We start from the raw sequence: 71,575 nt of genomic DNA, 5'->3' as shown, positions 1-71,575 counted from the left end.
TCATGTTTTGGTTGAAAAAACATGGGGCCAGTTCAGAGGATACCAAGGTATACCTTGCTGACTTTTTTGATCTTCTGAGGTCAAATTCAGAGCAAGAGTACACATTCAAATTTGATAAACTCAGTAAACGTTGGAGCAAAGCATTCTTGGACTACTTTGAGGAAGACCTGCACCAAGCAATAATAAATCATGCTGGGGCCTGGATTCTAAAGAGGCTGAACATATATAAAGAAAAAAGTGGAATCACCACAAATGTCTCTGAGAGTTTTCATGCAGCTCTAAAAAGACTTTCACAATGGAAAGAAATGACAATGGAAGCAATGGTGTTATCCTTATATGCAATGCAAAATTTTTACTGGAGAGAAACTTTGCGTGGACTATGTAACACTGGAAACTTTCATTTGCGGCCTCAGTTCATCAGACACTCAAAATCACCAGAGCATACAGTCTTTCCTCATATAGCTTGTGATCCATCACAAATCATGGATCTTATACAAAGGGGTGAACTTCCACGGCCTAAGAAAGATGAAAGCTATGAGAAGGCACCATCAGTTTGTCAAATGGTACTAGCGGACCTTACGGTACTGAACAATTTAATAGCTGTTTGTCCACAGCTTGGTGTCTTTGTGGTAAGGGGAAGTAAGGAAAAGCATTATGTTGTCCGCCTTTTCCCCAAAGAGAGCTGCTCTTGCCCATCATCCAGGACTTGCTACCATATTATAGCTGCCAAAAAATCTATCGGCATGCCACCAGAACCAGGGAAGCCTCGCCGTTTGCAGCTCACACAGTTGAAGCGAAATAAAAGGCAGAAGAGTAGATCAGGAAGAAAGTTCTCCAGACTGAAGGAAAAGATAACTGTAGTTCCAGCATCTGATTCAGTGCAGGCTGCTGAGGATTTGGACTCCTTAAAAACAGATCTCCAACTGACAATGAGAGACCTGGAAAACACTCAGCCTCAGATGACCTCCACTCCAAAAAGTGGGAAAGAGGATTTTACAGTGACCAATTGTTTTGATAGCAGCCCCATATTCCCATCTCAAAGTGAGAAGTGTTTGGACAAATCAATGATTTCTACATCAGTTCCCCCATGGCACAACTGTACCTTCAACACACTCAGTCTACAAACCGAGGAACTTGTGGGCTCAGTTGCCAACATCTGTGTGTATGGTTATGACATAGACACACTGAAAGGATCGAACTGGATAAATGACCGCATAATAGATGCATTTCTTGCCTCCAGGGTGATCATGACCAAAGAGCTAGGTCATGATGGAACAATTTTCCCATTTAGTTGCCTCTTCATTCAGACCCTCATGTGTCAAAAATTGTCAGTGAAAGCCCTGAAGTCCTGTTTGAAATATGGGGTACTAAAGAAAGATGTTTGGATTATTCCAGTAAATGACAGTGGAGTCCACTGGATACTGATAGTAATCATTTTTAAAAGGAAGACCATGCTCTACCTAGATTCCAACCATGGATTAAACCACTCTGTGATTTATGCAATAAAATCCTTCATAGCATGTCTGTATGAGATGGATTCAGACTGTCCCTATAGTTTTGCGGACTGGTCATTTTTTGCACCAACTGATATACCCAGGCAAGGTAATTCCAATGACTGCGGTCCTTTCATATGCACCATTGCACATCTGATTGCTTCTGCTGCCCAATTACAGTACACACAAAAGGATATGACCGCCATTAGACCCTGGATTGCAAAAGAAATAATACATTACATTGGGAAAACCTATCTTGAAGGACAAGAAAAATATATTCCAGTTGAAATTGCCACTCCTCCTCCCACAAAGAGACAAAGCTTGAAAGAGAGTGACATTACTGTGTCTCGATCATGCCCAGAGGGATGGAAGGATACACTAACCTATTGCTCAGATCTTTTACCTACCTTGTTTGAAGGCAGCTGGTCAATATGTTTTTTGAAGGAAGGGTGCAGGAAGCCCAGTGGTGAGTGTGACCAATCTATGGTTTACTGTGAAGGAAACTGCAAGGACTGGTAGCACTGCTTTTGCATAGGCATTGATTCAAAAGATCTTCCAGAGGTTTTTGTGTGTCCAGATTGTCAATCCACTGTGGCCAAATAGATTTTTAAACTGCGAACTGTCATATTCCACAGGTTGGTATAATACAGCAAAATCTAAACAGATAGTTTTCATCATCATGGCAGGGATGGTCCTTTTCCATAGAATTCTTATTCATGGAGTTGGTTTTTATATCCTGCTTTTCTCTACCTTTAAGGAGTCTCAAAGCGGCTAAAAATCTCCTTTCCCTTCCACCCCCACAACAAATACCTTTTGAGGTAGGTCAGGCTGAGAGAGTTCAGAAAGAAGTGTGACTGGCCCAAGGTCACCCAGCAGCTGCAGGTGGAGGAGTGGGGAAGCAAGCAGTTTCTCCAGATTATTAGTTCACCACTCTTAACCACTACACCATGCTAGCTCAAACGCAAATAGATGCCAGCTACTGTATACATAACCTTAAGCTTAAAAAATAGCAACAATATCAACATAATCAGGCATAGGCAAACTTGGCCCTCCAGATGTTTTGGGAGTACAACTCCCAGGATCCTTAGCTAACAGGACCCGTGGTCAGGGGTGATGGCAATTGTGGTCTCTAAGCATCTGGAGGGCCGAGTTTGCCTATGCCCGATCTAATGGAACAGTGCAGTGTACTAGCTAGTGTCATAGAATCAAAAAATCATAGAATCATAGAGCTGTAAGAGATCACAAGGGCCATCTTGTCCAACTCCTGCCATGCTGGAACACACAAGCAAAGCACTCCTGACGGATGGCCAGGCCCACTCACCTCACAGAGTGTTTGTTGTGGGGGAGGAAGGGAAAGGAGATTGTTAGCCACTTTGAGACTCCTAAAGGGGAGTGAAAGGCGGGATATAAAGTCCAAACTCTTATTCCTAACTCTTTATAATAGTGACATTTCTCATAAATATGCTGGGACAAAACCAAGTGATGTTATAGATTTAAATGAGATTCATGGAAGGGCCAAGTTTATTCTGCACTTTAAAGGAATGGGGTATGGAAGTTCCCAAAAGATTTTTTATCAGGGACAAAACCTGGGGGGAAGTATCTTCAGTACCTGTAGCAAACAGCAGGCACAAAACCATTTTGTTTGGAATGCAGAGCCAGTTCTTCTCATAAGCAAGCAAGGGGAGACCCTGAGGTGCTGGGTGCACCACTAGAACTGGCGGCATAGTGCAAGTAACATGTAGAGGTCAGGTGAAGGATGTATTTCTTCTGGAGTCCCCACTGGGGAGAAAGGGGACTATACAGTAGTACCTAGGGTTAAGTACTTAATTCGTTTCGGAATTCTGAAACCTAAAGCGTATGTAACCCAAGGTACCACTGTAAATGAAGTGGGGGCCTCACAGACCTACACTGTAGCCAGTTGGGCTAAGGTAAGCCCACTGAGGTGCTGGCACGATTCTACTGGAGTTTTGCTCCCTCCCTGCATGTATAGCTAAGAAAAAACTTTGTCCCATCTCTCCACACATTTTTTGATTGCCAGCACACCAACATCTTCACAGGTAGATGTGTGGGAAGGGGGGCCGATTTGCTTAGCCCTCGCCCAAAGAATAATCTTTTCTTTAGTTACCTCCACACTGATGCAACAGTGGGTGTCTCATGTCAATGTTTGAGTCCATTTTAGTCACTGAAATGCAGATGGTTTGGGGAAAACACCTGCATCATCTTGTAATCTAAGAATGTTGCAGTTGTCTTTTTCCAGTCCTTAATAACATGCTTTGGGAAAGAGTGCAGTCTAAGTTGTTGCAGGAATTTATGTATAGGTTGTGGGGGGTTGCCCCTCCAGCAGATATCATGCACAATCACTATTTAGACTTTTGTGATTTGTCCCCACAAAACACTTCATCACAGTTTCTTCCTATCTATTCAAAGGGCCTCTGCTGCACAATACCAAATGTAACAATTCACTGATAGATGCATCTATGTACTGGCTCACTGGGAAAACTTCAGAAATTCATACAGACCTGTGAGCTCAGCTACTCAGCAGCCCCTCTGCCTGAGTGATAATCCCTGGCATCATGATACCTGAGTGCCAGAGAGGCAGCCATTCCGAGAAGAACAAACCCAGATGAAGACAAAAGGGTGTGATCAACTTGGCTGGGAAACAGGGAAATGTAAGTACTGTATCTTTTTTGTTACACTTGATAGGTGTTTGGTGGAGGGCAAGGGGAACCATGGGGCAGGGTCCAGGATGCGCAGATTACGGCCACCAGACCTCCCCTTTCATGATGTAACCATGCTGTATTAGTGATGTAGTTTGTGGGGGGTTGTAACATGGGGATTAGCAGCTAATAAAAGTTTGGGGGCTCTTTTGTTTGGGGCTTCCATCTTGTTCCACCTTGTGGCAGGTGGGAGTCCTGTCTTGGTCTTCAATAAATACTTTACTGGATGCTGTTTTGCTCTGGTATTCCTGAATGGTGTCTTTTTTTTTGTCCAAGGGAGCCCTCAGATTTCTCCGTTAACAAACTGAAGTATCTGTTGGTCCCACGGTGTATCTTAGTGCAATAATTGCAGCCTGAAGAGTTTGGACTTGATATCCCACGTTTCACTCCCTTATAGGAGTCTCAAAGCAACTAACATTCTCCTTTTCCTTCCTCCCCCACAACAAACACTCTGAGCTGAGTGAGTCGGAGAGACTTCAAGAGAAGTGTGACTAGCCCAAGGTCACCCAGCAGCTGCATGTGGAGGAGCGGAGACGCGAACCCGGTTCACCAGATTACGAGTCCACCCACTGGCAGAGGAAGGGGTATGGAGTGAGCCCACCGCACACGACACCACCATTCTGTTGTGGTGCGATCACAGCCACCCCCAGACACGCGCTGTGGTCCCTTGGCGCACCAGGCGCCACGTCCCCACTGGAGGCACACCACGTCTCCAGGATGTTCACCACACCCCTGGGATGCACCACCCTACGTGTGGCATGTCACACCCCTGGCACACACTCCATGCCTCCTGTGATGCGTGCAAGCCACACCCCCATCTGCTCTCCGCCAACAGTGCCAGAGCTTGCAGCTTCGCCACTGAGTCCACCGCTCATAACCACCACACCACACCTGAAGTGCCTTTTCCTGTTGTCAAAAATGCCCTGTTGTTGTCCTTTTTGAAACATTAGTGTTATGATGGCACCTAAAGCCTGAAATATCTTCCTAAATGATAAGACAAATGTTTAGGAAAAATTGTAATGATAGGAGGAATGAAGAATGTAAGTTCAGCATATAATTCTCTGCATTATGCTTTCAGGTCTCCATATGATGAGCATGTGGACAGACAGAGGAGAAGGCTGCACGAAGCTGATAGTTAATTGCATGATGACCTCTGCAAAAGAAAGTTGTTCATATTTGATTTTTGTGACTGTTAAGTAAATGTTTAAATTATAGTTTTTTAATATCGATCCCAAGCTCTTATTTTCTCTGTTCTCCCTTCACCTGTGTGTATCCTGCTAGTTCTGCCCATTTCGCCTTTCTCTTGGCACACATGTACATAAAATTAAACAGGAAAATGTTAAATGATCACCTTTAATGCAGTGTCTCTGTCTCTATCTTTCTGTGCAATTGCTCAGAAATGTCACTAAGGAAGCTCTATATATTGGTATGGTCTCTTTTGTTGGAATAATCTCCCAAAGTTAATTTTAAATGGTTACATAAGACCAGTGGACCAGAATTTTTCTCCCAATAATATTTTTTTTTCCCTGTGGCCATCACCAAATCTTCATGCAGTTAATTCCACAGTTTAATCTCTCATGGAATAAAGTGGTTCTTCCTTTCACAGGGTGAGGTCAGTATTTTGAGAGAGTGATGAAAAGTTTTCTCTAACAACTTTATCTTCTTTGATCTTCTAACCTCTATCATGACTGCTACCCTCTTATAGACCTTTTATAGACCGAACATTTCCAAACTCTTCAGCCTTTTCTCAAAGGAAAAGCACTGTACCCCCTTAATCATTTGGTTGCCCAATTCTGGATGTAAGAGCAATCTGGTTGCCACATCTATCACCCTGTTGATCACCAGGATTGATCTGGCTGATCAGACTGGCAAGGAATGTGTCTGCCATCCCCAGCACTGTGCATCCCCCCCCCCAAGCCACACACTCCATGGAAGAGAATGACCATCCCACACAGAGCAAGAACACCCTCTTCGGCACTTTTTCCAGCCATATTCGTTTTAGAGATATTGCACCCAAAACTGTACACAGTATTCCAAATGGGACCACGCTATAGAACTGTACAGGGACATTACAATACTGACCATTTCATTTTCAGTTCCTTTTTCAATAGTCTCTAGCACTAATTCCACATCACAAAATGAATAAATGAAATAATAGAGGTTCTGATCCTTGTGGGACCCAACTGCTCACTTTCTATACCTTTTAACATGGCCTTGGCGATTGGAAAAGCCCCAGCACCCAAGAGATCCTATGAAAGCCCAAGTTGCCCCAACTTTGTGCAAAACAGTGGTATCCCTGGGGAAGGGAAGGGGTCTGACAACACTTTGCTAAACAAATTATCTTTGTCTGCTGAAAAGCAAATGTTTTGCCAGCATAAAAGAAAAGTCCAGGCAACTGTCTCAAGCTTATGTTGGCCTCCCTCTAGACACAAGGCTGAGTAAGGTACACAGCGTGGGACAGGGAAAATCTTCAATAGAAAGGCTGCCTGCACTCGTTCCACTGACTGGGTAAACCCTGACATCCAGAGTGAAATTCCATAGAGCAGTTGGGCTCCAACTTTAGCATTAAAAACCTTGAGGGCAGAAGGGATGTGTTGGTTACCTCTTGTTGCAAAAAAATGCAATATGGCCTGCATAGACAGCTTGCTTGTGTTTACCGCCACTGCGCAGTAAGAGGACCGCCGTAGCCTGTGATGGAAAGTGATCCCCAAATAGTTGAATTCAAATACCTGCTGGATGTGTTTCCCACCAAAAACCTGACTATATATCTTACGAGAGTTCCTGAAGACTAGTATTTTGCTTTTATCAAAGTTCATGCTCATTTTCATCCTAGACAAATTGTCGATACAGACATTTAGCAAACGCTTTAAGCCAATTCTAGTTCATGAGAGCAGAATCATATCATCTGCATATAGAAGAATGGTGATTTTTGATACATTTAGTTTGCGGCTGTGAACATCCACCAGTTTTAGTAACAGCCCCCTGCCAACTGAGTCAAAAGCAGCCATAAAATAAAAAAAGGCCACTTATAGGCCTTATTTATTGTGCCACGTGTACTTGGCGGCTAAATGGGATAACACTATACAGTTACGTAGAGTGGATTTCCCTGGCCTAAACCCTGCCTGTTCTGGGCCTATGATGCTCACATCAAGCCACGTACAGTGGTACCTCGGGTTACATATGTTTCAGGTTACAGACTCCGCTAACCCAGAAATAGTACCTCGGGTTAAGAACTTTGCTTCAGGATGAGAACAGAAATCGTGCTCCAGTGGCGCGGCGGCAGCAGGAGGTCCCATTACCTAAAGTGGTGCTTCAGGTTAAGAACACTTTCAGATTAAGAACGGACTTCCAGAATGAATTAAGTACTTAACCCTAGGTACCACTGTAGTTAATTTGGATAATAGATGTTTGTCATACAATTTCCCAATATTTGACAATAGACTTATTGGTCAATAGTTGGACAGTAACTTCTTGTTTCCCTTATTAAAGATTGTGATGATTATGGATTTCTGCATAGAATTAGGAATAATTCCAGTCCTATATACCACTGTGAAGAGTTCCGCTAGAATCAGAGCCCACCAGTCCGGCTTAGCTTTAATTAGTTCAGAAGGGATGGTATCAGGGCCTGCGGGTTTGCCTAGTTTCATACTTTTTCGACTTCAGTAATGGAGACAGGGGGCCACTTTACCAGGGTCTAAGAAGGGGCAGGATCTTGGCTGTCTGGTGGGATACAATCATCATAGAAGATTGCCTTAAAATGCTCTACCCATAGCATAGATAGAATCAATGTCAGTGGGTGCTCTTGAGTCTGTGGGGGGTCTGCAACAACCTTCCAAAGTGTATTATGATCATTGGTAAGGATGGCAGAAAGCAGTGAATCCCAGCAAGCCTGGTTGTACGTATCTTTCCTGGCTAAGCTGGATAGACTCCCTAAGTTGCCTGGTTGTAACGAAGTATGTATCACACAATTGGGAGCTTCCCGCCTCTCTAGACTCTCTGTAGATTCTCCTAACCTCTACTTTAATGCCTTTGATATCAGTCCACTCGCCAAACCCTTAGGTGGCCTGTGCGAGTGTGAATAGGGCAATTCGTTATTAGGATGTCCATAAGCTCCTCAAACCAAGTGACTCTAGCTACTGGAGGAATTTCACCACTCCCTACCAATATCAAGTGAGTCACACAATCAGAATACACCAAGGTTTGGAAAGACAATAGTGTATGCTCGTTAATGGAAAGACTCTCAATGGAAAGACAAATTTACATTGAAGGGGGATGTTATGGGATTAGGGGGGCTACTTGTGTGTAAGCGTTTAAAGCCTCAAGGCTCTGCAATCAGTTTCTAAACTCTCCCTGTCCGCGGAGCCATGGGTGCATGGCTACCTCAATCGCTGGCAGAATCCGTCAGTGGGCGCTTCTGGAATTTACGCCAACATAAGAGTTCCTTAACGGAAACTCTCCTTCTGGATTCTCTGCGTGGCAGTTTCCTGCGCGGAGTAGGTGTCCCCAGCGGAGGTCCTGAGACCTCCCCGCTGTGCTCACTGGAAGTATCTTGGAGCCATTCCTCCGACTGAGTTTCTGCAGGAACTCTCCCTCTCCCCCTGCTGGTTCCTTCCTCAGCATCCGAGGGTCTCCTAGCCTCCTTGAGCCCTTCCACCACCTGACTCTCCGATGGCAGTTCCCTGACAGGGGAGATACTCACTAAGCATAGGATCACCCCGAAGGGCAACAATTTAGTGGGAACCAGAATATAGTCTGCCCCACTATTTCCTTGTGGGGAGAGAAAGGTAAAATTCCCAGAGCCTTCCCAGTCTGGCAGCCCATTAAGCCACAACAAAGCCCTGGTGGTAGTCAGCTTGGTGAGCCGTAAGCCAGCCAGGTTGATTTCTAAGTCCCGTGATTCTCGTTCCCATAAGCGGAAGAGCAGTAGAGTCAAAGATCTCCCAAGCTTTTGTATATACTTCCTGCCCTTGGCCTAAGCAGGCATTAAAATCCCCTGTCAGGACAATAGTTAAATTGGGGCAAATGGTGTCCAGATTCTCAAGCACATGTGCAAGGAGATCCCATTGATGGTTCTTGGCTGTGACAGTAGAGGAGGGAGAAATATACACATTAACCAGTAACATGACCTGGCTCTCCATCTCTATCTTTGTTGCTAAAGGTTTGCAATTTGCAATAGCAGAGAGAATGTGTTCGCATTTTATATGGAGAGCCACCAGGGTTAGCAAGGCACCAGAGGGCCTGCCTTTTTTGTGGAGTTTGCCAGAACCACAAAGGTGTTATAGCTTGCAAAGTCAATGTGCCATATTGACCATCTTTAATGGATTGAGATTCAGGCGACGCTGTTTCTTTCTTCGAAACTCACACGCCTAAAAACAGGTCAATAAATCCAGGGAAACATCTGGCCAGTGCCACAAAGCAGTAGATCCATGATTTTTGTGGTCAGATCTGTGCTTATATACAAGATCTTTGAATAAAGGGTGAGTTAGGGGTTGGCCCAATGCAAAAAGCATGAGGATCCATGAGGATCCGTGGTTCAAAACCATGTTTTTGTGCCACGGTATGGCCAGGAAGCCGTGGATCTGTGATTTTTGTGGTGGATGCTGTGCCCCTGGCTATGACGTGTCATCTGACAGTGAGTTTGGGCTGATCTTGTGCAAAAAGCATAAGGATCCATGAGGATCCGTGCTTCCAAACCACGTTTTTGTGCCATGGTATGGCCAGGAAGCCGTGGATCCGTGATTTTTGTGGTGCAGGCTGTGCCCCTGGGAATGATGTGTGATTTGACAGTGAGTTTGGGTTGGCCCAATGCAAAAAGCATAAGGATCCATGAGGATCCGTGCTTCAAAACTACGTTATTGTGCCACAGTATGGCCAGGAAGCCGTGGATCCGTGATTTTTTGTGGTGGATGCTGTGCCCCTGGCTATGACGTGTCATCTGACAGTGAGTTTGGGTTGGCCCAATGCGAAAAGCGTGAGGATCCATGAGGATCCGTGCTTCAAAAGCATGTTTTTGTGCCACGGTATGGCCAGGAAGCCGTGGATCTGTGATTTTTGTGGTGCAAGTTGTATCCCTGGACATGATGTGTGATTTGAGGGTGAGTTTGGGTTGGCCCAATGCAAAAAGCATGAGGATCCATGAGGATCCGTGCTTCAAAACCACGTTATTGTGCCACGGTATGGCCAGGAAGACATGGATCCGTGATTTTTGTGGTGGATGCTGTGCCCCTGGCTATGACGTGTCATCTGACAGTGAGTTTGGGGTGGCCCAATGCGTAAAGCGTGAGGATCCATGAGGATCCGTGCTTCCAAACCACGTTTTTGGGCCACGGCGTTGCCAGGAAGCCATGGATCCTTGATTTTTGTGGTGCAGGCTGTGCCCCTGGGAATGATGTGTGATTTGACTGTGAGTTTGGGGTGGCCCAATGTGAAAAGCGTGAGGATCCATGAGGATCCGTGTTTCGAAACCACGTTTTTGGGCCATGGTGTTGCCAGGAAGCCGTGGATCCGTGATTTTTGTGGTGGATGCTGTGCCCCTGGCCATGATGTTTGATCTGATGGTGACTTTGGGCTGGTCTTGTGCAAAAATCATGACGATCCATGCTTCAGAACCACGTTTTGGGGCCACGGCATGGCCAGGCAGACGTGGATCCGAGTTTGTTGTGGTGTAGGCTGTGCCCCTGGCTATGATATGTGATTTGACAGTTAGTTTGTGCTGATCTTGTGCAAAAAGCATAAGGATCCATGAGGATCCGTGCTTCAAAACCACGTTATTGTGCTACGGTATGGCCAGGAAGCCGTGGATCCGTGATTTTTGTGGTGCAGGCTGCACCCCTGGCCATGATGTGTGATTTGACGGTGAGTTTGGGGTGGCCCAATGCGAAAAGCGTGAGGATCCATGAGGATCCGTGCTTCAAAACCACGTTTTTGTGCCATGGTATGGCCAGGAAGCCATGGATCCGTGATTTTTGTGGTGCAGGCTGTGCCCCTGGGAATGATGTGTGATTTGACAGTGATTTTGGGTTGGCCCAATGCAAAAAGCATAAGGATCCATGAGGATCCGTGCTTCAAAACTACGTTATTGTGCCACAGTATGGCCAGGAAGCCGTGGATCCGTGATTTTTTGTGGTGGATGCTGTGCCCCTGGCTATGACATGTCATCTGACAGTGAGTTTGGGTTGGCCCAATGCGAAAAGCGTGAGGATCCATGAGGATCCGTGCTTCAAAACCATGTTTTTGTGCCACGGTATGGCCAGGAAGCCGTGGATCTGTGATTTTTGTGGTGCAAGTTGTATCCCTGGACATGATGTGTGATTTGAGGGTGAGTTTGGGTTGGCCCAATGCAAAAAGCATGAGGATCCATGAGGATCCGTGCTTCAAAACCACGTTATTGTGCCACGGTATGGCCAGGAAGACATGGATCCGTGATTTTTGTGGTGGATGCTGTGCCCCTGGCTATGACGTGTCATCTGACAGTGAGTTTGGGGTGGCCCAATGCGTAAAGCGTGAGGATCCATGAGGATCCGTGCTTCCAAACCACGTTTTTGTGCCATGGTATGGCCAGGAAGCCGTGGATCCGTGATTTTTGTGGTGCAGGCTGTGCCCCTGGGAATGATGTGTGATTTGACAGTGAGTTTGGGTTGGCCCAATGCAAAAAGCATAAGGATCCATGAGGATCCGTGCTTCAAAACTACGTTATTGTGCCACAGTATGGCCAGGAAGCCGTGGATCCGTGATTTTTGTGGTGGATGCTGTGCCCCTGGCTATGACGTGTCATCTGACAGTGAGTTTGGGTTGGCCCAATGCGAAAAGCGTGAGGATGCATGAAGATCCGTACTTCAAAACCACGTTTTTGTGCCACGGTATGGCCAGGAAGCCGTGGATCCATGGTTTTTGTGGTGCAAGTTGTATCCCTGGACATGATGTGTGATTTGAGGGTGAGTTTGGGTTGGCCCAATGCAAAAAGCATAAGGATCCATGAGGATCCGTGCTTCAAAACTACGTTATTGTGCCACAGTATGGCCAGGAAGCCGTGGATCCGTGATTTTTTGTGGTGGATGCTGTGCCCCTGGCTATGACATGTCATCTGACAGTGAGTTTGGGGTGGCCCAATGCGAAAAGCGTGAGGATCCATGAGGATCCGTGCTTCAAAACCACGTTTTTGTGCCACGGTATGACCAGGAAGCCGTGGATCCGTGATTTTTGTGGTGCAAGTTTTATCCCTGGACATGATGTGTGATTTGAGGGTGAGTTTGGGTTGGCCCAATGCAAAAGGCATGAGGATCCATGAGGATCCGTGCTTCAAAACCACGTTATTGTGCCACGGTATGGCCAGGAAGCCATGGATCTGTGATTTTTGTGGTGGATGCTGTGCCCCTGGCTATGACGTGTCATCTGACAGTGAGTTTGGGTTGGCCCAATGCGAAAAGCGTGAGGATCCATGAGGATCCGTGCTTCAAAACCACGTTTTTGCGCCCTGGCGTTGCCAGGAAGCCGTGGATCCGTGATTTTTGTGGTGGATGCTGTGCCCCTGGGAATGATGTGTGATTTGACGGTGAGTTTGGGGTGGCCCAATGCAAAAAGCGTGAGGATCCATGAGGATCCGTGCTTCAAAACCACGTTTTTGGGCCACGGTATCGCCAGGAAGCCGTGGATCCGTGATTTTTGTGGTGGATGCTGTGCCCCTGGCCATGATGTTTGAACTGATGGTGACTTTGGGTTGCTCTTGTGCAAAAATCATGAGGATCCATGAGGATCCGTGTTTTTTAACCATGTTTTTGCGCCCCTGCGGCCCCACGAAATAGTAGATGCGTGATTTTTTTGATGCTGTCTATAGAGTAAGACATAGTCTACAGTATCATGGTGGTTTTATTTAATTTGAATGAAAAAATCATATGAATTCACGAGGATCCGTCTAGATCCGCCTTTTACCTTTTTCCCGCAAACAGATCAACAGCTGGCCTTGCTTTCTTCCCGGCCTCATTGTGTCACCTCTGACGGAGACACAAGGGAGGACTTCTACCTGGGTGTCGGGGCCCCATTTTCTCCGTAACACAGGAGTCACAGAGTCCAACCCGCTGCTCAATGTGCACCAATACCTAAAACATGGAATGGATCTAAGATCATGGCGTGGGGGGCGGGAGGGAAGGATTTTGCAATGTAAACATTGTAAGGGGGGGACCGCATTTTGCAAATGTATTGCCGGGATCACCCCTTTCCCTCTTTCCTCATCCCCTGAGCGAAGAAGGGAGGGGGGAACCTTCTTCCCTCCCCCAATTCCTCCCTTCCCGGTACATCCTCCTCTCACCCCGCGCCCACAGCCCCAAATCCCTCTACAATGCGCTGCACCTCTTCCTCCTCCTCTCCTCCTCCTCCGACTTTTGTTTCCGGAACTAGCGGATAGAGCCCCCCTCCCAAACTCCCTGCTTCTCCCGCAAGTGGAGCTTCTACGCCGGTTGCTGCTCTGAGGGTAGCTCTAGGGGAGCGCGCTTTCGGAAAGGGGATGAGGATGCGAAGAGGAGGGTCCCCGCCCCCGTGGATGTTGCAGGAAAGAAATGAGAATCGAGAGCGAGGACAAAGAGGTAAAGGGGTCGCGGGGGGCGGAGAGGGGGGGGGAAGGACCCAGAGACCCCCGCCAGCTCCCCAGAGCGCCTTTCGTGGGCCCCATGGGAAGGGCCTGCATCCCTGCACGTGTGCTGCGAAGGGGGCTTTCCTTGGCCCCTTAGGCGCCTTGGCAGCGGCGGACATGGGGAACCTACGCAGGGTGCCCCCACGAGGACCCCCTTGCCCCGTTTCCCCCGCGTAGGCATCCCTGGGGCCCTGTGGGCTCCGCACGGATAAAGGCGGGCCATGAAAGGGTTAACGGGCATGAGGGACGCCTGGATAGAGACCCCCCCTGTCCCTAATCTGTGCGTCTTGGGGTGGCCCCTCAGGATGGAAAGATGGGGGATGAGGGCTGAGGCGCGCCAAGGGGGGCCTCTGGGTTCAGGGGAGACTCTGGGACAGACGGAGGGAGTCGAGGAAGTGGGGAGGGGAGCATCCCTGGGGCAGGGAAGGGCAGCATTGGGGGGGGGGGAGATCGGAAACCAGTCTTTGGGGAGACTTCTCCATGGTGGCGCCTGCGGGGATTTTCTGGAGGGGCCGCCTGGCTTCTCCCTCCCACCCAGGAATCGGCCACCCCTTCAAGGTGACCAGAGAGGGATCCCTGGAAAGTGAGGGGTCGTGTCCCCCCACCCCTTCCTTCCTGCAACCTCCATCCTCTTCCCACCGCATGAGCCCCCATAAGCCCCTGCCCTGTCCAGGAAGAGGGGAGGGGAGAGGGCGTCTCAGAAGCGGCTCTGCGTTTCCACAGTCCCACCCAGGAAGCAGCCAGAAACCTTTTCCTCTCTCTCAGGCCTCCATCTTTAAGTTTCTCTTCCACTGCCTGGTTCCAGTACAAATAAAAGACAGTAAAACATCAGACATTAAAAACCTCCCGATAGAGGGCTGCCTTCAGCTGTCTTCTAAATGTCAGAATGTTGCCCATTTCCTGGCCCTCTGCCTGCTTCCCTGTAACTTCGCTTCTCGTGGGGGGGGGGGGGGAATCAGCAGAAGACCTTCGAAGGACCACCTCCCTGTCCAGACTGAGAGATTTGGGGGGAGATGCTCCTTCAGGTCTACAGGGCTGAGGCTGTTGAGGGCTGTAGGTTGCAGATCTTGCTGCTCCTAAATAACAATCTCATTCAGCAAATAAATTTATTACTGAAGGCAAAGAAGCATAACAGGATCCAAAAAATAGCAAAAACTTAACTTACGTAAAACCCTAACTTAGCATACCAAAACTGCACTCAAGTAAGAATCACACAAGCTGAGTAGAGAAATAGCAGACTAGGAAGTGGGACCAGGCGCCTTTCGGCCTTGTTGTTGTTGTTTAGTCGTTTAGTCGTGTCCGACTCTTCGTGACCCCATGGACCAGAGAACGCCAGGCACCTCTGTCCTCCACTGCCTCCCGCAGTTTGGTCAAACTCATGCTGGTAACCTCGAAAACACTATCCAACCATCTCGTCCTCTGCCGTCCCCTTCTCCTTGTGCCATCCATCTTTCCTAACATCAGGGTCTTCTCCAGGAAGTCTTCTCTTCTCATGAGGTGGCCAAAGTACTGGAGCCTCAGCTTCACAATCTGTCCTTCCAGTGAGCACTCAGGGTTGATTTCCTTCAGTATGGAGAGGTTTGATCTTCTTGCAGTCCATGGGACTCTCAAGAGTCTCCTCCAGCACCATAATTCAAAAGCATCAATTCTTCGGCGATCAGCCTTCTTTATGGTCCAGCTCTCACTTCCATACATCACTACTGGGAAAACCATAGCTTTAACTATACGAACCTTTGTTGGCAAGGTGATGTCTCTACTTCTCAAGATGCTGTCTAGGCCTGTCATTGCCCTTCTCCCAAGAAGCAGGCGTCTTTTAATTTCGTGGCTGCTGTCACCATCTGCAGTGATCACTGAGCCCAAGAAAGTAAAATCTCTCACTACCTCCATTTCTTCCCCTTCTATTTGCCAGGAGGTGATGGGACCAGTGGCCATGATCTTCGTTTTTTTGATGTTGAGCTTCAGACCATATTTTGCGCTCTCCTCTTTCACCCTCATTAAAAGGTTCTTTAATTCCTCCTCACTTTCTGCCATCAAGGTTGTGTCATCTGCATATCTGAGGTTGTTGATATTTCTTCCGGCAATCTTAATTCCGGCTAGGGATTCATCCAGCCCAGCCTTTCGCATGATGAATTCTGCATATAAGTTAAATAAGCAGGGAGACAAAATACAGCCTTGTCGTACTCCTTTCCCAATTTTGAACCAATCAGTTGTTCCATATCCAGTTCTAACTGTAGCTTCTTGTCCCACATAGAGATTTCTCAGGAGACAGATGAGGTGATCTGGCACTCCCATTTCTTTAAGAACTTGCCATAGTTTGCCGTGGTCGACACAGTCAAAGGCTTTTGCATAGTCAATGAAGCAGAAGTAGATGTCTTTCTGGAACTCTCTAGCTTTCTCCATAATCCAGCGCATGTTTGCAATTTGGTCTCTGGTTCCTCTGCCTCTTCTAAATCCAGCTTGCACTTCTGGGAGTTCTCAGTCCACATACTGCTTGAGCCTTCCTTGTAGAATTTTAAGCATAACCTTGCTAGCGTGTGAAATGAGTGCAATTGTGCGGTAGTTGGAGCATTCTTTGGCACTGCCCTTCTTTGGGATTGGGATGTAGACTGATCTTCTCCAATCTTCTGGCCACTGCTGAGTTTTCCAAACTTGCTGGCATATTGAGTGTAGCACCTTAACAGCATCATCTTTTAAAATTTTAAATAGTTCAGCTGGAATACCATCACTTCCACTGGCCTTGTTATTTGCAGTGCTTTCTAAGGCCCATTTGACTTCACTTTCCAGGATGTCTGGCTCAAGGTCAGCAACCACACTACCTGGGGTATACGAGACATCCATTTCTTTCTGGTATAATTCCTCTGTGTATTCTTGCCACCTCTTCTTGATGTCTTCTGCTTCTGTTAGGTCCTTTCCACTTTTGTCCTTTATTATGGAAATCTTTGTACGAAATGTTCCTTTCATATCTCCAATTTTCTTGAACAGATCTCTGGTTCTTCCCATTCTATTGCTTTCCTCTATTTCTTTGCATTGCTCGTTTAAGAAGGTCTTCTTGTCTCTCCTTGCTATTCTTTGGAAATCTGCATTCAATTTCCTGTATCTTTCACCATCTCCCTCGCATTTTGCTTGCCTTCTCTCCCCCGCTATTTGTAAGGCCTCATTGGACAGCCACTTCGCTTTCTTGCATTTCCTTTTCATTGGGATGGTTTTCGTTGCTGCCTCCTGTATAATGTTACGAGCCTCCATCCATAGTTCTTCAGGCATTCTGTCCCCCAAATCTAAATCCTTAAACCTGTTCCTCACTTCCACTGTGTATTCATAAGGGATTTGACTTAGATTGTATCTTACCGGCCCAGTGGTTTTTCCTACTTTCTTCAGTTTAAGCTTGAATTTTGCTATAAGAAGCTGATGATCTGAGCCACAGTCAGCTCCAGGTCTTGTTTTTGCTGACTGTATAGAGCTTCTCCATCTTTGGTTGCAGAGAATATAATCAATCTGATTTCGATGCTGCCCATCTGGTGATGTCCATGTGTAGAGTCGTCTCTTGTGTTGTTGGAAAAGCGTGTTTGTGATGACCAGCTTGTTCTCTTGACAGAACTCTATTAGTCTTTGCCCTGCTTCGTTTTGATCTCCAAGGCCAAACTTGCCAGTTGTTCCTTTTATCTCTTGACTCCCTACTTTAGCATTCCAATCCCCTATAATGAGAAGAACATCCTTCTTTGGTGTCACTTCTATAAGGTCTTGTAAGTCTTCATAGAATTGGTCAATTTCAGTTTCTTCAGCACAAGTAGTTGGTGCATAAACTTGGATTACTGTGATGTTAAAAGGTCTGCCTTGGATTCGTATTGAGATCATTCTATCATTTTTGAGATTGCATCCCAGTACAGCTTTCACCACTCTTTTGTTCACTATGAGGGCCACTCCATTTCTTTTACGGGTTTCTTGCCCACAGTAGTAGATATGATGGTCATCTGAACTGAATTCACCCATTCCTGTCCATTTTAGTTCACTGATGCCCAGGATGTCAATATTTATTCTTGCCATCTCATTTTTGACCACCTCCAACTTACCCAGGTTCATGGTTCTTACATTCCAGGTTCCTATGCAATATTTTTCTTTACAGCATTGGACTTTCCTTTCGCTTCCAGACATATCCGCAACTGAGCGTCCTTTCGGCTTTGGCCCAGCCGCTTCATCAGCTCTGGATCTACTTGTACTTGCCCTCCGCTCTTCCCCAGTAGCATGTTGGACGCCTTCCGACCTGAGGGGCTCATCTTCCAGCGTCATATCTTTTATATGCCTGTTGTCTTTGTCCATGGAGTTTTCTTGGCAGGGATACTGGAGTGGCTTGCCGGTTCCTCCTCCAGGTGGATCACGTTTGGTCAAAACTCTCCACTATGACCTGTTCATCTTGGGTGCCCTGCTCGGCATAGTTCATAGCTTCTCTGAGTTCTTCAAGCCCCTTCGCCACGGCAAGGCAGTGATCCATGAAGGGGTAATTGGCCTTGTAATTTATATTAAATGTCAGAGTAACCTTGGGACTGGATAACAAGCCTGGCTCACTCCAGTTTAAACCAGCTTCATCTGGTTCCCCAAAACAAGAAAGGTTCTTCATAACCTCATCGCAACTTATCCCACCACCAGCTCTCAGCAGAAAGGAAACCGCCGAGTTTCAGGAAGCCTGCATTAAAAAAAAAATACATTTTTTGCCTGGAAAATGCAACCATGACACTTAAAGTTCAGTACCAACAATGTGAAATGTGCTTGAAAATCTGCTTGGAGCCAGGTAAGATCCTTTAGGGGAAGTGATATGTGGTCTCGGTGGCTGCTCCCATGCAGTTGCAGTTTTGGGTCACCTTCAAAGGTAGCCCCATGTAGTCCACATAGCAGTAGTCCAAGCCGGAAACAACCAGAGCATGCACCACTCTGGTGAGACAGTCTGCGGGGAAGGAGGGTCTCAGCCTGCGTTCCAGATGGAGCTGCTAGACAGCTGCCCTGGACACAGAATTGAGCTGCGCCTCCATGGTCAGCTGTGAGTCCAAAATGACCCCTCGGCTGTGCACCTGGTTATTTAGTGGCACAGTTACCCCATTCAGTACCAGGGGTCCCCCACACCTGCCACCCCTTGTTCCCCAGGGACAGTACTTCTGTCTTGTCAGGATTCAAGCTCAATCTGTTAGCCACCATCCATCCTCAAACCACGTACAGGCACCAACACAGGGCATTCACTGTCTTCACTGGTTCCAATCTAAAAGAGAGGAAGAGCTGGGTATCATCCACATACAGGTGAAAACCCAGCCAAAAGCCCCGATGATCTCTCCCAGTGGCTTCATATAGATATTAAAATACATGGGGAGAGGACAGAGCCCCAAGGCACCCCACAAGTGAGAGCCCAGGGGTCAGAACACTCATCCCCCAACACCACTTTCTGGACATGGCCCAGGAGGAAGGAGGGGAACCACTGCATAGCTGGGCCCCCAGCTCCCCTGGACGGTCCAGAAGGATACTATGGTCAACCAGGAAACAGCACAACCAGGGCAATTTCAGTTCCATGATGAGGCCTGAATCCCAATTGGAAGGATAATGGTGGCAGAAGCTTTCCTGTTCCTGCCCCCCCCCCAAGCTCCAGGCACAAGACTTTCATTAGCTTTGAAGGGGCCATTGGATACTGGGTGGTCTTTTCTTCAAAAGACAAATATTCTGAATCCTTTTTAATTGATGTATGATACAGTGGTGCCCAGCAAGACCAATGCCTCGCAAGACAGAAAACCCGTTAGACGAAAGGGTTTTCCGTTTTGGAGGCGCTTCGCAAAACGAATTTCCCTATGGGCTTGCTTCGCAAGACAAAAATGTCTTGCGAGTTCCTGCGGTTTTTGTCCCCCCCCCCCTTTTTCTAAACCGCTAAACCGCTTATCATCTTATCGGATAAGCCGCTAAAAGCCACTAATAGCGCTAATCCGCTAATCCGTCAATGGGCTTGCTTCGCAAGACGAAAAACCGCTAGACGAAGAGACTCGCAGAACGGATTAATATCGTCTTGCGAGGCACCACTGTATAAGCAGCAGTTCTGTTTTACATATTCTACATTGGAGAGATTTTGATACACAGGTCTGAGTTCATCGCTCCCCCTGAAACTGCTGTGTTAGCAGCACTGGCTGGACAGTGTGTTTGGGGGTTCAGGGCTGCCTAGACAACAAGACCCCCTTCTCAGCCTGGCTTATATAGTCCCAAGGAAAGCAGAGTAGTACATTAGGCACCAGCTTGGCTGCAAGAGTGCCTCGAAGGAGGTGGGCAGGGCACCATCCAACCACCTTAGAGAGTCCACTCTGGATTTGTGTAGGTTTTCCTCCATAGCATTTTCTTCTCCTGAAGATAACTCAAGAGGAAGTGAGGGAGTGCACCAAAGTATTACGACCAGAGATTTCCTTCCCTTTGGGCTTCCTTCCCCTTCACTTTCCTCTGCAGAATGGGCACAATCTGCCTTCTTGACTGTGGGATTCACTGTTGTTCTCATCCTCTCCATCCACCAGAGCCTGCCATCACCTGCAGCAGAATTCCCCAACCCACCTAGAATTTGAGACCCAGCAGCTATCCTCGCCTGGAACGGTTGAAGCCGTTCCTGGGATTGTGGTCCCTATTCCATCCTGACAGCTTCTGGAAGCCACAGGTGAGAGCTGAGTGCAGGGTGGGGACCAATGGTGGATAAATTACCCCATAGGTTGCATGACATTTCCCCCACCAAAGGTACTAAAGCTCTCCTAACACACCATGACATCATATGATTATAATATTTATGACAGAACAGGAACAAATTCATGTCCCCAGAAATAACACAACTTCAGTCCATCAATAAATCAATACTACATATTCCACTAAGATAGTTTATCTATTTGCCTTGAATATCCTGCTTTTCAGTGTCATTTTCGGATAGTCCTGCATCAGCATAATAATAATAATTGTCAGGGGTTCAGAAGGAGAGACACAGGAGGGGGAGCAAATGGAGAGTGAGGAGGAAGAGGACGAAGGGGGTGCAGGCAGTGACAGTTACCAGAGTCATGACTCAAGCCTCTCTAGCGAATCGGAGGACTCACAGAAGGGAGCACCGATGGCCAGAGCGAGGGAGGTTCCAGGGGAGAAACCTCAGGAGGGAGGGGCCAGCGGGGAGTCCCTGAGCAGCAGCTGGAAATCGGGACCAGCTTCCCCACCAGAGCGCAGTGGGGAGGGGGAATCCCAGGAGTCGGGACCAGTGCTCTCACCACCAGCGGGAGGAGAGGAGGCAGGTTTGGCCACGCCCACATCCGGAAGCGGGGAGACGGTCAGAAGGAAGGTTACCGGCTGGGCGCGCGCGCCAAGTTCAAATGTACAGGCGAGCGGCACAGCAGGGAGTCCTGACAGGGAGCCAGGTCCTAAAGCCCGCCGGAAGGAAGGGCGGGACTCAGGGGGGTCAGCGTCAGAGGAATCCAGGAGGGAAGTAACCCCAGAGGGCAGAAGGACCCAGAGAAGGAAGGAGCAGCGGAGGAGGTGGAGCAAGGCTAGAATCTTAAACTGGTGTGGCTTTAGCAGCGAGTCAGAGGGGACTTAGCCGATCTAGCGTCAAGACGTGGGTCTGCGCGCCCAGAGCTTGGAAATGGAAACTAAACTTCAATAAAGACTTTTGTATATAAGATCCACTGGGCGTTGGTCCTCTGTGAGCTGGGACCTAGCGGCAGTTCCTGACAATAATAATAATAATAATAATAATAATAATAATAATAATAATAATAATTTATTATTTATACCCCGTCCATCTGGCTGGGCCTCCCCAGCCACTCTCGGCGGCTTCCATAGAAACAAAAAAATCACACATTAAAAACTTCCCTGAACAGGGCTGCCTTAAGATGTCTTCTGAATGTCAGGTAGTTGTTTATCGCTTTGACATCTGCTGGAAGGGCGTTCCACAGGGTGGGCGCCACTACCGAGAAGGCCCTCTGCCTGGTTCCCTGTAGCTTTGCTTCTCGCAATGAGGGAACCGCCAGAAGGCCCTTGGCGCTGGACCTCAGCGCCCGGGCAGAATGATGGGGGTGGAGACGCTCCTTCAGGTATACTGGACCAAGGCCATTTAGGGCTTTAAAGGTCAGCACCAACACTTTGAATTGTGCTCAGAAACGTACTGGGAGCCAATGTAGGTCTTTCAAGACCGGTGTTATATGGTCTCAGCGGCCGCCCCCAGTCACCAGTCTAGCTGCCGCATTCTGGATTAGTTGTAGTTTCCGAATCACCTTCAAAGGTTGCCCCACGTAGAGGGCATTGCAGTAGTCCAAGTGGGAGATAACCAGAGCATGCACCACTCTGGCGAGACAGTCCGCAGGCAGATAGGGTCTCGGCCTACATACCAGATGGAGCTGGTAAACAGCTGCCCTGGACACAGATTTGACCTGTGCCTCCATGGACAGCTGTGAGTCCAAAATGACTTCCAGGCTGCGCACCTGGTCCTTCAGGGGCACAGTTACCCCATTCAGGACCAGGGAATCCTCCACACCTGCCCACCTCCTGTCCCCCCAAAACAGTACTTCTGTCTTGTCAGGGAAGGAGAGTGATTAAGATGGCGTCGTTAGTGGTAGCTCTATTTTGTGCTCCGCGTTGATAATATAGATTTATCAGTATTTATCAGCACTTTTAAAGCTTTTTTTTTTCTTTTTCCTTTTTTTTAACCGAGCTTAGCAGTTTTAAACTATCACTCTTTTTTTATTAACTGCCAAAGGCCTATTTTTATCCAAAAGAGGCTCAGCAAGCCGCCCTATCTTCACGAAGCTGGTAATTAGCAGACGGGGAGGCCAGCTACTCCTTTGGAAGGACGCCGAGCTTTTTATCTATAAAAAAAGGAAGGAATTGAAGCAGCTATAACCCCAAGAAACACAAGGCAAGTTCAACCCGATAATTATTCCAAGGGACTTTTGTTTTTTTTTCCTGCTTTGTTATACTGCCTAGCTACTTTACTGGTTACGTCGTGAGGCTGTTGAATGAGGGAGAAAGACCTAGTTGAATTTTAAACGAAACAAGGCACAGTATGAAAGCTTAAGACCAGTAATATTTTCTAACATTTTAAATGACTGATACCTCACAAGCCCCGATGTAAATTGCTGGAGAAACTAACAAGTTGGAGAGGTTGGAGAGGTTTAGGAGGCAACTTCCACAAATCGGCATTTCTGCTATTGTTTACTCCAGCTTAGAACAAAAGATAAGCCGCCGTTAAGCAAGCACCCCCTACCATATATCCATATATACCCATATACCCACTATGGTCCTCACCAGGAAAAAATACAAGGACCAAGGAATTTTGCCTAATTCACCACAGAGCCCGATGGAGCGCCGAAGGAGACAAAGTAAAATTACCAGCTACTTTCCTCAAAAAGACTCGAGCAAGAGAACTCAGAATGAGAGTATCCTAGATGTAGCTATGCCTTTGCCACTCACAGTGTTGGATTGGTCAACACAGCTAAAGGACTTGCAAACAAACAACAAGAGGACAAACCATCCAACAAATTTGGCCCAAGAACTTGCCATAGCAGAGAATGCTACAAAGGCTAATACAGCCAACACACCTGATGCCAATCCTCATTTGTCACCGCTGGAACTTGGAGGTAATCTTTCAACCCATTGGTTGAAAGCCAATGACTGTGGAACAGAAATGTGGGGTGATTATCTTCAGGAGCAGATATACCAGATTTCTAAGGATCTCCTTAACGTTAAAAAATTTTTAGCGATAACAAACGGGCTGCTCCTGACCCTAGTGGATAATTTCAAACAACATGTGAGCGCTTCAGACCAGAATACAAATCCCCTAGCCAGCCCGGATCCACCACTCCCCAGCAAACCCCGGAGGAAAAAAGCTGAGCCTAAGATGAAGAAAAGCAAAAATATGAAAAACCTAAGGCGGCTTAAGACAACTCACCGTACCTGTAAAAAATATTGGCAGAAGCTCTTTAACCTTCTTCCATCCCTTTCTACAAGTGGAACAAACAAATCCAACTCGAGTGCCATCAAAGAGACACGTAAAGTAGATACACCCATAAAAGAATCTAAATCAAGTTTTGAAGAATCAACACCGAGCTGGGACAAAGGAACTAATCCATCTACAGTTATACCGCCCCAGAGTCCTCTTATGGCCAGCACAGAATCTGTAGACAGAGGTGAGCAGGTGACCCAAACTATTGAGGGGAACCACTCCTCCCAAGCTCGACAGATGTTGTGTCCCAAAAGAGAATGGAGTTTAGTCCTAATCCCACAAAAGCTTGTCTTTGCTAATTACCCTAAACCGCCTAGATTTTATGCAGGGTTGGACCGTATAGACCACTTTTTGTCCATTATAAGTGGCATTTTACCGGGGGTAGTAAAAGCAACTGACATAGCCGCTATAGAGTATCTACATCAAGATGATTGCTCGGTACGAGCATTGATTACTTTTTTAGATCATAATCTGGCCAGTTTCATTTTTAGAGCTAAAAACCTATTCAAAAAAGAAAGAATAGTCCTATTAAGAATATTTGAAAATAGAGCACCTGCAACCTCTCTGATGGGGCCCAAGAGCATAGGAATGGAAGTTCACAAAAGGGAAAAAACCAACCACCAAAACCATCGAAATAGAAAGCAAAAGTTCCAGCAGGATCATCTCCATCAAACAGTACCAAATGAAAAAAAGGAAGCCCCACATCCAACTGGCGTCTGGCCTCTCACGTGTGATAGTGAGGACTCCGCTTTGGAGGAAGAACTCTCGCTGATAAAGCGATTCTGGTCACTGCATTCTCCAGCTCAAACTGAGATCCTGAAAAGACTTGATTTACTTCGAAGCAGACTAGAAAAAAAGGATGATCAAGGTGAGACAATGAAGGACCCTTATGTGCAGCCCATATCTCCCAAATGTCTGGTGGATAAGAAGACAGTGGGAGGCACCTTTAAATGTGTAGACGTGGAATTACAATCTGAGCCCCCTGTGATGTACAATAAAGTAAGACCAAATCAAGGTGTGAAACCTCAAAGCTCCTGGCACAGCTATCTTAAATTGTCTCCGAATGAATTAGCTTCCCCCCCAACTCCAAAATCTAGCCCCAAATCACCAAGAAAAGAGGATCACTACACTCTCTCCAAGCAGTCATCCTCGAAAAGAGCCAACGGGTGTGTTTTTTTAGACACCAAAGAATTGCTGGACGTGGTGGTGACATAGATCCAGCTCCCCGAAGGGCCCGGGGCCTAAAAGTGCTGTCTTGGAATATCGCGGGTTGGCACGCCAAGAAAAATAATCAACAATTTTTGTGCTACCTTAAGCAATTTGACATCTTCTTTCAGGAGACATGGCAGAATGACCCTATATTTCTTAATGGGTATAACTGCCACTACCTGCCTGCCTCTCCATCTCTAAGGGGCGGCAGATCTAGTGGTGGCCTAGCTTGCTTCATTTCCACGGAGCTGGCGCATTCTCTAACAGCCCTACCCAGCTGCAATTCTTTAGCAACAGCCGCTCTACTTAGCTTCAAGAGAACTACTCTCTTGCTGGTCAATGTCTATATTCCCCCAGGCCAAAAAAACCCCGTTGTCAAGGCTACATGGGCTGAGCTAGAGGCGTTTTTAGAGCCTCTCGAATCTACTTACCCGTCTGCCCTGACTATTGTGTGTGGAGACTTCAACGCTCGTATAGGAACAGATGACAACAGTCTATACACTCATTTCAACCAATTTATGGACCCTGAAGAACAGACGGATATTGGTGCGACACGACTGTCCAAAGATAGTAGAAGTAATTTCCCAGGTCTCTGCTTAGTGCAGGCTGCCAGACGGAGGGAACTGCTGATATTAAACGGCAATATAGAGGGGGACCGCCCCGGGGAATATACCCATTTCTCCAAGGCTGGGGGAAGCGTTATAGATTATATCTTAATCTCAAGATTTGCTCACAGCTTTGTAAGGAAGTTCCAAGTGGGCCACAATACTCTGAGTGATCACCTACCCCTAATTTTAGAGCTTGCAGGTCGGCCTTTTGACTATTCTATTGCCGAGCCACAATATATACCTTCTGTAAATTTGGATATACCTGCCCCCAAAAGACTCAAATGGTCCCCAATACTGAATGAAAATCTAACCCTCCTTCTTCAGTCAGTGGAGTTAAAGCTTATTCGCTCCGCTATTGTATCAGGCAATTCAGTAGATGCGATTATGGAACGCTTTAAATTACTTTTGGAAAGATTGAAACCCCATTTAACAACAATGATACATAGCTCCGCTACAAAGAGGGCAAAGGACGGAGCTAGCTGGTTTGACCTGGAGTGCAGGCAAACAAGGAGACAAACGAGAACAGCCTACCAGAGATACAGGAAATCAGGGACTGCCCTCCTACTTAATGCTTATATTCATCTGAGACGGTCTTACAAACAATTACTAAGGAGAAAGAAACTGGAAGCTGAAAGAGCCGCATGGCACAGTTTGGTTAAGGCATCGCACGAGAAAGATACTACTTGCTTTTGGCGAACCATATCTGGTCTACTGGACCAGGAGCGTACTAATTCCATCTGTACAGTGGAACCAATGGAGTGGTTGCGCCATTTTCAATCTTTGTTCTATGACCAGGAAGCCCAACATTACAAACTATGCATTCAATTGGAGGACCTACCTCATTGGCCACCAGTAACTGCAAAGGAAGTTGAGAATTTAATCGCACAATTAAAGAACAACAAGGCCCCAGGGAATGATTACATCCCTGCCGAACTTCTGAAGTCCAACATTGGCTGGTGGGCCCCCCTGCTGGCGTCTTTATTTTCTTGGATCGACTCAACGGGTTTACTCCCAGATGGTTGGACTGAGGCAATAATTATCCCAATCTATAAAAAAGGACCCATGACAGACCCGGCGAGTTATAGACCAATCAGCCTTCTGCCTATACCCAGCAAACTATATGCCAAACATCTTTATATCAAGCTAACTAGCTGGCTGGAAACTGAAGCTATTCTAGCGGAAGAGCAAGCGGGTTTCAGGCAAGGCAGATCCACCATAGACCATTGCTTCACCCTAGCCTATTTAATTGACAAATATGCCAAAAAATCCCGTGGGGTGTTATATGCAGCCTTTATCGATCTAAAGGCTGCTTTCGATTCAATTCCACGTGTAAGACTCTGGGATAAATTGAGCACATCAAGTATAGACAAAAGACTATTATTTCTGATCAGCTGTTTATATAAAGACACGGTGCTGCATGTAAGAACTTCGTTAAATGGCCATCTTATAGGACCAGTTCCTGTCAGTAAGGGGGTCAAGCAAGGTTGCATCCTGGCCCCAGTTCTATTCAACATCTACATCAATGATATGGTTAACTGTTTGTCATCTCCGGACTTCCACGCCCCCAAACTGGCTGACAAATCAATATCAGTGCTTTTGTATGCTGATGATGCGATACTCCTATCTCGAACAAGAATAGGCTTAAATAGGCTCATAGGTGAATTTTCAGCATACTGTAGGAGAGAGCAACTTGCAATAAACTATCAGAAAACCAAAATTATGGTTTTTGCAAGGAAACACAGACAGTACAGCTGGAGGATGGATAACCAGACAATTGAACAGGTTAAAGCCTTCAAATATCTGGGTATCGTTTTCCAGTCGACCGGGTCCTGGGATGTCCATCAAAAATGTGCCAAAGAAAAAGCAGCTCAAAGTATCAGGATGCTGTCCCGCTTCTTTTACACGAAGGGGGGCAGATACATCCCAGCAGCCCTTGAAGTTTTTCAAGCAAAACCTCTGGCGCAGTTACTGTACGGGGCACAAATCTGGACGGGGAACCACTGCTCCAGTCTTGAAACTGTTCAGTCTAAATTTCTAAGGCAGATATTCGGCGTCCCCTCCTGTGTTCCAAACGCAGCATTACGACTTGAGGCCTGCCTTCCATCTGTGGAAACTCGGACCTGGCAGAGAACATTCAACTATTGGCTTCGTCTTAATCTGAATCCACCTGGTCTACTGCCTCTAGTAATGCAAGACCCTCACAAAAGCAAGTGGTTCAAAACTGTGCATCAAAAACTCCTTACATGCGGTCTGCATTCACAGTCCCTACTATCAATGGGCCTCATTAAAGCAAAGAGTCTAATAGGCCAGCGCCTGAAAGACATTGAACGACAAAACAACCTGATTATCTTAAAGAAACTGTGCCCATGGTATACCTACTTTCCCCCTTCTCATTTTGACTCTCCAGCTTCATATTTGTTTAAACTAACCATCCCAAAATACAGACGTGCCTTTACATTGGCTAGATGGGATGTTCTTCCCTCTGCTGTACTCGAAGGTCGTTACCAAAAGACTCCATTTGAAAAACGACTTTGCCCATGTGGAGATGGTAACACGGAAACAGTGTCCCACGTCCTTCTATCTTGCCCCCTTTACAAAGACCTAAGGAATGAGATTATTACTCCACTCATTCTCTCCAACCCCGGCCGTTCACCAGACATTACACTGTATTTTCTATTATCTGATACGGATAGTCAGATAACAGAGAAGGTCGCGAGGTACATCGAGAGAGCTGCGAAATTGAGGGCCACCATCTGAGTGACAGACTTGTTCATCTGACGGACCTCCTTTTGCTTGTTCTTTTCTTCCTTTTATCCCTATTTTCACTTTTAACTCTTGTATAGCTGTGGCCTGTTGGCTTTGCTAATAAAGTTTTGATTTGATTTGTCTTGTCAGGATTCAACCTCAATCTGTTAGCCGCCATCCATCCTCCAACTGCATCCAGACACTCACACAGGACCTTCACCACCTTCACTGGTTCTGATTTAAAAGAGAGGTAGAGCTGGGTATCATCAGGATACTGATGAACACCCAGCCCAAACTCTCTGATGATCTCTCCCAGCGGCTTCATATATGTTAAAAAGCATGGGGGAGAGGACGGAACCCTGAGACACCCCACAAGTGAGAGCCCAGGGGTCTGAACACTCATCCCCCACCACCACTTTCTGAACACAGCCCAGGAGGAAGAAGCGGAACCACTGTATGACAGTGCCCCCAGCTCCCAGCCCCTCAAGACGGTCCAGAAGAATGTTATGGTCGATGGTATCAAACGCCGCTGAGAGATCCAGCAGAACTAGGAAACAGCTCTCACCTTTGTTCCTAGCCCGCCGGAGATCATCAACCAGTGCGACCAAGGCAGTTTCAGTCCCATGATGAGGCCTGAATCCCGACTGGAAGGGATCCAAATGGTCCGCTTCTTCCAGGCGTGCCTGGAGTTGTTCAGCAACCATTCGCTCAATCACCTTGCCCAAGAATGGAAGGTTTGAGACTGGGCGATAGTTGGCCATTGTGGCCGCATTTAAAGATGTTTTTTTAAGAAGCGGTTTAATAACCGCTTCTTTCAGTGGGTCTGGGAAGGCTCCCTCACTGAGGGAAGCATTCACCACCCCATGAAGCCCACCGTCCAGTCCTTCCCGGCTAGCTTTTATAAGCCAGGATGGGCAAGGATCCAGGAGACAGGTGGTTGGTTTCACTCAAGCAGCCTGTCCACATCCTCGGAGGTAACAGATTGGAATTGATCCCACTCAACTTGACTAGACAGAACTCTAGCACTCTCCCGCCCCGGCCCTGCTCCCACGGTGGAGTCTACTTCTTCCCGAATCTGAGCGATTTTATCTGCAAAAAACTTTGCAAAATCATTGCAGGAGAACATGTGGCCTATACTGGGCCCTGATGTTGCAGGTGGTTCCGCTAAATTGTGAACCACCTGAAAAAGTCTCCTGCTGCTGTTTTTTGCAGATGCAATAGAGGCGGTGAAGAAATTCTTCTTCGCCATCGCTATCGCCACTTGGTAGGCTCGACGTTGAGCTCTAACCTGTGTCCGGTCAGATTCAGAATGAGTTATCCGCCACCGGCGCTCTAGCCGTCTCAACGATTGTTTCATTGCCCTCAGATCCGTGGAAAACCACAGGGGTGTCCGGGCTCCATGCAATCGGAGAGGGCGCTTTGGAGCCAAACAGTCAATAGCCCTGGTTAGCTCCACATTCCAGCGGGCCACCAGGGAATCAGCTGAAAGGCAATCAACATGGGATAAAGCATCCCCTACCACTCTCTGGAAACCATTTGGATCCATTAAGTGGCAGGGGCGGACCATCCGAATTGGTCCCACCTCCCTGCAGAGGGGATGGGTTGCAGAGAGGTCCAGTTGCACCAGGAAGTGATCTGACCATGGCACTTCTTTCGTTTCGCTTTTACTTAGTGTTATATCACGAACATCAATATAGGTAAACACCTGGTCCAAGGCATGTCCGTGGCTATGGGTTGGGCCAGACTTATTCAGGGACAGCCCCATGGAGGCCAAGCTTTCCATGAAGTCCCAAGCGGCCCCTTGTAAGGTCTTGTCGGCATGGATGTTAAAATCCCCTAGGATGACCAAGCTAGGTGTCTCCAGGAGAACATCCGCCATGACCTGAAGCAGCTCGGGAAGGGAATCTTGGTGCAGCGGGGAGGTCGGTACATCAAAAGGAATCCTGTACTGCCCCTATTGCCCAACTTCCAGAACATGCACTCAGAAAACTGGGTCTTCCCAATAGGACGCCTGGTGTAAACTAATGACTTCCTAAAAATCACTGCAACCCTCCCTCCCCACCCCCATGACCTGGGCTGCTGTGCGTAAGAGAAACCTGGTGGACAAGCAGCGGCAAGGACAGGCCCATCTGCTTCATCCAACCAAGTCTCTGTTACACATGCCAGGTCAAGTCCTCCATCCATGATCAAGTCATGGATGGCAGTGGTCTTATGAATCATTGACCTGGCATTGCACAGCAGCACCTTCAGGTCACGTGGGTATCCCTTGCTGATTCCAGTATCGGTCCGGTCAGGACCAGACCCGGAGGCAGGAATAGTCCTCAGACAACGACTAAACCTGCCCCCTCTGTAATGACATAGTCTGGTCTTAGCGTAACTCCTCCTCCTACCCGTGATCACTGAGATCGGTTGTCCCAGTGCATCCCCCCCCCTGTGGAACATGCCCCAGCCATTTTTGGGCTGGGGCCCACTCCCCGGCAGCCCTGACCCCTCCCCCTATGAACAAAATAACACCTTAAACAAACAAACAAAACCAATAAAACAATACAAACAAAAAATGTAAAAATTACATAAACATCAAAATAAATAAATAAAATTCCCCAAGCCCAACCAAACATCCATGCCACCCCACCCCCCACATACAAAAGATCCAAAAAAACATTTTAAAAACACTCTGTGCCCCTCTGGCAGTAACAGCAACTGTCCTAGAAAGGCCTGTCAGGCCCCGCCCTGGGCCAGGTGGTAAGTGGCAGGAAGGAGCAGGGCCCTCAGGCACTCACTCAGGTGAGTCCTCCTGGGCAGCAGGCAGCAAGCACCAAGCAGTCCTTGTGAGGTTTCAGGCCCCGTCCCTGGCCAGATAGTAAGTGGCAGGAAGGAGAAGGGCCCTCAAGCACTCACTTAGGGGAGTCCTCCTGGGCAGCAGGCAGCAAGCACCAAGCAGTCCTTGTGAAGTTTCAGGCCCCGCCCCCAGCCAGATGGTAAGTGGCAAGATAGGACCCTCAGGCACTCACTTAGGGGAGTCATCCTGGGCAGCAGGCAGCAAGCACCAAGCAGTCCTTGTGAGGTTTCAGGCCCCGTCCCTGGCCAGATAGTAAGTGGCAGGAAGGAGAAGGGCCCTCAAGCACTCACTTAGGGGAGTCCTCCTGGGCAGCAGGCAGCAAGCACCAAGCAGTCCTTGTGAAGTTTCAGGCCCCGCCCCCAGCCAGATGGTAAGTGGCAAGATAGGACCCTCAGGCACTCACTTAGGGGAGTCATCCTGGGCAGCAGGCAGAAAGCACCGAGCAGTCCTTTTGAGGCTTCAGGCCCCGCCCCAGGCCAGATGCTAAGTGGCAAGATAGGACCCTCAGGCACTCACTCAGGGGAGTCCTCCTGGGCAGTGGCAGCAAGCAGTCATTGTGAGGCTTCAGGCCCCGCCCCCCGGCCAGATGGTAAGTGGCAGGAAGGAGAAGGGCCCTCAGGCACTCACTCAGGGGAGTCTTCTTGGGCAGCAGGCAGCAAGCACCAAGCAGTCCTTGTGAGGCTTCAGGCCCTGCCCTGGCCAGGTGGTAAGTGGCAAGAAGACGGGCATGAGATCAGACAGCACATAATTATTTTAAAAATCGTGCTGCTTTATGAACATTGATTGAGGATTTTGAAAGTTGCTCATTAATTACTATCATTTGACATAGCAACTTCAATTCGTAAAAATTGGGAACATGGGTAGGAGGTGAGGGAATGTAGGAGACGTTGAAATAGGAGAAGGTGCTAATGGAGCTTGATGTGTTCTCTTCCTTGAAACCAAAATAGGATTCCCTTTCCTCCCACTCTGAAGAAAGAGATGGAGAAGTCCGTCAGAACTCCAGGGGATGGGGCACCTTTCCCCCCCCCATTAGGAATAGAAATTTAAATGTGGAATGTGCTTCATTGAATGAGCACCCATAGTTCACATCAACGACCACCAACAGGGGAGAAACCATTTAAAGGTATGAAATGCGGAAAGAACTTCAGCCAGAATGGAAAGCTTAGAACACATCAACGGATTCACACAGGGGAGAAACCATATCAATGTATTGAGTGTGGAAAGAGCTTCAGTCAGAGTGGACACCTCAATATACATCAGCGGACTCACACAGGGGAGAAACCATTTAAATGCCTGGAGTGCGGAAAGAGCTTTAGTGAGAATGGAAAACTTATAACACATCAACGGACTCACACAGGGGAGAAACCATATAAATGTATGGAGTGTGGAAAGAGCTTCAGTGTCAATGCAACCCTTAGAACACATCAACGGATTCACACAGGAGAGAAACCATATAAATGTATGGAATGTGGAAAGAGCTTTAGTCAGAGTGGACACCTCAATATACATCAGCTGACTCACACAGGGGAGAAACCATTTAAATGCCTGGAGTGCGGAAAGAGCTTTAGCGATAATGGAAAACTTAGAACACATCAACGGACTCACACAGGGGAGAAACCATATCAATGTATGGAGTGTGGAAAGAGCTTCAGTTTCAATGCAACACTTAGAATGCATCAACGGACTCACACAGGGGAGAAACCATTTAAATGTATGGAATGTGGAAAGAGCTTTAGTGATAGTGGAACCCGTAGAAGACATCAGCTGACTCACAGAGGGGAGAAACCATTTAAATGCCTGGAGTGCGGAAAGAGCTTTAGCGATAATGGAAAACTTAGAACACATCAACGGACTCACATAGGGGAGAAACCATATCAATGTATGGAGTGTGGAAAGAGCTTCAGTTTCAATGCAACACTTAGAATGCATCAATGGACTCACACAGGGGAGAAACCATTTAAATGTATGGAATGTGGAAAGAGCTTTAGTGATAGTGGAACCTGTAGAAGACATCAACAGACTCACACAGGGGAGAAACCATATAAATGTATGGAGTGTGGAAAGAGCTTCAGTCAGGGTGGAAACCTCAATATACATCAACTGACTCACACAGGGGAGAAACCATTTAAATGCCTGGAGTGCGGAAAGAGCTTTAGCGAGAATGGAAAACTTAGAACACATCAACGGACTCACACAGGGGAGAAACCATTTAAATGCATGGAATGTGGAAAGAGCTTTAGTGATAATGGAACCCGTAGAAGACATCAACAGACTCACACAGGCGAGAAACCATATAAATGTATGGAGTGTGGAAAGAGCTTCAGTCAGGGTGGAAACCTCAATATACATCAGCGGACTCACACAGGGGAGAAACCATTTAAATGCATGGAGTGCGGAAAGAGCTTCAGGCAGAATGGACACCTTAGAACACATCAGCAGGCACACAGGGAAGAAATTGTTTAAATGTATGGCGTATGGTAGGAGCTGCATTCAGCGTGGAATGCTTTGTTTATGTCAACAAATTCACACAAAAGATAAGCCTTATAAATATAAGGAAAGTTGATAGAGTTTCAATCCTAGTGGAAGTCCTACATCAACAGACACGTGGACAGGAAGAACCTTAGGAGTGAAACCCTTCAAACCATCAACAAACTCAAAGAGGAGAAGCAGTTTAAATGAAAAGATTGCAAAAACTGCTTTATTTACAATAGAGTGTTTAAGGAACATCCAGGGACTCTCACATGGAAGAACCCATTTAGATGTATGGAGAACGGGACATTTTCCTTTCAGTGTCCACTCTTTCTTCACAGCAATGAACTCACCAGGAAATCAGTCTTAAACTCACGATGTGTATTTGAATTTCTTGTGTTTATATGTTAAGGTGAACAGCAATTAAATATTGAAGGCAATGTCAAACAATCTGAGTATAATCTAAGAGGTAAAGTACCTTTTGATAGAGAGGATGAATCTGGTTTGCTGGTGGTGAGTGAGGATTAGGGCTGGGCGATATATTGATATCTGTTCCAATACCGGTTTCTAGAGCACATCTGAAAAACAGCTGATATGGTAATACACCGTGAATTACAGTGTGTGTTTCTGGGATGTGCCTGCAAGCAGCGGCAGAAAGCTTTGCTTTGTGAAGCCCCTGAATATGCTGAGTTCCTGACTTCCCTCCCAGATGACAGGAAGCGAAACACACACCTCCATTGCCCTGCGTCCTTCCAGCCTTTTTCCTCCCTTGCTCCCTTCTGCCGGTTTGTGTGCCTGACTTAGATATCTTGTGTGCTGTATTTTTTTACTTCTGAAACTGGATTTACTCTCAGAAGCTAAGTTTTGTGCCTCACTGGAGACCCAGTGAGAGCTGTATGCTTTGAAAGCTCAGTAAACTATTACTGAAGATGTCCCACTGCTTCTCTGTGTGTTTTTCACCTAAGTGTGGGACTTGCTCTACATGTGGCCCCTACCCTGCTGCTACTTGGCTCATGCCCTGGAGTTGCTCTACTCAAGCATGCAAGACAGTTTTTGCACCAAACTCTGTCACCCCCCCACACACACTCCAAGCACTGCTTCTTCACCAGAACTTCATCGCTGCCTCCTGCGCTTTCTGAAGAAAGCTTATAATACTGTAAGTTAATGGGTGATTTCCCCGCAAGCCTAATTGCAAGAGGGGAGTGGAGGGACTGCAGGTACCAGGGACGTCTCCTGATAGGCCCATCTTCACTCTTGAACCTCATGGGGCAACCCCAGAGCTCCTGCTTATTCTGGGGTTTGGGGAAGGTAGTATTTTTCCATAGTCCCAGAAGTTTTTATTCAGTCATGCTGCTAGGGAGTTTTCCCACCAGAGGACCACAGTTCATACTGCTATCATACTGATTTTACTGCTGTGGCTGCTTTTGCTGTCATGGAACAGCTGGGTGCAGGGGGGGGGAGGCACCAGTTGGGGGCCCTACAAGGGAAGAAGGCTTGGATCCTGGGGACTTGTGGTGGGATGGCAATGAGCAGATAGAGGGAGAAAGGGGAGCAGAAGGGGAGGGGAGGTGTTGCAAGCTGAGGAGGAAACAGGGTTTGGTGAGCAGGAAGAGGCTGGGGCAGAGAGCAGTTCAGGCTCAGAGGGAGGAGAGGTGGGGCCAGGAGACCCAGAGGAGGCCGGCTGCTGAAGCATCCAGGGGGACTTCCCCTCCTGCTGTGACCAGCTCCCCTCTCCCCTGGTCTCCCAGAGCACACAAAGCCTGTACATTATATTAATGGGCGTAGGGTTTTTTTGTCACAACATGCATCACTTTAATCTCATTGACAATGAATTGTATTTTCCACGCATTCACCCCGTTTGGAGAGGTCCTTTTGGAGCTCCTTGCAATCTCTCTTTCTTCAACAACCCTGGACAATTTGCTGCCATGAGCAAACTTTGCCCCCTCCCTGCTCACTCCTAACTCTAGATCATTTTTGAACAAGTAGAAAAGCCACAGGTCCCAATACTGATCTTGAGGGGACTCCGCTTTCTGCTCCTCTCCATTCAGAGAACTGTCCCTTTCTTAGTACGTGTTCCCCCCTCCCTCCTTCCTTCTGCGCAGTGAAAGGGAACCCTGCGGAAAAGTTCTGGGGTGAATTTCACTTCCCCACACATCCAACACTGCCCAGCATTCAGGGAAATGGAAGAGGAAAGCTGGCCACAATCCAAGAGACTGAGGTCAGCAGAAAGCAAAGCAAAGCCTACTCAAAGGGAAACCTCTTCAGCTTCCAGCCCATTGGCTCCCACCATGGCTGAAGAAGAATTGCCCTTTGGGAACGGCACAGCTGAATGGAATCCCCACAATCGCTCCTGCTGGAGGAATAGGGGCATTGACCCCTATAATCAAAGGGGATGGCCAGTGATAAGGAAAATCCCGGGTTGAGAGGGCCCAGCTCGTTGGGGTGCAAGTCCCCCATGAGTCTGTGGGGTCAGTGAAAGAAGGAAGTTCCAGCCAAGAACAGTGGTACCTCGAATTACAAACAGCTCATGTTACAAACGCTTCAGGTTACAAACTCCGCTAACCTTGAAGAGTTAGAGACCTCCGGAACGAATTAAGTTCATAACTAGAGGTACCACTGTAATCTGGAGCAAACTGGCGATCAGTAGACCACAATCTTTATTGTTGTGCAAGAGATTCCCACATAGAGCAAGAACCCCGAGCCTGGGGTGACATCAACCTTTATAACTCCCCCCCCCCCAGAATACATTTCAAGTAGCATCCTCACTAGTATGTCACAAGTGGGGAGGGGTATCAAATGGTTACACAAGTTCAGCAGTTCATCCTTCTATCAGATACATCTCCGGACACCTCTCAAGTACCCACCACCCAGAGAACAATAAAACTATCGACATGTCCTGAGATGGGCTTCCAGAACACCTGGCTTGGTCAGCCGCCTCTGTGGAAGTTTGTTGTCGCCCCTTGGTCACTCCCTGGGTGGGGCGAAGTGTATGTGCTCTCACGCTCAAGGGATTATGGCAGGAGGCCCTGTTCTCACTGCCTATGTGGCTATCCGCTTCCAGGGTCATGGAGGAGGGTGAAGCCTAAATTCACCTTAAAATGGCGTCGGAATGGGAAGAATTGGTTAAAGAATGGCTATTATATGAATTTGCAAAATTAGGTATCTTTCCCTGAGCTGTCAAGCTGAAAGGATACATTCAGACACAATCTTTGTAACAGTGTAGCAACTTTAGGCAAGCAAAACCAAAATGGCTACATTTAATCTACTTTGCCCATAGTCTGAGCAGCAGGAGGGCGCTGAGACAATCATGCAAAGGCTGAGCTGAATGGCTGGTTTGCAGAGAGTTTCAGCCGTTTACGGATTCCCCCATTGGCTAGCTGTCAAAACAAAGCGCTCTTGATTGGTGAGTTTCAGTTATTCATAAATCCCATTCATAAAATACAGATGCCGTGTTTTCCTGTATTCATACGATGTGTGTGTTGTTCTTGTGCGACTGAGGGGAGAGGGGTTTTGGACCCAGGGGATAATGTCAGATGGTAAACACACACACCCTTGTAATTTCCGTAACACCAGGACGGAATTCCCCCACTCTTGTCACATGCAGCTGGGCTCACTTGCCAGAGCAACCTGGAGGGCCTGACTACAATTCCCATCATCCCTGACCACTGGTCTTGCTAGCTAGGGATGATGGGAGCTGTAGTCCAAAAGCAGCTGGAGACCCAAGTTTGGGAAACCCTGTTCTCCCTGAAGGACAAAGGGGGGTTCACTTGCATCAGAACGTCAGGTGAGCCCTGCAGGATCAGACACATTTCTTCTAGGGACACATTTCTGGGGTCCCCACGGTGCCCCCCCAGCCTGGCTCCACTCGGCAAGGGCAGCTGCGTTTTGTTTCGCTGCAGGTGAGCCTGCCCCATGCAATGTGGGGCTCTTGAAGGAACTTCGGGGGGGGCGTAGGGGCTGCAGCACCAATACCTAAAACACGGAGGGATCTAAGCTCGTGGGGTGGGGGAGGGCAGCATTTTGCAATGCAAACCTTGTAGGAGGGACGGGACCCACTTTGCAGCTGGATCTCCGGGATCAGCCCCTCCCCCGCTCTCCTGATCCCAGAAGGAAGAGGGGAGAGGGGAAACCTTCCTCTCTCCCCCCCTCAATCCTTTCCCTCCCCTTCCGGCACATCCTCCTCTCACCCCGCCCCCACAACCCCAGATCCCGCCCCCAAACGTCCCACCCCTCCTTTCTCCTCCTCCAATCCGGCTTCTGCTCCGGGACTGGCGGGTGTGAGCCCCCCTCCCAAACTGACTGCTTCTCCCGCAAGTGGAGCTTCTCCGAATTGCTGCTCTGCGCCGTAGCTCTAGGGGGGGGGTGTGCTTTCGGAAAGGGGAGGAGGATGGGAAGAGGAGGATCCCCCCCCCCCCCGTGGATGTTGCAGGAAATAAATGAGAATCGGGAGCGAGAACTGTAGCAGGAGACCCCCCCTTCATTACATCGTAATGCACAAGCACCACACGCACACCTCCCCGAGCCTGGAGATGCCCCTTCTAGAGGGGCATCCCCCAAAAAGCCTTCCATAAATAAGGAAGCGCTAGCTTGACAGCTCCTCACAGAACCCCTTTATTTTCATCTATTTTCCCGTAACGCTGCACCTCGCCCTATCTTTATTATGGGTAGACCAGCCGCCTGAACTCTGGGTCAATCGGCTTCCACTTCAGCCAATCAGCGTTACCGAACAGCGCCCCTTGCGGCGGCCACGCAGGTACTGCAGGCTGCAGGCGCTCTTTTCCCTTGCCTTTGACAGCTCTCAATACAAAGTTTCAGAATTCAATTGACCGTGACTGATTTAATCAAAAATGTTGCAAGCCGCATCCGGGAAGGCGAAAGTGCTTTGAACTTCAAGGACAGTATTCTTCATAAATTCACCATAAATCAGCCGTACATCGGATTTTCACCGGACCACTTTTATTTTGCTTCATATTACAAGGAATATCAAAGGGGGGGTGGCCTGATAATCCCTTGACCGAGCAGTCACGTACTCTGTGGCCCTTCCCAGTTGGCATGACAACCTTGATAGTCATCTTGATGGGCTCAGACAAAAGACTATCAAGGGCACAACAAACTGCATACATTAGTGTATTCCACACAGACTCTGACAAAAGGACCGTGACCAGATTCCCCTCAGGGGGCAGGAAACTGCGCCTTTTCCCTTTGTTTCCTGAAAATGACTCATGTGGGGGAAGAGAAGGGGCTCCGGCCAGGTGTCAGGATACTCAGATTACCTGTGCAGCCCCTCCTCGACTCCTCCTATTTTTAATGTAGTCATGATGTAAATATGACGTATTTCTAGGGGTGTAGTTTAGGGGATTAGGAGCTAATAAAAGTTGGGGTCTTCTTTTGTTCTGGGCTTCCATCTTGCTTCACCTTGTGGGCGGTGGGAGTCCTGTCGCGACAGTCTTTTCTTCAATAGAGACCAAGCCTACAGGCTGCTGATTTGCTTCAAAGTTGCTCTGGTTGGTGTCTTGATTTTGTCCAAGGGAGCCCTCGGATTTTCCGGTAACAGGACAAAGAGGTAAAGGGGCAGCGGGGGGCAGAGAGGGGGGTAAGGACCCAGAGACCCCCGCCAGCTCCCCCAGGCACCTTCCGTGGGGCCAGGATCCCAGCACTCTGGGTGCAGGGGGTGCCAAGGGCGGAGGTAGGAGGGGGCACCCCCGGGGCAAGGAAGCGCCCCCTTCAAGGCGACCAGAGAGGGATCCCTGGAAAGTGGGGGTCCTGTCCCCCCACCCCTTCCTTCCTGCAATCTCCATCCTCCTTCCACCCCATAACCCCCTGCCCTGTCCAGACGCAGCGCTTCTGCCCAGTCCAACCATTGGTCCCCTGGAGAGGAGAGGAAATCCCGAGAGGAAGAGGGGAGGGGGGGAGGGCTTCTCAGAAGCGGCTCTTGGTTTCCGCAATCCCACCCAGGAAGCAGCCAGAAACCTTTCCCTCTCTCTCAGGCTTCAATCTTTATTGTCTTTTCCACTGAGGTTGAGGATAATGCACACCTGTCATCAGAAACGGGTGCAGAGTCCATGGAATGGCTCTTAGGGCTGATAGAGAAGTTGCACCTCGAAAACATTTCTGTTCCTCTTATTCTTTGTAGGCAATGTCAGAGTGACTGACAAGCTGAGATACAACCCATCAGCATCCGATGACAGTGACTGCATGAATCTTCCCAGTCAAAGGACCCATTTTCATGATAGACAGTGCCTGTGGCTGGAGGCTCTACACACAGGGTGTGCCTGTACAGGCCAAAGACTGCCAGTATTAGCACAGGTGAGGTGTGTGACCTTCCCAAATTTACAGACTGTATGTGAATGAGAGTTTGTGGGTGGATTATAATTTACGGCAACCCTGTGATTTTCTCTACCCATAACATTTCGTGAGCTGATATTGCAGTATGAATTCCAAAATAACTACAAAAAATCTCATAATAATAATAGTACAGTGGTACGTCAGGTTAAGAACTGAATTCGTTCTGGAGGTCCGTTCTTAACCTGAAACTGTTCTTAACCTGTGGTACCACTTTAGCTAATGGGGCCTCCTGCTGCCGCCGTGCGATTTCTGTTCTCATCCTGAAGCAAAGTTCTTAACAAAAGGTCCTATTTCTGGGTTAGCAGAGTCTGTAACCTGAAGCGTCTGTAACATGAGGTACCACTGTAGAAGTTATAGTATTAGTATTTTCCCCCAGCCGCTCTGGGCAGCTTACAGTACATATAGGTAAAGGTAAAGGGACCCCTGACCATTAGGTCCAGTCGTAGCCAACTTTGGGGTTGCGGGGCTCATCTCGCTTTATTGGCTGAGGGAGCCGGCATACAGCTTCCGGGTGATGTGGCCAGCATGACTAAGCCGCTTCTGGCGAACCAGAGCAGCGCACGGAAATGCTGTTTCCATTCCCGCCAGAGCAGTACCTATTTATCTACTTGCACTTTGACGTGCTTTCGAACTGCTGCTAGGTTGGTAGGAGCTGGGACTGAGGAACAGGAGCTCACCCCGTCGCGGGGGTTCGAACCGCCAACCTTCTGATCAGGAAATTCTGGGCTCTATGGTTTAACCCACAACAACACCAGCGTCCCTACATATACAAGACAGTAAAACATCAAACATTAAAAACCTCCTGATACAGCTGTCTTCTAAATGTCAGATGGTTGCCTGTTTCCTTGCCCTCTGAAGGGAGGGCATTCCATGGGGCAGGAAGCCCTCTGCCTGGTTCCCTGGAACTTCACTTCTAACAGCAAGGGAACCAGCAGAAGACCCTCGGAGGCGGACCTCCCTGTCTGGACTGAGCGATGGGGGTGAAGATGCTCCTTCAGGTCCACAGGGCCGAGGCTGTTGAGGGCTTTAGGTTGCAGATCTTGCTCCTCCATAATGATTGATGTATAGTTAGCAGAGTAGGAGAAAACACAGAAGCAGCAAAAATATTCAGCTGAGAAATTTACTACTGAAGACAGATAAGCATAACAGGATCCCAAAAATAGCAAAAACTTAATTTACAGTAAAACCCTGACTTAGCATACCAAAACAGCACTCAAGTAAGAAACAGACAAGCAGAGTAGAGTAATATCAGAATATGAAGTGGGAGCAGGCGCATTTCAATACTGCAATTTATATACAATTCAATGTCAGAGTAACCTGGGGACTAGATAACAATCCTCCAGGTGGACGTGCCCCACCTGCCCTTCACTTTCCTCTTCAGCACGGGCAGAATCTGCCTTCTGGACTGATGGATTCACGGTTGTTCTCCTCCTCTCCACCCACCAGGGCTTGACTTCAGGTGCAGCAGAATTCCCCAGCCCCCCAAGGATTTGAGACCCATCAGCTTTCCTCACCTGGCTTAGCCGGCCGGTTGAAGCCGTTGCTTGAACCCCTGTTGCATGCTGACAGCTTCTGGAAGCCACAGGTGAGAGTTGACTGCAAGGCCAATGGTAGATAGATTACCCCATAAGGTGCATGACATGTCCCGCACCAAAGGAACTACTCCTCCCCTAATACCCCATGACATCTAGATTCAGGTAGGTAGCCGTGTTGGTCCGACACAGTTGAAATAAAAAAATAAAAAATAGTCCAGTAGCACCTTAGAGACCAACTATGATTGTTCTAGGTATAAGCTTTTGTGTGCATGCACACTTCTTCAGATACACTGACACAGATGTCACCAGACCCTTCTATATCGTGGGAGGGTGGGGTGGGGTTTTTCTGAGAAGGGTACTCCTACTACCATCTCCTACTACCCTTCACTATATGAAGAAGTGTGCATGCACACGAAAGCTTATAACTAGAACAAACTTAGTTGGTCCCTAAGGTGCTGCTGTTGTTGTTGTTGTAGTAGTACTTTTCCATATTCCCAGAAGTTATTATTCAATCCTTTTTTTTTATAAATATTTTATTAGGTTTTTAATAAACAAATTTCCACTTTCAAATACATACTTCCATGAATCCAATGGACTTCCCCCATCTCCCGAGCACTGCATTCCCTGTGTAACCAAAACCTCAGCAATTTGTTGACTTGTTTTGTACATAACAATATATCTTCCATTTTATCGTGTTATCTGATGTAAACATTTCGATACAATTGCATTAATTTTTAATTTCCACACAATAAAAATATTTCGTTACCTCACTTCTGTCTTATAGTGTCTTATTTATCAATTCAGAAATTTGCCGATACTGAAGCTATACCTTCCTAGAAAGGAGCATTTTTTTAACATTCATACAACTTATAATGCTTTTTCAAATAGTCCTTAAAATTTTTCCAAACTTCCTCCGTTTCTTCTTCTCCCGAGTCTCGAATTCTGCCAGTCATTTCAGCCAACTCCATATAGTCCATCAGCTGCGTCTGCCATTCTTCCAATGTGGGTAAATTTTGTGTCTTCCAGTGCTTTGCCAACAGAATCCTCGCTGCTGTAGTAGCGTACATAAAGAAAATTCTATCTTTCTTGACCATCCTCTGGTCTACCATGCCCAGAAGGAAGGCCTCCGGTTTCTTAGGTAAGGTGAATCTCAGCACCTTTTTTAGTTCATTATGTATCATTTCCCAGAAGGCCTTCACTTTCGGGCAGGTCCACCAGAGGTGTAAAAATGTCCCTTCCTCTTCCTTACATTTCCAGCATTTATTGTCAGACAGGTGATATATCTTTGCAAGCTTGACTGGGGTCATGTACCACCGGTATATCATTTTCATAATGTTTTCCTTCAAGGCAGTACATGCCGTGAATTTCATTCCGGTGTTCCATAACCTTTCCCAGTCTTCAAACATAATGTTATGCCCCAAATCCTGTGCCCACTTTATCATAGAGGATTTGACAATCTCATCCTGTGTGTTCCATTTAAGCAGCAAGTTATACATTCTCGAAATTAGCTTGGATTTTGGCTCAAGCAACTCTGTTTCTAGTTTCGATTTTTCCTCCTGAAAACCCACTTTTTTGTCTGCTTTAAAAACTTCCTGAATTTGAGCATAATGCAACCAATCTCGCACCTTGTTTTTTAACTTTTCCGTACTCTGTAACCTCCATTTATCTCCAATTTTTTCAATTATTTCCCAATATTTAGGCCAGTGGGCCTCCATATTGAGTCTTTTACGTGCTTTGGCCTCCATCGGTGAGAGCCACCTCGGAGTTTTACTCTCCAATAAGTCTTTATATTTTGACCAGACCATGAAAATTGCCCTTCTGACAATATGGTTTTTGAACAATTTATGAACTTTAACCTTGTCATACCACAAATATGCATGCCACCCAAAAGCATTATCAAATCCCTCCAGGTCAAGGACATCGGTGTTCTCCAATAAGATCCAATCCTTCAACCAGCAGAGGGCTGCAGCTTCGTAATATAACCTCAAGTCCGGCAGGGCAAACCCCCCTCTTTCTTTCGCATCTGTTAGTATTTTAAACTTTATTCGGGGCTTTTTGCCCTGCCAGACAAATTTGGACAAATCCCTCTGCCATTTTCCAAAACATTCCACCTTATCCACGACCTGGAGGGACTGAAACAAAAATAGCATTTTCGGCAATACATTCATCTTTATGGCAGCTATTCTGCCCAACAAGGAAAGTTTTAATCTTGACCATGTTTCCAGATCTCTTTTTATCTCTGCCCAACATTTCTCATAGTTGTCCTTAAATAAATTCAAATTTTTGGAGGTCAAATGGACCCCTAGGTACTTTACTTTTTTGACCACATTTAGTTCTGTTTCTTTTCTGAACTCCTCTATTTCAGTAGTTGTCAAGTTTTTTGCTAAAACTTTAGTTTTTTGTTTATTCAGCTTGAATCCCGCCACCCGACCAAAATCAGAAATTAATTCTAACGCTCTTTTAGTACTAGAGGCTGGCTCCTGTAATGTTAATACCAAGTCGTCTGCGAAAGCTTTCAGTTTATATTGTTTCTCTCCGACCACAATTCCCTGTGTCAACTGGTCGTTTCTGATCATGTTCAGTAGCACCTCCAGAACTGAAATAAACAGCAGAGGAGATAGAGGGCACCCCTGTCGTGTCCCTTTTTCAATTTTAAACTCCTCTGTCACCACGTTGTTTACTATCAATTTGGCCTTTTGTTCTGAATAAATTGCTTCTATTCCATTTTCAAACCCCCGCCCTACTCCCATCCTTTCCAAATTTTTCTTCATAAACAGCCAAGAAATGTTGTCAAAGGCCTTCTCCGCATCAATAAAAATCAACACCGCTCTTGTGTTTGAATTAATCTGTAAAAACTCCAAAATGTCAATGATGTTTCTTGTGTTGTCAAATAAATGCCTACCAGGGAGAAAGCCTGCTTGGTCCTTATGAATAACTTCATTTAAGACTTTCTTAAACCTACTTGCCAAAATGTCTGCAAAAATTTTATAATCCACATTTAGGAGTGAGATAGGACGGTAGTTTTTAAGTTGAGTTTTTTCAGATTCTAGTTTTGGGATCAACGTGATGAAGGCTTCTTTCCACGTTTCCGGTGCCTTCCTCCCCTCCATAATCTGATTGCAAACTTCCAACAATGGTTGTGTCAATGAGTCCTTCAGTACCTTATAATATTTGGAAGTAAGCCCATCAGGTCCCGGAGATTTGCCCAGTTGGAGGTTCTGAATGGCGCATTCAATTTCTTGGGTTGTAATATTACAGTTCAGGGTTGCTTTCATTTCCTGGGGTATTTTTTGTAATCCATTAGTTATGACAAATTGGTCCACCTCTGAGCTTTTTTGTGGCCTTTGAGAATAGAGTTCTTTAAAATATTTCTGGAAGGACCTTCTGATTTCTTCGGGTTTCTGAACCATTCTCCCTTCAATCTCTAGATTTGTAACTGTGTTAAGTTTTTGTCTCTTTTTCAACTGCCAGGCTAACAATTTTCCACATTTGTTTGCAGATTCAAAGGATCTTTGTTTCATTTGTTTAATTTTCCATTCCACCTCTTGATTTATCAGTTTCGAATATTGTGCCTGGAAAAACTTCACTTCTCTCAATACTTCCTTCGATTTGGGCCTGGATCTCAGTTTTCTCTCTCCTTCTCTTATTTTCTCCAAGATCTTCTCCTTCTTTTCATTCCAGAGTCTTTTTTTAATCGTGTTCTGTTGTATTAGAAACCCTCTTATCACTGCTTTGCTTGCGTCCCAGATTATTCTTTTTTCCACATTTGTCTTTAAGTTTATTTCAAAATAGTCCTTTAAAACTTTTTGGGCCTTCTTAACAATCTCCTGATCTCTTAACAAGGCGTCATTCATTCTCCATCTGAACGATCCGGTTGTATTTAGTCTCAATTCCATTCTCAAGGCGTTGTGGTCGGAGCAGGTTTTTGGGCAGATTTCCACTTTTCTGGTCTTAGGTGCCAGCCCTCTAGTTATCCATATTTGGTCGATTCGCGTCCATGTCATATGGGCCTCAGAAAAGAAAGTTCCTTCTTTCCCTAGAGGGTTCTTGATCCTCCATATGTCGATCAAATCCAAATTGTCAGTCATTTCAAAAAAGGTTTTTGGAAGTCTGCCATCTTTCGTTATATTAGCACTTTGTGACTTATCCATATTCACTGAGGCGACACCGTTCATATCTCCCAACATGATAATGTTGTTATAGTCCAAATAGTCCAGCATAATCTCATGCAGCTTCTTAAAAAATTCCGATTTTCCATCATTTGGGGCGTAGATTCCTAGAATTAAAAACTTTTCTCCTTGTGTCTGGATTTCAATTGCCAAAATTCTGCCCTGTTCGTCTTTAAATACAAATTTTGGGGACAAGTTCTCCTTTGCATAGATCACCACTCCTCTTTTCTTAACTTTATCCGATGAAATAAATTCTTGGCCTAACCTTTTATTAATTAGCACTTTTCTATGGAGTCTTGTCACATGTGTTTCTTGCAGGCAAATAATGTCCAATTGTTCTTTTTTCAAAATATGAAATACTTTTCTGCGTTTTTCTGGAGAATTCCCGCCATTTATATTCCAGCTAAGAAGCTGTAGAGACATCCCGGTCTACTTCTTGGATATCACAGTTGGGTATCTAATTTGTCTTCCTTTTCCGGAAGCTGTGGTGCCGGGCCGCCTCCAGATGGTGTGGATCCTGGTGGTAATCCCGGTGGTGGAGGCCAAGAATCTGCGGCTCTCTTTTGGAGGTCCTCCTCGTTGTCGTGTAGGAACTTCTGGTGGTCTTCTGGCGTTTTGATTCTTACCTTCTTTCCTTTATAGGTAAATGACAGACCTTGAGGAAATTCCCACCTGTATGGGATTGCGTTGTATCTTAACAATTTGGCCAAGTCTGTATATGTGGCTCTAAGGTCCAACAAATATTTAGGAATATCTCTATAAATTTCTGCCCTTTTACCTTCGACTTCCAGGGATTTTTTAAAGTGTTGGCCTAATATCTTGTCTCTTTCCTCTCTTGTTCTCAAACAAACCAAACAGTCTCTGGACTTATCTTTTTTAACCGATCTTCCCAGTCTGAAGGCCGTCACGATCTTGAAGTCTTTATCTTCTTCAAGTTATTATTCAATCCTGCTGCAAGGGAGTTTTCCTACCAGAGGACCAGAGTGTATATTACTATCATACTGATTTTACAGCTATGGCTGTTTTTGCTGTTACAGGAAAAATCCGAGGGCTCCCTTGGACAAAACAAAGACACCAACCAGGATAACTTGGAGCAAAACAGCAGCCTGTAGGCTTGGCCTTTATTGAACTGTTGCAACAGGGTGCTCCCCTCACTTGCAGGAGAGAGGAAAGACCCAGAAGAATAGTGTGCAAGCTCTTATAAAAACTTTTGAAATTCCCCTCCTCTAGATCAAGCCCACCCCCAGAAACATCATGCATACATTACAGAAAGGAGGGGTTGGGGGAGGAGTTGGTGGTAACTTGAGTGTCTTGTCACCTGGCTGGTTCCTCCCTTCCCCCTTCCCCATGGAGACAAAGGGGAGTTTGCAGTTTCCTGCCCCCAGAGGGAAGATCTGATCATTGTCCTTTGTTTCAGTCCAGGCTGAATCCACTCCCATATGCAAGTTCTTTGTGATCTTGATTGTCTTCTGTCTGGGATCATCAGGGTTGGCATGGGCAGGGCTCCTGTGGATGTGCTGAGACAGTGAAGGGATTATGGCTGAGCAGAACCAAGCCACCCCCTTCTGATAGTCCTTGTCATATGGAATAAAATAAAAATGGAACAGTGCAAATCCAATGTATGGTTGATTTTTCTATGAATTTATAACAGAAGTGTGGCGTATGTAGTGTGTGAGTGTGTGTAGTTTATACAAACAGAATGATTGGGTGGGGGGGTTCCTGCTACATTGCTGTCATGGACTGGCTGGATGGGGGGGGGGGGTGAGGCACCAGATGGGGAACCCCCAAGAGAAGAAGGCACAAAGCCTGGGGCTGGTGGTGGGATGGCAATGAGCAGAAAGAGGGAGAAAAGGGAGCAGAATGGGAGGGGAGGTGTTGCAAGCTGAGGAGGAAACAGGGTTTGGTGAGCAGGAAGAGGCTGGGGCAGAGAGCAGTTCAGGCTCAGAGGAAGGAGAGGAGGGGGCCAGGAGACCCAGAGAGGGCCGGCTGGTGAAGCATCCAGGGAGACTCCCCTTCCTGCTGCGACCAGCTTTCCTCTCCCCTGGTCTCCTAGAGCACACAGAGAAACCCAGTTCAGACCCCATGATTCTGCACATGATATTAAGAGGGTGTTTCCCTGCCCCCCAACATGCATCACTTTAATCTTGTTGACAATGAACTGTATTTTCACCCCAATCACCCCGTTTGGAGAGCTCTTTTTGGAGCTCCTTGCAATCTCTCTTTCTTTGAACAACCCTGGACAATTTACTGCCACCAGCAAACTTTGCCCCCTCCCTGCTCCTAACTCTAGATCCTTTATGAACAAGTTGAAAAGCCACGGGTCCCAATACTGATCTTGAGGGGACTCCACTTTCTGCTTCTCTCCATTCATAGGAGTCTCCGTTTATTACTATGTGTTCCTCCCTCCTCCCATCCTTCTGTGCTGTGGAGGAAACCCTGTGGAAGATTTATGGAGTGAATTTTGCTTCCCTACACATCCAACACTGCTCAGCATTCAGGGAAATGGAAGAGGAAAGCTGGCCACAATCCAAGAGACTGAGGTCAGCAGAAAGGGAAACAAAGCCTACTCCAAGGGAAGCCGCTTCAGCTTCCAGCCTGTCTGCTCCCACAATGGCTGAAGAAGAATTGCCCTTTGGGAATGGCGGAGCTGAATGGAAGCGGGCAAGGAAGCCCCACAATCGCTCCTGCTGGAGGAATAGGGGCACTGACCCCTATACTGAAAGGGGATGACCTAGTCCTTTAGGCACTGTTACGCCATCAGGAACCGGGAGTCCCCCACACCTGCCTCCCCCACACCTGCCTCCCCCACACCTGCCTCCCCCACACCTGCCTCCCCCACACCTGCCTCCCCCACACCTGCCTCCCTTGTCTGGATTCAACCTCAATCCCTTAGCTGCCATCCATCCTCCAACCACCTCCAGAAAGGCACACAGGGAATTCACTGCCTTCACTGGTTCCAATTTAAAAGAGAGGAAGAGATGGGAGGAGCCTGCCCATTGTCTTTTCCTTCACAAATCCTTTCTTAAGGGTACATTTAAGATATGAATAGGGTGTAAGGCTGTGACCTGGCACAGGAACTAAATATTCATCATTGCAAAAGACTGGCCAGGCTCCCCAGGCAATCCAATCAAGTGACCATTAAACAGGTAACCTGGCAGACAGGAGGTAAACAAACCACTCAGATTTCTGCTGTAAACCGCCCATTCTGTGATGTAGGTATGATGTATCTGTTAGGATATTTCCGTTCCACCTTAAGAGGGAGCAGGCTGTGTGAGTCAGAGTCTGCGTATTTCCTGTTCACAGGATGTTTATGTTTGCTATTGCTTTCGTTTTCTCTCTCTCAGTGCCTGAACACGCTAGCAGGCGGTCATGTTTTTCTTTGTTCTGACCAACGCTGATTAAACTTGTAAATAGGCTCTCCTGCTGTGCAACTTTCGCTGTGTGAATTCTGCTGATAGAGTGTGCATCAGCCCAGGAATGTGGCAATCTATTTCTGGCGCTCGTGCCGCTAATTGCTGATACTGTATCTACGGGAGATCAATGGACGTCCGGAGTCTGGAGTCGGCGTGGAGGCAGTGATAGCCTATGTCTCCCTGGCAGTATCCCAACAGTATCGGGGGTGGGGGTGGTCTTGGGTTACACCTCTTCTGTGGTGTATGTATGATATATGGAGGGATGGTCTTGAGCTCCAGGGCAGGGCCTATATAAGGCCTTGTGCGCCATTGTTCTGGGTTCCTCCTCCCTCCTGCGTGTAGTGAGTAAAGACCTTGTTGCAACAGATCAATAAAGATCAGGCTTACTAGCTGCTCTGCTTCTCAATATTCTCTTGTTGGCCCCTGTAATTTTCTCCTACCAATAGGGAACCTATGTAAAGACTCTATATGGGCTCTTGGATACGCCATAAGAGAAAAAAGGCGTATTTTTTGTTTACAAGACTTGCTTGGAACATTTATTTTATATATATTAGACCTTAAAATTCTTACAATTGCATATGGTTGCATGAACTTTTAAGACCTCTCCCCATTTCCCACAATACATTTTTTCACAGCATCATCCATACATCACAAATGTGTCACAAAGTAGGAGTGTTTCGAATTTAGAAACATGAGCCCGTCACACACCCATGTCACAACCCCAGTTTTCCACTCCTTTTAACTACCCTCTTCCCCAAAAAACCAGAATAGTTTTTACACATCCTCCTATCTGCAAGGCTTTCCTGAGCTTCTCCTCTGAATGCATCAGGATTCAACCCACCAACCCGATGGATTTCTGCCTGAGGCATGTGCTGCCCTTGATCGCCTCCTGCCCCCTAAGGGATTATGGAGTCAGGGGGAGCCCTGGAGACCCCAATTCCAGAGGAGTCATTAACCGTGGGAACCAAGGAAATCGATCAAACCATTGAATTTTGGCGATTATTTGACGTTTCTACAGTTTTCTATACAGTATTGGAGAGTCGGAGGACACAGTCCGATTCATGGTATCCGCTTCTTGCTACAATTGCATAGGCTGCTTTTCTGAGCCTCTTTGCTGTTGTGCATGGAAGGTGCCTGTGTCCACGGTCACTGTCCTGGCCTTAGTCCGAGGCTGTGGTGGGGACTTGGGGTTTTGGGGGAGTCGTATAACTGTCCCCCCCATCCTGGTCTGAAGAGCACCAATACCTAAAACAAGGACGCACGGCTCGTGACGTGGGGTGGGCGAGGGAAGGATTTTGCAATGTAAACTTTGGGGGGACACACCCCACATTATAATTGGATTTCCAGGATCAGCCCCTCCCCCACTGTCCTAATATACAGGAGGAAGAGGGGAGGAGAAAAACCTTCCTCCCCGCCCCGTTTAATTCTTTCCCTCCCCTCCCGGGACATCCTTCCCTCACCCCTCCCCCACAACCCCAAATCCCCTCCCCAATATGTTGCTCCTCCTCCTCGCCATCCGACCTCTGTTCCGGGAATGGGGGGGGATGAGCCCCCCTCCCAAACTGCCTGTTTCTCCCGGAAGTGGAGCTTCTGCGCCGGATTGCTGCTCTGATTGTAGCTCTAGAGTAGCGGTCTTTCCGAAAGGGGAGGAGGGGCGGCAGAAATATACTCTCTCCCCCCCCCCCATGGATGCTGCAGGAAAGGAAAGGAGATTCGCGAGTGAGGACAAAGAGGTAAAGGGGTCGCGGGGGGAGGCGAGAGAAGGATCCAAAGACCCCCTCCAGCTCCCCAAAGCGCCTTTCGCGGGCCCCGTAGGCATGGGCTGGATCCCTGCACGTGTGCTGCGAAGGGGGCTTTCCTTGGCCCCTTAGGCGCCCTGGCGGAGACGGACATGGGGCGCCCAACCTTGCCCCGTTTTCCCCACGCAGGGATCCTTGGGGCTCTGTGGGGTGCGCATGGAAAAGGCAGGCCATGAAAGGGTTAACGGCAGTGAGGGACGCCTGGATAGATACCCCCGTGTGCCTCGAGTTGGGGGGCGGTCCTCTGGATGGAGAGATGGGGCGCGCAGGGCGAGGGGTGAGCCCCGCCAAGGCGGCCTCTGGGTGCAGGGAGACTCAGGGAAAGAGGGAGGGGGTCGAGGAAGTCGGGGGGGGGAGCATCCCTGGGGCGGGGAAGGGCAGCATTGGCGTGGGGGGGGGGGAGAGAGAAAGGAAGACCAGTCTGTAGGGAGAGGTCTCCATCAAGGCGGACGCGAGGATTCTCTGTAGGGGCCGCATTGGCTTCTCCCTCCCGCCCAGGAATCGGCCTCCCTTCAAGGCGAGCAGAGAGGGATCCCTGGAAAGTGGGGGGTCCAGTCCCCCCACCCCTTTCTTGCTGCAACCTCTTCCCACCCCATAAGCCCCTGCCCTGTCCAGACCAGCGGTTCAAATCCCGAGAGGAAGAGGGGAGGGGGGAGGCCTTCTCAGAAGCCTTTCTCTGTTTCCGCAATCCCACCCAGGAAGCAGCCAGAAACCTTTTCCTCTCTCTCAGGCTTCCATCTTTAATGTCTTTTCCACTGCCTGCTTCATTGAGGATGAGGAAAATGTACAGCTGTCATCAGAAACAGGAGTGCAGAGTCCATGGAATGGCTCTCAGGATGGATATAGACATTGCACCTCAAAAGCATTTCTGTTCCTCTTATTCTTTGTAGGCAGTGTCAGAGTGACTGACAAGCTGAGATTCTTCCCAGTCAAAGGACCCATTTTCATGATAGACAGTGCCTGGGGCTGGAGGCTCTACATACAAGGTGTGCCTATACAGGCCAAAGAGTGCCAGTATTAGCACAGGTGAGGTGTATGACCTCCCCAAATTTACAGACTGTATGTGAATGAGAAGTTGTGGGTGGGATTACAGTTTACGGCAGCCCCGTGATTTTCTCCATCCATGACATTTCGTGAGCTGATATTGCAGTACGAATTCCAAAATAACTACAAAAGGATAACAATATAATAAGAATGGTTCTAGTATTTCTACGCTGCCTTTCTGGCTGGGTTTCCCCAGCCACTCTGGGCAGCTTACAGTACATATAAAAGACAGTAAAACATCAGACACTCAAAACCTCCCAATGCAGCTGTCTTCTAAATGTCAGATAGTTGCCCATTTCCTTGCCCTCTGCCTGCTTCCCTGTAACTTCACTTCTCACGGGGTGGGTGGGTGGGGGTGAACCAGCAGACCCTCGAAGAAGGACCTCAGTGTACAGACTGAGCGATGGGGGAGGAGACGCTCCTTCAGGTCTACAGAGAGTGAGGCTGTAGGGCTTTAGGTCAATGATCTTGCTCCTCCACAATGATTTCCAGAGCAAGTTCGATGTACAATTATTAGAGTAGGAAAAAAAGCTCAGAGACAGCAAAAAATTCCTTGAGCAAATAAACTTGTGACTGAAGGCATAACAGGAATCTATGCCTGAAAAAATGCAACCTAGGCAATTTAAAGGTCAGCACCAACAATGTGAATTGTGCTCAGAAATGTACTGGGAGTCAGTGAAGATCCTTTCAGACTGGTGTTATGTTGTCTCAATGGCTGCTCCCATTCTGTTGTCTAGCTGTCACATTCTGGATTAGTTGCAGTTTACGAGTCACCTTCAAAGATGGCCCCATGTATCACATGACAGTAGTCCAAGCGGGAGATCACCAGAATATGCACCACTCAGGGGAGACAGTCTCCAGGCATGGAGGGTCTCAGCTGGCATACCAGATGGAGCTGGCAGACAACTGCCCTGGACACAAAATTGACTTGCGCCTCCATGGACAGCTGTGAGTCCTAAATGACCCCCAGGTTGTGCACCTGGTCCTTTTGGGGCACAGTTATCTCCATCAGGTCTAGGGAGTCTTCCACATCTGCCTGCCCCCTTTCCCCCTGGGGCAGTATTTCTGTCTTGTCAAGATTCAACCTCAATCTGTTAGCCGCCATCTATCCTCCAAGTGCCTCCAGACACTCACACAGGACCTTCACTGGTTCCAATTTAAAAGAGAGGAAGAGCTGGGTATCATCCACATACTGGGGAACACGCAGCCCAAACCCCCTGATGATCTCTCCTAGCGTCTTCATATAGATATTAAAAAGCATGGGGAGAGGAAGGAGTCCTGAGGCACCCCACAAGTGAGAGCCCAGGGGTCTGAACACTCATCCCCCAACACCACTTTCTGGACATGGCCCAGGAGGAAGGAGGGGAACCACTGCACAGCAGTGCCCCCAGCTCCCCTAGAGGGTCCAGAAGGATACCACGGTCAAAGGTCTCCAAAGCTGCTGAGAGATCCAGCAAAACCAGGAAAGAGCTTTCCCCTTCGTCTCTAGCCCATTGGAAAATATCAAGCAGTGCAACCAGGGTTGTTTCAGTCCCATGATGAGGCCTGAATCGCAATCAGAAGGATAATGGTGGCAGAAGCTTTCCTGGTCCTGCCCCTCCCAAAGCTCCAGGCCCAAGACTTTCATTAGCTTTCAAGGGGCCATCGGAGTTGCTGGAAGGAGGTGTGCAGAACACGATCCAACCTTCTTAGAGAGTCCATTCTGGATTTGTGTAGGTTTTCCCCCATAGCCTTCTCTTCTCCTGAAGATAACTCACAAGGCAGCTTCCGGAAGCCAAAGGTGATAGCTGAGTGCAGTGTGGGGACCAATGGTGGATAAATTACCCCATAAGGTGCATGACATTTCCCCCACCAAAGGTACTACCACTCCCCTAACACCCATAAATTCATGTCCCCAGAAATAACACAACTTCAGGCCATTAGGGAATCAATTCTACATTTTCAAGGTACTACACATTGCACTAACTACAGTTTATCTATTTGCCTTGAATATCCTGCTTTTCAGTGTCATTTTAGGATAGTCCTGCGTCAGAAGACAGGCACGAGATCAGACAGCACATCACTCTTTAAAGAATCATGCTGCTTTATGAACATTGATTGAGGATTTGGAAAGTTGCTCATGAATTACTATCATTTGACATGGCAACTTCATTTCCTAAAAATTGGGAACATGGGTAGGAGGTGAGGAAATGTAGGAGACGTTGAAATAGGAGGAGCTAATGGAGCTTGATGTGTTCTCTTTCCCTTAGTTCTCTTCCTTGAAACCCAACAGGATTTCCTTTCCTCCCACTCTGAAGAAGGAGATGGAGAACACAGTCAAAACTCCAGGGAATGGTGCACCTTTCGTTTCATTAGGAATAGAAATTAAAATGTGGAATATGCTTCATTGAATGACCACAGATAGTTCACATCAACGACCTCCAACAGGGAAGATACCATTTAAAGGTATGGAGTGCGGAAAGAGCTTTAGCAATAATGGAAAACTTAGAAGACATCAACAGAATAACACGGGGGAGAAACCATATAAATGTATGGAGTGTGGAAAGAGCTTCAGTAAGAATGGAGACCTTAGAAGACATCAACGGACTCACACAGGGGAGAAACCATATAAATGTATGGAGTGCGGAAAGAGCTTTAGTGAGAATGGACAACTTAGAAAACATCAACGGACTCACACAGGGGAGAAACCATTTAAATGTATGGAATGTGGAAAGAGTTTCAGTCAGAGTGGACACCTCAATATACATCAACAGACACACAAAGGAGAGAAACCATTTAAATGTATGGAGTGTGGAAAGAGCTTTACTTTCAATGCAAACCTTAGAACACATCAACGGACTCACACAGGGGAGAAACCATATAAATGTATGGAGTGCGGAAAGAGCTTCTGTTTCAATGCAAACCTTAGAAGACATCAACAGATTCACACAGGGGAGAAACCATATAAATGTATGGAGTGCGGAAAGAGCTTCTGTTTCAATGCAAACCTTAGAACACATCAACGGACTCACACAGGGGAGAAACCATTTAAATGTATGGAATGTGGAAAGAGTTTCAGTCAGAGTGGACACCTCAATATACATCAACAGACACACACAGGAGAGAAACCATTTAAATGTATGCAGTGTGGAAAGAGCTTTAGTGATAATGGAAGCCTTAGAAGACATCAACGGACTCACACAGGGGAGAAACCATTTAAATGTATGGAGTGTGGAAAGTGCTTCAGTGAGAATGGAAGCCTTAGAACACATCAACGGACTCACACCGGGGAGAAACCATTTAAATGTATGGAGTGCGGAAAGTGCTTCAGTCAGAGTGGACACCTCAATATACATCAACAGACTCACACAGGGGAGAAACCATTTAAATGTATGGAGTGTGGAAAGTGCTTCAGTGAGAATGGAAGCCTTAGAACACATCAACGGACTCACACCGGGGAGAAACCATTTAAATGTATGGAGTGTGGAAAGTGCTTCAGTGAGAATGGAAGCCTTAGAACACATCAACGGACTCACACCGGGGAGAAACCATTTAAATGTATGGAGTGTGGAAAGAGCTTCAGTCAGAGTGGACACCTCAATAGACATCAACGGATTCACACAGGAGAGAAACCATTTACATGTATGGAGTGTGGAAAGAGATATAGTGATAATGGAAAACTTAGAAAACATCAACGAACTCACACATGGGAGAAACCATTTAAATGCATGGAGTGCGGAAAGAGCTTCAGGCAGAATGGTCACCTTAGAAAACATCAGCAGACACACAGGGGAGAAACTGTTTAAATGTATGGACTGTGGAAGGAGCTTCAGTCAGAGTGGAACCCTTGATTTATGTCAACAAACTCTCACAAAAGCCAAACCTTATAAATATCAGGAAAGTAGATAGAGGTTCAGTCCTAGTGGAAATTCTACATCAACAGACTCACGGACAGGAAGAACTTTAGGAGTTGAAACCCTTCAAACCATCAACAAACTCAAAGAGGAGACACTGTTTAAATGAAAAGATTGCAAAAAGTGCTTTATTTACAATGGAGTGTTTAAGGAACATCCCGGGACTCTCAGATGTAAGAACCCATTTAGATGTATGGAGTGTGGGACATCTTCCTCTCAGAGTCCACTCTTTTCTTCACAGAAATGAACTCAGGAGGAAATCGGTCTTTAACACATGTTGTGTATGTGAAGATGTAATCTATCTTTCAATAGAGAAGGGGAGAGGGTTTATCTGGATTACTTGGTGGTCAGTGAGGGCTGGGCGATATATTGTCCAATACTGGTTTCTTGACCACATCCTGATAACCTTTCAAAAACAATTGATATGGCAACACACCACAGATCACAGGGTGTGTTTCCAGGATGCTCATTGTCTGGAAGCAGCCGGCAGAAAGCTTTGCTTTGTGAAGCCCCTGCAGATGCTGAGTTGCTGACTTCCCTCCCAGGCGACAGGAAGCAAAAGACACACATCCTTTGCCCTGTGTCCTTCCACCCTCTTTCCTCCCTTGCTCCCTTCTGCCGGTGTGTCTGCCTGACTTAGATATCTTGTGTAGTTTATTTTTTTACTGCTGAAACTGGATTTGCTCTCAGGAACTAAGTTTTGTGCTTCACTGGGGACCCAGTGAGAACTGTATGCTTTGAAAGCTCAGTAAACTATTACTGAAGAAGTCCTGCTGCCTCTGTGTGTGTTTTTGACCTCAGCATGGGAATTGCTCTACACGTGGCCCCTACCCTGCTGATACTTAGCTCATGCCCTGGAGTTGCTGTACTCAAGCATGCAAAATGGGTGCATATGTGTGTGACTGGTTTTTGCACTAAACTCTCTCACCCCCTCCACCGCATGATCTCCAAACACTGATTCTTCACTAGAACTTCTCCCTGCCTCCTACATGTTCTGAAGAAAACTTAAAATACTGTAATTTAATGGGAGATTTCCACCAAGCCTTATTGCAAGAGGGGGAAGGAGGGGCTGCAGGTACCAGGGAGGTCTCCTGGGGGGGCCCTATCTTCCCTCACGAACCCCATGGGGCAACCCCAGAGCTCCTGCTTATTCTGGGGTTTGGGGAAGATAGTATTTTTCCATAGTCCCAGAAGTTATTATTCTTCCTGCCAGAGGACCAGTGTGCATATTATTATCGTACTGAATTTACTGTTGTTGCTGCTGTTGCTGTCATGGGCTGGCTGGGTGAAAGGGGTGGAGGCACCAGCTGGGGAACCCCCAAGGGAAGAAGGCTCGGGTCCCGGGTCTTGTATGCCCCCAAAGGCTATCAAAACTCCTAGGTCTGGCCAATTAAAGGCTGATATGGGAGCCATTGGGTCCAGGTCGGTTCTTTCATTTTCTCCTCTCCTCTGGATAAGTGCTCTTTCTTTTGGGGTTTGATTACTTCTGCCTCCTCCAGAGCCCACTGCACCATCAGCTCAGGACTGCTACCCAGGAGTCTGCATATGCAAACTGCTCTGAACATCCAGGGTGTTTTGTCATGCTTCTAAAGACCTGGTTGGTTAGGTCCAGGTCCTACGAGCCCGGGGGGGGGGGCTGTCCGCAGGGAGTTCTCACTTGTTTGGGGTTCATCGCTCCACCGTATTTGCATTTGAATTTGCCAAAATTGGGCATGCTAGAGACAATACGTAGACATTCACAGAGCTGGGAGCCTGCTGCTGCCTGCTTGAGACCCCCCACAGCTGGCCGAGACACACGGAGCCACAGCCCACGGCTCCCTCGGTTCAGGCACCCACAGCTGGGTGGGCTCAAAAAAAGCCTTGATTTATCTGAGTCACAGCACCAAATGTTGTGCAGTGGTTCCTTGGTTTGCAACCGCTTTGAATTACAACCGTTTTGGATTACAACCAAGTCAAACGCCGAAGTCCGTGTCCCTTTTTTTGGATTACAACCCATTTGGGGGGGGAGTCCCCATTGGCGAAAGCGCGCCTTGGGTTACAACCTGTTTTGGTTTACAACCGGACCTCCGTAATGGATTACAGTGGTACCTCGGGTTACATACACTTCAGGTTACATACACTTCAGGTTACAGACTCTGCTAACCCAGAAATAGTACCTCAGGTTAAGAACTTTGCTTCAGGACGAGAACAGAAATCGTGCAGCGTGGCAGCAGCAGGAGGCGCCATTAGCTAAAGTGGTGCTTCAGGTTAAGAACAGTTTCAGGTTAAGAACGGACCTCTGGAATGAATTAAGTACTTAACTCAAGGTACCACTATATGGTTATAAACCAAGGTACCACTGTATACCCCCAAAGGCTATAAAAACTCCTAGGTCTGGCCAATAAACTCAGGAGCCAGGAGGAGATAAGAGTCCAATGATTTTATCACAGGCAGTCAATACAGGGAATGGGAAAGGACTTTTCAACATGTTAAAGAATATTATGGGTTGAGAGACTACTCAGAAGCCCAGCTCGCCAGGGTACAAGTCCCCCGCGGGTCTGTGCGGTCAGTAAACGAAGGAAATTCCAGCCAAGCAATTTGGAACAAAGAGCAGTCAGTAGACTGAGAACCTTTATTGTTGTGCAACTGGTTCAAACAGCAGTGAGGGAACTCTGACCCTGGGGCGACATTGACTTTTAAAACTTTCCCACCATATCCCAGGATATAGTTCGCACAGCATCATCAATACATCATTGCTACATCACTAAAACGTCAGAAAGGGAAGGGTTCCAGAAGATTAGCATAGGTAGATATGTCAGGGCAACACCCAAGTATAAGATTAGCAGAGGCAAACATGTCTCAAGTACCCACCACCCAAAAGGACAACAGAACTTCCTTTGCATGTCTGCAGCCTGAGACAAGTCTGGTGATGAGATTTGGCTTCCCTTGGCTAACAGTGAGCCCAGCAATTGTCACCTCTGGGCATTTCCTGGGGTAGGAGGTGTGTCTACACATCTTCACCCTTGGGGAGGTGGTGCTGGTTTCTGTGTGTTGCCACTGTGCAGTGCTCTTGGAGTCACAAGACTCTGTTTTGCATTCCAGAGACATTCCAGACTGTTGGAAGTCTCACGGAAGACAGGAGACGGATGTGATGTTACTGTTTCCTGTTCCTTTGTTTTTCAGTTGCTCTCTGCTTTCACAGAGAGAGCATGTATATTTCGTTTCTGTCTGCATAGTTAGAAATAAAACTCTTTAGCAATGTAGCTAATAAACTTCTCGTCCTTCCCTGCGTGCTGGATACTCTGCTGAATGGGGAGTGTGCCTGGAGCCTCATCAAAGGCTCAGGTCATTACCTAAGCATCATCGGAGGAGCTCCATCGAACCCAAGTCCGACAGGTGGCAGGAAAAAAGAGTCCTTTTTCCAAGGGCAAAATAGCATTGGAATGGAGGGAACTGGCAAAGGAGTTGATTTTATATGATTTTTTTAAGCTAGGTATCTTCCCTGAGCTGTCAAGCCAAAAGGATACATTCAGGCATAATATTTGTAACATTTAACAACTTTAAAGATGTGCCCCACCCCGCCTTGTAATTTCTGTAACAAATACTTTTCTGGGATTTTTTCTTTTGGGGTGTGTGTCACAGTTCAGCTTCATTCAGAAGAAAACATTGCTAAAGGAGGGGAAATATAAAATGCACATTGAAAACAGCATAATCAGCAAGAGAATAAAATATTATCATAATCCTAGAACACAGACTATATCTTGCTTTTCACCACTTCTGGGTCTTAAAGCAGCTTCCCCCTCTTTCCTCACAGCCTCAGCCCCTCTTGGCCGAGATAGAGACAATAAAATACTGAGACATACACAGTTACAGATAGGTAGCCGTGTTGGTCTGCCATAGTCAAAACAAAAAAAATTCCTTCCAGTAGCACCTTAAAGACCAACTAAGTCAGTTCTTGGTATGAGCTTTCGTGTGCATGCACACTTCTTCAGATACACTGAAACAGAAGTTTCCAGACCCTTCTATATAGTGAGAAGGTGGGGAGGGGTATTACTCAGAAGGGTGGTGGGAATGGGTGATTGGCAGATAGCTGTGATGAGCCTGTTGACGACTCTTAAAGACTGCAATAGGTCTTACAGGAAAATGCAAGAGGTCTTACAGGAAAAAGCAAGGGGTGAAAAGGTGAAAAATGGCTTTGTCATGTATAATGAGATAAGAATCCAAGGTCTTTGTTCAGACCAGGTTTCTCCATGGTTTTAAGTTTGGTGATAAGTTGCAATTCAGCAGCTTCTCTTTCCAGTCTTTTTCTGAAATTCCTTTGTAGTAAAACAGCTACTTTGAGATCTTGTATAGAATGTCCTGGGAGATTGAAGTGTTCTCCTACTGGTTTCTCTGTCTTGTGATTCCTGATGTCCGATTTATGTCCGTTTATTCTTTGGCGTAAGGTCTGGCCTGTTTGTCCAATATAGAGAGCTGAAGGACACTGTTGGCATTTCATAGCATACACAATGTTAGACGATGAGCAATTAAATAGTCCCGAGATGGTATGTGTGATGTTGTTGGGGCCAGTAATGGTGTTGTCCGGGTGTATGTGTATGAGACATACACAGAGCTGGGAGCCGGTTATTGGGGGGGGGTTCTCCCCCCCTCTCTCACACACACAGGCGGCCCTCCAGCCCCAGCTCCCCTGGCTAAGCTGGAAACACGAGTCTCAATGCAAAGCACACAAAAAGAAAACTCCCCCCCAAAAAATGTGCATTTTATCTGCTAGCAAAACACACAGAGCAGCCCTCCCCCTTTTGCCTGAGACACACACAGAGCCACAGCCCACGGCTCCCTCCATTTCAAGGAATGGGGGTCCCGCACAGCCCTCAGGGCACCTCAGCATCCCATAGATTGCTTTCCTCCGGTGGGGAGGGGAACTATTTTGCTTGCTGAGGGCAGGAGTCACAATCCTGTCACATTGCGGGGTGTCAGGCTTTTAGGTAAGGGGGTGAGGCTAGAGTGGGCCCGTCCTGTTCACAGTGAATTCTCAGTCCTTTGGGGTTCATCGCTCCACCACAACCCCACTTTCCCACACCTTTTAACTACCCTCTTCCCCCAAGCACCACAATAGTATTCACACATCCCCCCAGCTGCAAGGCTTCCCTGCGCTTCACCTTGAAAAGTATCAGGATTCAACCCACCATCCCGATGGATTTCTGTCTTGACTGCCGCTCCCCACTTCCTGGATTTAACAGCAGCAATACCTAAAACACGGAGGGATCTAAGCTCGTGGCGTGGGGTGGGGGAGGGAAGGATTTTGCAATATAAACATTGTGGGGTGGGGTACCCCACTTTGCAAGTGGATTGCCGGGATCAGGCCCTCCCCTATTCTCCTGATTCACAGAAGGAAGAGGGGAGGGGGGACACCTTCCTCTGCTCCCCGCCCCCCAAATTCCACCCATTCCGGCACATCCTTCCCAGACCCCGCCTCCGCAAAGCCCCAATCCCCTCCCCAATATGTTGCTCCTCCTCCTCGCCATCCGACCTCTGTTCCGGGAATCGGGGGGGATGAGCCCCCCCTCCCAAATTGCCTGCTTCTCCCGCAAGTGGAGCTTCTACGCCGGATTGCTGCTCTGCGGCATAGCTCTAGGGGCGCGCGCTTTCGGAGAAGGGAGGAGCGGCGGCAGGTAAATCCCCCCCACCCACGTGGATGTTGCAGGAAAGGAAAGGAGAATCGGGAGCGAGGACAAGAGGTAAAGGGGTCGCGGGGGGGAAGGGGAGAGGAGGATCCAGAGACCCCGCCAGCTCCCCAAAGCGCCTCTCGTGGATCTGGATCCCTGCACGCGTACAATGAAGGAGGTTTTCCTTTGACCCTTAGGAAGCCCACCCAGGGGATCCCACGAGGCCCCCTCGACCCATTTGCCCGGGCAGGCATCCCTGGGACTCTGTGGGTTCCGCGCGGAAAGAGGTGGGCCATGAAAGGGTTAACGGGCGTGATGGAGGCTTTGATAGTGACCCCCCTGTCCTCCCCTGCTCGTCTTGGGTGGGGGGCCCTCCGGAGGGAGAGATGGGGGCGCAGGTCGTGGGGTAAGCCGCGCCAAGGGGGACCTCTGGGTTCAGTGGAGACTCTGGGACAGAGGGAGGGAGTCGAGGAAGTGGGGAGGGGGAGCATCCCTGGGGCAGGGAAGGGCAGAATTGGGGGGGGGGAGATAGGAAACCAGTCTTGGGGAGACTTATCCATAGTGGCTCCCGTGGGGAATCTCCGGAGGGGCCGCCTTGGCTTCTCCCTCCCACCCAGGAATCGGCCATCCCTTCAAGGCAGCCAGAGGGATCCCTGGAAAGTGGGGGGTCCGGTTCCCCCACCCCTTCCTTCCTGCAACCTCTATCTGCTTCCCACCCCATAAGCCCCTGACCTGTCCAGACTGTTGCAGGAACCTATGTATAGGTTGGGGGGGGTTGCCCCTCCAGCAGATATTATGCACATGCAGCCCACCACCAAAATCAGCACAATCACTTTTGTGATTTCTTCCCACAAAACACTTCATCACAGTTTCTTCCTATCTATTCAAAGGACCTCTGCTGCACGATACCAAATGTATGAATTCACTGATAAATGTCTCTATGTACTGGCTCACTGGGGTAACTTCAGAAATTCCTATAGACATGTGAGCTGAGCTCCTCAGCAGCCCCTCTGCCTGAGTGATCATCCCTGGCATGTGCTGCCCTTGATCGCCTCCTGCCTCCTAAGGGATTATGGAGTCAGGGGGAGCCCTGGAGACCCCAATTCCAGAGGAGTCATTAGCCGTGGGAACCAAGGAAATTGATCAAACCGTTGAATTTTGGCGATTATTTGACGTTTCTACAGTTTTCTATATTTGATAATCAGAGGAAACAGTCCGATTCATGGTATCCGCTTCTTGCTACAATTGTATAGGCTGCTTCTCTGAGCCTCCTTGCTGTTGTGCATGGAAGGTGCCTGTGCAAATGGTCATTGTCCTGGCCTTAGTCTGAGGCTGTGGTGGGGACTTGGGGTTTTGGGGGAGTCGTATAACTGCCCCCCCATCCTGGTCTGAAGAGCACCAATACCTAAAACAAGGACGCACGGCTCGTGACGTGGGGTGGGCGAGGGAAGGATTTTGCAATGTAAACTTTGGGGGGACACACCCCACATTATAATTTCCAGGATCAGCCCCTCCCCCACTGTCCTAATATACAGGAGGAAGAGGGAAGGAGAAAAACCTTCCTCCCCGCCCCGCTTAATTCTTTCCCTCCCCTCCCGGGACATCCTTCCCTCACCCCGCCCCCACAACCCCAAATCCTCTCCCCAATATGTTGCTCCTCCTCCTCGCCATCCGACCTCTGTTCCGGGAATGGGGGGGGATGAGCCCCCCTCCCAAACTGCCTGTTTCTCCCGGAAGTGGAGCTTCTGCGCCGGATTGCTGCTCCGATTGTAGCTCTAGGGTAGCGGTCTTTCCGAAAGGGGAGGAGGGGCGGCAGAAATATACTCTCTCCCCCCCCCCCCATGGATGCTGCAGGAAAGGAAAGGAGATTCGCGAGTGAGGACAAAGAGGTAAAGGGGTCGCGGGGGGAGGCGAGAGAAGGATCCAAAGACCCCCTCCAGCTCCCCAAAGCGCCTTTCGCGGGCCCCATAGGCATGGGCTGGATCCCTGCACGTGTGCTGCGAAGGGGGCTTTCCTTGGCCCCTTAGGCGCCTTGGCAGCGGCAGACATATAACCATATAAGGCGCCAAGGGGGGGTGGCTCTGGGTTCAGGGGAGACTCTGGGACAGAGGGAGGGAGTCAAGGAAGTGGGGAGGGGGGCATCCCTGGGGCAGGGAAGGGCAGCATGGGGGGGGAGGAAGACCAGTCTTTGGGGAGACTTCTCCATGGTGGCGCCTGCGGGGATTTTCTGGAGGGGCCGCCTTGGCTTCTCCCTCCCTCCCAGGAATCAGCCACCCCTTCAAGGCTACCAGAGAGGGATCCCTGGAAAGTGGGGGGTCCAGTCCCCCCACCCCTCCCTTCCTGCAAGCTCCATGCTCTTCCCACCCTATAAACCCCTGCCCTGTCCAGACGCAGAGGTTCAAATCCCGAGAGGAAGAGGGGAGGGGAGAGCCCTTTTCAGAAGCCGTTCTCTGTTTTAGCAATCCCACCAGGAAGCAGCCAGAAACCTTTTCCTCTCTCTCAGGCTTCCATTTTTAAGTGTCTTTTCCACTGCCAGCTTCATTGAGGATGAGGATAATGTACACCTGTCCTCAGAAACAGGGGTGCAGAGTCCATGGAATGGCTCTCAGGATGGATATAGACATTGCACCTCAAAAGCATTTCTGTTCCTCTTATTCTTTGTAGGCAGTGTCAGAGTGACTGACAAGCTGAGATTCTTCCCAGTCAAAGGACCCATTTTCATGATAGACAGTGCCTGGGGCTGGAGGCTCTACATACAAGGTGTGCCTATACAGGCCAAAGAGTGCCAGTATTAGCACAGGTGAGGTGTATGACCTCCCCAAAGACCTCCCCAAATTTACAGACTGTATGTGAATGAGAAGTTGTGGGTGGGATTACAGTTTACGGCAGCCCCGTGATTTTCTCCATCCATGACATTTCGTGAGCTGATATTGCAGTACGAATTCCAAAATAACTACAAAAGGATAACAATATAATAAGAATGGTTCTAGTATTTCTACGCTGCCTTTCTGGCTGGGTTTCCCCAGCCACTCTGGGCAGCTTACAGTACATATAAAAGACAGTAAAACATCAGACACTCAAAACCTCCCAATGCAGCTGTCTTCTAAATGTCGGATAGTTGCCCATTTCCTTTCCCTCTGCCTGCTTCCCTGTAACTTCGCTTCTCACGGGTTGTGTGGGGGGTGAACCAGCAGAAGACCCTTGAAGGAGGACCTCAGTGTACAGACTGAGCGATGGGCGTGGAGACACTCCTTCAGGTCTACAGAGAGTGAGGCTGTAGGGCTTTAGGTCAATGATCTTGCTCCTCCATAATGATTTCCAGAGCAAGATCGATGTACAATTATTAGAGTAGGAAAAAAAGCTCAGAGACAGCAAAAAATTCCTTGAGCAAATAAACTTGTGACTGAAGGCATAACAGGAATCTATGCCTGAAAAATTGCAACCTTGGCAATTTAAAGGTCAGCACCAACAATGTGAATTGTGCTCAGAAATGTACTGGGAGTCAGTGAAGATCCTTTCAGACTGGTGTTATGTTGTCTCAATGGCTGCTCCCATTCTGTTGTCTAGCTGTCACATTCTGGATTAGTTGCAGCTTACGAGTCACCTTCAAAGATGGCCCCATGTATCACATGGCAGTAGTCCAAGCAGGAGATCACCAGAGCATGCACCACTCTGGGGAGACAGTCTCCAGGCATGGAGGGTCTCAGCTGGCATACCAGATGGAGCTGGCAGACAACTGCCCTGGACACAAAATTGACTTGCGCCTCCATGGACAGCTGTGAGTCCTAAATGACCCCCAGGTTGTGCACCTGGTCCTTTTGGGGCACAGTTACCTCCATCAGGTCTAGGGAGTCTTCCACATCTGCCTGCCCCCTTTCCCCCTGGGACAGTATTTCTGTCTTGTCAAGATTCAACCTCAATCTGTTAGCCGCCATCTATCCTCCAAGTGCCTCCAGACACTCACAGAGGACCTTCACGGGTCCCAATTTAAAAGAGAGGAAGAGCTGGGTATCATCCACATACTGGGAGACACCCAGCCCAAACCCGCAGATGATCTCTCCCTGTGACTTCGTATAGATATTAAAAAGCATGGGGGAGAGGATGGAGCCCTGAGGCACCCCACAAGTGAGAGCCCAGGGGTCTGAACACTCATCCCCCAACACCACTTTCTGGACATGGCCCAGGAGGAAGGAGGGGAACCACTGCACAGCAGTGCCCTCAGCTCCCCTAGAGGGTCCAGAAGGATACCACGGTCAAAGGTCTCCAAAGCTGCTGCGAGATCCAGCAGAACCAGGAAAGAGCTTTCCCCTTCGTCTCTAGCCCATTGGAAAATATCAAGCAGTGCAACCAGGGTTGTTTCAGTTCCATGATGAGGCCTGAATCGCAATCAGAAGGATAATGGTGGCAGAAAGAAGCTTTCCTGGTCCTGCCCCTCCAAAAGCTCCAGGCCCAAGACTTTCATTAGCTTTCAAGGGGCCATCGGAGTTGCTGGAAGGAGGTGTGCAGAACACCATCCAACCTTCTTAGAGAGTCCATTCTGGATTTGTGTAGGTTTCCCCCCATAGCCTTCTCTTCTCCTGAAGATAACTCACAAGGCAGCTTCCGGAAGCCAAAGGTGATAGCTGAGTGCAGGGTGGGGACCAATGGTGGATAAATTACCCCATAAGGTGCATGACATTCCCCCCCCACCAAAGGTACTACCGCTCCCCTAACACCCAATGACATCATATGCTTATGATCTTTAAGACAAAACAGGAATAAATTCATGAATCCAAACTACAAGAAAGAAGATTCCACCTAAACATTAGGAAGAACTTCCTGACAGTAAGAGCTGTTCGACAGTGGATTTTGCTGCCAAGGAGTGTGGTGGAGTCTCCTTCTTTGGAGGTCCTTAAGCAGAGGCTTGACAACCATATGTCAGGAGTGCTCTGATGGTGTTTCCTGCTTGGCAGGGGGGTTGGACTCGATGGCCCTTGGGGTCTCTTCCAACTCTATGATTCTATGTCCCCAGAAATAACACAACTTCAGGCCATTAGGGAATCAATACTACATTTTCAAGGTACTACACATTGCACTAACAACAGTTTATCTATTTGCCTTGAATATCCTGCTTTTCAGTGTCATTTTAGGATAGTCCTGCATCAGAAGACAGGCACGAGATCAGACAGCACATCACTCTTTAAAGAATCATGCTGCTTTATGAACATTGATTGAGGATTTGGAAAGTTGCTCATGAATTACTATCATTTGACATGGCAAATTAATTTCCTAAAATTTGGGAACATGGGTAGGAGGTGAGGGAATGTAGGAGACGTTGAAATAGGAGAAGGTGCTAATGGAGCTTGATGTGTTCTCTTTGCCTTTGTTCTCTTCCTTGAAACCCAACAGGATTTCCATTCCTCCCACTCTGAAGAAGGGGATGGAGAAGACAGTCAAAACTCCAGGGAATGGTGCACCTTTCGTTTCATTAGGAATAGAAATTAAAATGTGGAATATGCTTCATTGAATGACCACAGATAGTTCACATCAACGACCTCCAACAGGGAAGATACCATTTAAAGGTATGGAGTGCGGAAAGAGCTTTAGCAATAATGGAAAACTTAGAAGACATCAACAGAATAGCACAGGGGAGAAACCATATAAATGTACGGAGTGTGGAAAGAGCTTTAGTGATAATGGAAGCCTCAGAACACATCAACGGATTCACACAGGGGAGAAACCATATAGATGTATGGAGTGTGGAAAGAGCTTCAGTCAGAGTGGACACCACAATAGACATCAACAGATTCACACAGGGGAGAAACCATATAAATGTATGGAGTGTGGAAAGAGCTTTAGTGATAATGGAAGCCTTAGAACACATCAACGGACTCACACAGGGGAGAAACCATTTAAATGTATGGAATGTGGAAATAGCTTTAGTGATAATGGAAAACTTAGAACACATCAACGGACTCACACAGGGGAAAAACCATTTAAATGTATGGAGTGCGGAAAGAGCTTTAGTTTCAATGCAACCCTTAGAATACATCAACGGATTCACACAGGGGAGAAACCATATAGATGTATGGAGTGTGGAAAGAGCTTCAGTCAGAGTGGACACCACAATAGACATCAACGGATTCACACAGGGGAGAAACCATATAAATGTATGGAGTGTGGAAAGAGCTTCTGTTTCAATGCAAACCTTAGAACACATCAACGGACTCACACAGGGGAGAAACCATATAAATGTACGGAGTGTGGAAAGAGTTTCAGTCAGAGTGGACACCTCAATATACATCAACAGACACACACAGGAGAGAAACCATTTGAATGTATGCAGTGTGGAAAGAGCTTTAGTGATAATGGAAAACTTAGAACACATCAACGGACTCACACAGGGGAGAAACCATTTAAATGTATGGAGTGTGGAAAGTGCTTCAGTGAGAATGGAAGCCTTAGAACACATCAACGGACTCACACCGGGGAGAAACCATTTAAATGTATGGAGTGTGGAAAGTGCTTCAGTGAGAATGGAAGCCTGAGAACACATCAACGGACTCACACCGGGGAGAAACCATTTAAATGTATGGAGTGTGGAAAGTGCTTCAGTGAGAATGGAAGCCTTAGAACACATCAACGGACTCACACCGGGGAGAAACCATTTACATGTATGGAGTGTGGAAAGAGATATAGTGATAATGGAAAACTTAGAAAACATCAACGAACTCACACAGGGGAGAAACCATTTAAATGCATGGAGTGTGGAAAGTGCTTCAGTGAGAATGGAAGCCTGAGAACACATCAACGGACTCACACCGGGGAGAAACCATTTAAATGTATGGAGTGTGGAAAGTGCTTCAGTGAGAATGGAAGCCTTAGAACACATCAACGGACTCACACCGGGGAGAAACCATTTAAATGTATGGAGTGTGGAAAGAGCTTCAGTCAGAGTGGACACCTCAATAGACATCAACTGATTCACACAGGAGAGAAACCATTTACATGTATGGAGTGTGGAAAGAGATATAGTGATAATGGAAAACTTAGAAAACATCAACGAACTCACACATGGGAGAAACCATTTAAATGCATGGAGTGCGGAAAGAGCTTCAGGCAGAATGGTCACCTTAGAAAACATCAGCAGACACACAGGGGAGAAACTGTTTAAATGTATGGACTGTGGAAGGAGCTTCAGTCAGAGTGGAACCCTTGATTTATGTCAACAAACTCACACAAAAGCCAAACCTTATAAATATCAGGAAAGTAGATAGAGGTTCAGTCCTAGTGGAAATTCTACATCAACAGACTCACGGACAGGAAGAACTTTAGGAGTTGAAACCCTTCAAACCATCAACAAACTCAAAGAGGAGACACTGTTTAAATGAAAAGATTGCAAAAAGTGCTTTATTTACAATGGAGTGTTTAAGGAACATCCCGGGACTCTCAGATGTAAGAACCCATTTAGATGTATGGAGTGTGGGACATCTTCCTCTCAGAGTCCACTCTTTTCTTCACAGCAATGAACTCAGGAGGAAATCGGTCTTTAACACATGTTGTGTATGTGAAGATGTAATCTATCTTTCAATAGAGAAGGGGAGAGGGTTTATCTGGATTACTTGGTGGTCAGTGAGGGCTGGGCGATATATTGTCCAATACTGGTTTCTTGACCACATCCTGATAACCTTTCAAAAACAATTGATATGGCAACACACCACAGATCACAGTGTGTGTTTCCAGGATGCTCATTGTCTGGAAGCAGCCGGCAGAAAGCTTTGCTTCGTGAAGCCCCTGCAGATGCTGAGTTGCTGACTTCCCTCCCAGGCGACAGGAAGCAAAAGACACACATCCTTTGCCCTGTGTCCTTCCAGACTCTTTCCTCCCTTGCTCCCTTCTGCCGGTGTGTCTGCCTGACTTAGATATCTTGTGTAGTTTATTTTTTTACTGCTGAAACTGGATTTGCTCTCAGGAGCTGTTTTGTGCCTCACTGGGGACCCAGTGAGAACTGTATGCTTTGAAAGCTCAGTAAACTATTACTGAAGAAGTCCTGCTGCCTCTGTGTGTGTTTTTGACCTCAGCATGGGAATTGCTCTACACGTGGCCCCTACCCTGCTGATACTTAGCTCATGCCCTGGAGTTGCTGTACTCAAGCATGGAAGACGGATGCATATGTGTGTGACTGGTTTTTGCACTAAACTCTCTCACCCCCTCCACCGCATGATCTCCAAACACTGATTCCTCACTAGAACTTCTCCCTGCCTCCTACATGTTCTGAAGAAAACTTAAAATACTGTAATTTAATGGGAGATTTCCACCAAGCCTTATTGCAAGAGGGGGAAGGAGGGGCTGCAGGTACCAGGGAGGTCTCCTGGGGGGGCCCTATCTTCCCTCACGAACCCCATGGGGCAACCCCAGAGTTCCTGCTTATTTTGGGGTTTGGGGAAGATAGTATTTTTCCATAGTCCCAGAAGTTATTATTCTTCCTGCCAGAGGACCAGTGTGCATATTATTATCGTACTGAATTTACTGTGGTTGCTGCTGTTGCTGTCATGGACTGGCTGGGTGAAAGGGGGGGAGGCACCAGCTGGGGAACCCCCAAGGGAAGAAGGCTCGGGTCCTGGGTCTTGTATGCCCCCAAAGGCTATCAAAACTCCTAGGTCTGGCCAATTAAAGGCTGATATGGGAGCCATTGGGTCCAGGTCGGTTCTTTCATTTTCTCCTCTCCTCTGGATAAGTGCTCTTTCTTTTGGGGTTTGATTACTTCTGCCTCCTTCAGAGCCCACTGCACCATCAGCTCAGGACTGCTACCCAGGAGTCTGCGTATGCAAACTGCTCTGAACATCCAGGGTGTTTTGTCATGCTTCTAAAGACCTGGTTGGTTAGGTCCAGGTCCTACGAGCCCGGGGGGGGCTGTCCGCAGGGAGTTCTCACTTGTTTGGGGTTCATCGCTCCACCGTATTTGCATTTGAATTTGCCAAAATTGGGCATGCTAGAGACAATACGTAGACATTCACAGAGCTGGGAGCCTGCTGCTGCCTGCTTAAGGCACCCAAAGCTGGCCGAGACACGCGGAGCCACAGCCCACGGCTCCCTCGGTTCAGGCACCCACAGCTGGGTGGGCTCAAAGAAAGCCTTGATTTATCTGAGTCACGGCACCAAATGTTGTGCAGTGGTTCCTTGGTTTGCAACCGCTTTGAATTACAACCGTTTTGGATTGCAACCAAGTCAAACGCCGAAGTCCGTGTCCCTTTTTTTGGATTACAACCCATTTGGGGGGAGGGAGTCCCCATTGGCAAAAGCGCGCCTTGGGTTACAACCTGTTTTGGTTTACAACCGGACCTCCGGAATGGATTACAGTGCTACCTCGGGTTACATACACTTCAGGTTACATACACTTCAGGTTACAGACTCTGCTAACCCAGAAATAGTACCTCAGGTTAAGAACTTTGCTTCAGGATGAGAACAGAAATCGTGCAACGTGGCAGCAGCAGGAGGCGCCATTAGCTAAAGTGGTGCTTCAGGTTAAGAACAGTTTCAGGTTAAGAACGGACCTCTGGAATGAATTAAGTACTTAACTCAAGGTACCACTATATGGTTATAAACCAAGGTACCACTATATACCCCCAAAGGCTATAAAAACTCCTAGGTCTGGCCAATAAACTCAGGAGCCAGGGGAAGATAAGAGTCCAACGATTTTATCACAGGCAGTCAATACAGGGAATGGGAAAGGACTTTTCAACATGTTAAAGAATATTATGGGTTGAGAGACTACTCAGAAGCCCAGCTCGCCAGGGTACAAGTCCCCTGCGGGTCTGTGCGGTCAGTAAACGAAGGAAATTCCAGCTAAGCAATTTGGAGCAAAGAGCAGTCAGTAGACTGAGAACCTTTATTGTTGTGCAACTGGTTCAAACAGCAGTGAGGGAACTCTGACCCTGGGGCGACATTGACTTTTAAAACTTTCCCACCATATCCCAGGATATAGTTCGCACAGCATCATCAATACATCATTGCTACATCACTAAAACGTCAGAAAGGGGAGGGTTCCACCCTTAGCAATCCGCAT

The 71,575-nt window shown here is 47.6% G+C and overlaps 2 protein-coding genes across 9 annotated transcripts; both read left to right on the top strand.

Annotated features, from left to right (window-relative positions):
• The first annotated feature begins 13,731 nt into the window (after positions 1-13,731).
• On the top strand, positions 13,732-69,478 carry LOC309362423 (uncharacterized protein). 8 transcript variants are annotated; one of them, XM_081931768.1, is made up of 5 exons: positions 13,732-13,788; positions 39,821-39,998; positions 51,839-51,974; positions 64,195-64,330; positions 66,919-69,478. In XM_081931768.1, exon 5 carries the CDS (start codon positions 67,037-67,039, stop codon positions 68,681-68,683), a length of 1,647 nt encoding a protein of 548 aa, XP_081787894.1. In that variant the 5' UTR covers positions 13,732-13,788; positions 39,821-39,998; positions 51,839-51,974; positions 64,195-64,330; positions 66,919-67,036; the 3' UTR covers positions 68,684-69,478. The 8 variants fall into 8 exon arrangements, with proteins under 8 accessions (XP_081787894.1, XP_081787897.1, XP_081787898.1 ...); XM_081931771.1 differs by lacking the exons at positions 51,839-51,974; positions 64,195-64,330 and adding an exon at positions 41,479-41,617 and having other exon boundaries at positions 39,821-39,993; XM_081931772.1 differs by lacking the exons at positions 51,839-51,974; positions 64,195-64,330 and adding an exon at positions 41,479-41,617.
• On the top strand, positions 20,496-56,883 carry LOC309362420 (uncharacterized protein; the record flags this gene model as incomplete). Its single annotated transcript, XM_081931766.1, has 3 exons — positions 20,496-20,576; positions 54,265-55,637; positions 56,855-56,883. The coding sequence occupies exons 2-3, from the start codon at positions 54,383-54,385 to the stop codon at positions 56,881-56,883; spliced, it is 1,284 nt and encodes a 427-aa protein (XP_081787892.1). The 5' UTR covers positions 20,496-20,576; positions 54,265-54,382.
• Positions 69,479-71,575: the final 2,097 nt, after the last annotated feature.

The sequence above is a fragment of the Podarcis melisellensis genome (assembly GCF_964234715.1).
Source record: "Podarcis melisellensis genome assembly, contig: HAP1_SCAFFOLD_198, whole genome shotgun sequence".
In the NCBI taxonomy this organism is placed as follows: Eukaryota; Metazoa; Chordata; class Lepidosauria; order Squamata; family Lacertidae; genus Podarcis; species Podarcis melisellensis.
This window is presented reverse-complemented; position numbering and strand designations above follow the sequence as displayed.

What these genes read in the sequence shown, in the direction of transcription:
- LOC309362423 (XM_081931771.1), top strand. Translation starts at nt 67,037, where the DNA reads ATGACCACAGATAGTTCACATCAACGACCTCCAACAGGGAAGATACCA.